Below are 72,089 nucleotides of genomic sequence, written 5' to 3' on the forward strand. Positions count from 1 at the left end.
AAAATGAAGTTAAACAAAGTCTCAGGTCCCTTTGTGCGTGGGCTGACCATGAACCTTGATCCTCAGATGTCAGCCTCCTGAGTAGCTAGTATTCTAGGTGTGACCCACCAAGACTGGCTCCTTCCAACCATCTTGTATCTTGCTTTACTCCCTCATTTGTTCCATTACTACCTGAATTATGTTTAACAAAAGCATGTCTTAATTGTGTGGTACACCTATCTTCAGAGAGATGGAGAAAGGGAAAATAATGATAACAGATAGATGTTCATCCTCCTGAGAACTTTAATTTCAACCTCCACAACAGGGAGAAAGCACAGGCTCTTCACATTATCCACACTGTTTTTTTATTATAAAAAACAGAATGGGAAGAGTAAACAATCTCAAGCAACACATCGTTAGTGATTAAGTCAATATATAGGAAAAGATAGTCATTTTGGGGTTATTCATCCAAACTTTAAAGAATCTTCTCTTTATTCACCAACCAAAGAACCCCAATTGGTGAAGTGGCTGAAGTTGTAGAGCCTTAACCTTGAGCAAAAGTGCGTGGCTCCGAGTTCAAGCTGCCAAGACTTGTACCATCACACAAAGAAAATGTATACCAAAGTGTGTATCTGTTTTCTGAATGTTTCAGGAACTAACAAGGAAATAAAAGGAGTTGAGACAAGCCGGGCATGGTTGCTCACACCTGTAATCCTAGCTACTCAAGAGACAGAGATCTGATGATCTCACAGCCAGCCTGGGCTGTAAAGACCACTAAAGACTAAGAGACTCTTATCTCCAAGTAATCACTAGAAAAAGGGGAAGTGGGCTGTGGTTCAAGGGGTAAGGTGGTAGCTTAGAGCTGAAGAGCTCAGGGACAGTGCCCAGGCCCAGAGTTCAACCAACATGACCCACTTTAAAAAAATGTGTTAATAGAGATTTGAGATTTTATAATGTCAGGAACCAAATGGCTGTTATCTGTAAAACCTTGATTGAAAATACTATCTGTTCTACCCCTCCCACGATGGCCCAACCGCGATATCTTGTCTGGCAGAAAGAGCTTGGCTAATATCCTGTTTGGTAGAGCAGCCTGACCCTCTCTGATGTCCCAAACCTGACTCAAGCACATGATGATAGTTGCTAGGTAGCCCACTTGCGTTAACTGCCTTCTCACTAAAGCATATATAAGCAGCTGTGTAAAAATGAAGTTTGAGACCTTGATCAGAATACTGTCTTGGTCTCCTTTCGCATGTCTATTTGTTTCTCTCATTCAGGTTTGCTCCTCCTCGAGTTCCAGTTGACTACCCTGTAGGCCAGGGCATGTGGCGCCCAACGTGGGGCCCGAGGAATGGAAGACAACCTGAACGCGTCACCCACCAGAGCAGCGCTGCCTCACCAGATTGCCAGTGCTAAGCAGTTATTTGTCACCCACCGCAAGAACCACCTGCGGTGTAGGTCCGCAAGGAAATTGCCACTGCTAAGCAGTTATTTGTCACCCACCACATTGTACCCGCTTGTGATGTAGGTCCAGAAGGTAAGAGAATCAACGTGATATGGAACAAACACTTAGTAAACATGAATGGTTTATCCACGGGCTTAAGGCCTCATTCAAGGCAAGAGGAACACGGGTTAAGAAAAAGGAACTAGTAGATCCAGATAGGGGCCACTGCAGAGAGCTTGCCTGCAATACAGGTCCATGAAGAAAAAAAAATGTAAAGTAGTAAAGAAAAAAAATATAGTTTTTACAGTAAAAAGCAGCCTATTATGACAAAGCTGAGGCCAGGGGCAACAACAATGTCTTGCCTGCAATTCAGACTGCCTCCCAGGATTTAAGTTCCTCCTAATAGCTCCTTAGCAAACAGCAGGCCTCTCGCCATTCAGCCACTGTTCTTAAACAGGATCTGCCCAACAATCACTAGGATGAGACAAGATATGGATGTTGTGACATTCTATGATGAGTGCATTAAACTGCCCCTTAATTCTAGGGGCCACAGTTAATTTGGAAATCACATGATTCTGTATGGATGGAGCAATGGCCTTTTGGCAAAATAAACAAAAACAAAAAACAATCAGAGCTATTAAAATTAGTATAGAAACAGCTTCAAAATTCCCTATTTTTGTTATCAAAAGTGTCAGAACAATACAAGTTTATGAAGCTTAACCGGGGCTCCCAAATCTTTCATCAATTCCGAATAATTTGTATGCTATTGAGATAAAGGATTGTTTTTGTTTCTTTTTTCCTGTTCCCCTTTACTCATTGGATAAGCAGAAGTTTGTCTTTACCACACCTCCTCTTAATAAACTTTTTTGGGAAAGATGCCCAGGTGAAAAGTAAAGGCCTCCAGAGGTAAGTAAAATTCAGCCAACACCCTGTATGTCTGTGTTTTGTTTTGTTTTGTTTTGAAAGTGCCCTGTGGGCCTAAAACAGAGAGAAAAAAGCTGGACGCAGAAAGCTCTCTAAGGCCTGGGTGGTCAGGGGACCCCTTGAACCCCCCCCCCTTCTTGGGTTTCTTCTTGATAACCGGGCTTGTCTGAGAGTCCCATCAGCAAGATATGTCTAAATCTAAATAAGCTGTTTGGTGAGAACATTCATCTGAATTCATGTTTTTGTGTTAAGTGTATCTGATTGAGTCCAATTTTCTTGTTATAAGTCAATGTCTGGTTTTGTTTGAGAGCCTTTTGTAGGTAGGTTAGGATGGCCTCTGCCTGCCGCGTACCAGAGAATGGAAATCTCCGTAGGGGAGGCACCCCCTGAGTTCAAGGCCCCATGGTCTTTCCGTCACTCTGGTAGTTTAAGGCCACGCATGCCATCACAAGTTTAGGAGTTACTTAAAAGTCTCTGCTTCTGTCTTGTTCTTGTTACATGATTATCTTTGGGTATTTTTCCTTGCCCAGTTTTGTCTCTGAAATTGGTACCAGTTCTAAATATGATCCTTGTGGTTTTTCGGTGTGTGCTTGTGCACACATCTTTTTTATCTATTTAAATATTTCTGAGAAGTAAAATTTTGGCCCCTCCCACTCAGATACAATTGAGGTAAACCAAGACCAGACAAAGCAGCTGAAGGTTTAGTCTAGTTTCCTTTTTCTTAACAACTTGCTAAAGTGACAGTCTGGAGACAGTTGGTGGCAGGACACAGACTTCAGTCTTAGTTCTCCTAGGTTTAAGACTCCCACCCAACTTTCATCTGCAAAAAGTAATATGCCTGATATCAGAAACAAGCTGTGGAAAAATAAATTTCACCTAAGTTGCCTTGTTAGAAAGCTTTATTTTAAAACTTGGTTGTCACCTGCAAAAATAAGATTGGCTGAAAACTCTTGACACTAAAACTTCCAGAAAATGTATGGCTGATATTAATTTTGTGTGTTTTAAGATCTTTGAGCATGAAGTGTGTGTGTGTGTGTGTGTGTGTGTGTGTGTGTGTGTGTGTGTGTGTGTATGAATGGGTATGAGTGAACATATTCAAGGTTAAATTGTCAACATAGTATGTAAAACAATGGACAAATTTATACTTAAAACACAAAGGCAATTGGGTGAATCTAAGTTTGAATTTCAAGAAAAAAAAATAGGTTAGAATGTTTCCAATGTTTCAAAGGATTATTGCATCTTTTTAAAGAGGAACTGGTAAAAAGTATTTTTCTAAAGATCCTAAAATCTGCATTCAAAAAAATCTGGTATTGTAATGCATAGAGCTGTTTATATTATAAATATTGTGCCCTGTTTAGCAAGAGGTAGTAGGGAACTAGAAATTTATTTCCTTGAGTTAATATTTGGAGATAAATATCAAAATTTGCTTATCAGTGTCAGAAGTGATGTGATTAGTGTTTCTTAAACTGCCCCCTAAAATATATCAAACTGGAAAAAGGGTTTTATAAGGAATGTTTAAAGGTTTATCTCCTTATGATTGGGTTTCATGCTACTTTACAATTAAATATATTTTAGAAAAACAAGGAAACTATGTCTGGATTTTTGGTGCACTGATGATTGTAATTCTTGCATTAGGGAAAAACTGTTATTTGAGTTTAAACTGTTATTGGAGTTTTAAGCAGTAGCCTAACCAATATAAATAAATGTATATATAAAAATAAATAAAATAAATAATAAATTAAAATATAATAAAAATTAAAATAAAAACAAATAAAATTAAAAGAGAGAGAGAAAGAAGGGACAGTAGGGCTACCAAAATGATTATTTAATTGTTATCTAAGTTCTTGTAAGTTTATAACAATTTCCAGTAGCCCCATGGAGAAGGACAGCAGATCCTTATTCAGATGTAATTTTGGCCCTCACTAAAATCCAGGTAAGAACATGCTTAGAGACTATTTCTGTGTTGACCACCTTGTTGCCTTAATTGGAATAAAGTGGCCTTATAAAGGACTCATTGACCTGAAAACTGCAGTTCTAAGCCAGCCCGGGGAAAGCAGAGTCCCTGTGAGTCTGTGGTGTCTAATCTGGCAGCAGAGTGCTATTGAGACAGAGTTGCTTTGGAGCTCAAAGTGGCAGAGTACTAGCCTTGAGCTAGAGAGCTGAGGGACAGTGCCCAGGCCTTGAGTTCAAGTCCAGCAACCAACAAAGTGAAATGCCAATGGGATGTTTAGTGTCTCTCCTGTGTGGAGAAACACTTATGGGGACAAAAAAAGGAATAAAGCATCCAGATGCAATAAGCCACTGCTTGGATGGCAGAGATGGTGTCAGATCCTAGAGTCACTTGTAGTTGGCCATTCAAAATTATTCAGAGCCAGGAGGTCATAGAATAGTTTGTAAGCATGCCTTACTACTGACCATGCCCATTTACTCCATAACTGGGCAGGAACTTGTCAGCCATCTATAAAACTGGGTGGTTTACAATCCTTATGTTTGCTCAAAGCCCAAACTGAGCAAATTCCGAGTTGACACCAGCCACAGATTCTGAAAAGAAGTTTGTGAACCTGAGGCTGTGTCCCTATTGATTTGTATATAGGCCTTTATAGGTAATTAAGCGTTGTTAGAGTAACAGGAAAAAAGTTCCCCAGACAAATAAGAAAATGACTTTGCAAATGGGTGCTAAGTAAGCTACACTGTTGAAGTCAAAGAAAAGTTTTGTACAGTTGTTAAATGTTGCATTTTTCCTGATATGTAATCCTTGAAACCCCTTGGTAAAATAGGCTAAGCTCTTAGGGTCCCTAAAAACAATGTCTCTGAGTCAGCTTGAAGAAGTTCCAGAAGGTGGATCTTCGCCCATCAACCCCCATCCCCTTGTGAGATAAAGGGACCGGTCATTTAAAAAAAAAAAGAAAGAGACACAAGATAAATTAGAGGCATAGGTATGAGTAGTAGTAGATGTGCAAGAGTAAAAACTGCACTTGTAAAAAATGTTTACAAGTTCAAGTCTTCTATACCTGTCTAAAAATCCTTGCTTCATTCAAAGGAAATCTGGTTACCAAGAGTTGTCACCCTGGTAAAGTATTTTGGGGTCTCGCCGTTTACTGTCATGAAAACCAATGCGGTGCAAGCAAAAACAAGTATGCTGAGAAAAAGCAACCAGAAAATCATTGGAAAAATATACCAAAGTCAGGCCTTAGAGTAAGTTTCTCTAACCAGTCTGTGCAGAAATTTGCAGGCCACCCAGAAGGAGGTTGAAGTTCCTTTGAAGCTACTGAAAGACAAGGCTGCTGCTACATATCCGCCTGATTCCACCACCCCGCAGCTGCTCCCTGAGAAGACTGGAACTAAACCCTTGGTGGTGGGACATTCTATCCATGCTAAGTTCAAAGTCCCCTAAAGAAGTCATGGGAGAAAAAGTTCAAGCAGAAAATCTTACAAAAAATATCAGTAGTAGGATTTCATGTGAATAAAAAATTAAGTAAGGAGACTGCACCTAAGTAACTTTTTGTAGCCATCATGGTGACACTGGGTAAAGGAAATTTTCCATCCAGTGCTGAACAGCCTAGAGGTGAGAGGGAGGGGTGTGAGGCCTGAATTAATTTAGAAGCTTGATGAACTTCAGTAAAAATTATTTCTAAGCAGTCTTCATTTTGAAAGTTCTGAGAAATCCCCTAACTGCTTCTTCTCAGGGGAACTGTAAGATGCTCTATCAGTTGTTTACTCAGACAGCTAGCAAAAACATTTTAAGGTAATCTCTAGGACTACAGCTGTGTTCCACAGCAAGCAAGGATACCTATACTAAAGTTTTGTGGGAAACCATAACATACAAAATTGTAAAATATCTCTGTGTAAAAGTTAACTAAAACATGAGGCTGTGAGATTAATTCCCAGAGGACTTAATCAAATGATGCAAAAATTGTTTGATAACCTCTTCTTGACCCATTTTGGGTCCTTTGTTTGGTATTTTGATTATTGTATCCATAGGACCATGCATATTCAATAGAATCATGAGCTTTGTAAAACAGCAATTTGAATCCCTGGCACCTAAACCCCTTCAAATTCATGATCATAGGCTAGATTTAGCCACTCAAGAGGCAGGTGAAGGCACGGAGGCCACCATCTCCTACTATCCAAGCAGATCAACAAAAAACAGCAGTTCTACCAGGGCAGGAGGAACCCAAACTGGCTAGACACTGCCCACTGGCACCTATGGAAGGGTAGAACCAAGTGGTATCTACCGACGAGGGCCACAGATAAAAGTGCCATTTGGGCTCGTGGAAGCATACCCATCTGCATAGAGGTTAGATCCGGCTAAAATCCTCTCCCCTCAAAAAGGATCCAATAAAACATTTCAGGGGGATGGGTCCCTACTTCCTTCCATTGGTTAAGGCCAACCATGCTTAGCAGTCTGCCTTCTTTAAAAATGCGAGTCTGCCCCAAGCTCCTTCACCCATGTTACAATAATTGGCATAAAATAAATAAAAAGGGAGGAGATGCCTGGAATCAAATATCTGTTATCTGTAAAATCTTGATTGAAAATACTATCTGTTCTACCCCTCCCACGAAGGCCCAACCGCGATATCTTGTCTGGCAGAAGAAACTTGACTAATATCCTGTTTGGTAGAGCAGCCTGACCCTCTCTGATGTCCCAAACCTGACTCAAGCACATGATGATAGTTACTAGGCAGCCCACTTGCGTTAACTGCCTTCTCACTAAAGCATATGTAAGCAGCTATGTAAAAATGAAGTTTGAGACCTTGATCAGAATACTGTCTTGGTTTCCTTTCTTGTGTCTGTTTGTCTCTCTCATTCAGGTTCGTTCCTCCTCGAGTTCCAGTTGAATACCCTGCAGGCCAGGGCATTATAATAAACATACAATTGCATCTTCCACTCAAAAATTGAACTCTATGTAGAATGTCATTTCTATACTGAATTGACATACAGTGGGAGACTTTAGAGGAGTAGTGCAAAAATGGATGTTTTCCACGTTCTTGGCTGATTAAAAGCCATTGAACGTTTGCTCTGTTTGTTACTTTTCTTCTAGCGAATCTTCTCTGATAAATACTGAGGCATGCTTTCCAGATGAAATATTTTACTCCATTGTTATAGTAATGAGATTTCTCTGTACTGTGTGTTTTACAAGTACACAGCCATGAACCCTTAGTAAAGGAAATTCCACAGTTGTTCCATTCAAACAATTTCTCTCATGTGTGTTTTCTTCTGCAAACTAAAGTCTGACTTCTTGAAAACATTTCACGGGTGCTGGTGGCTCAAGCATGGAATCCTAGCTACTCAGGAGGCTGAGATCTGCGGATCTCAATTCAAAGCCAGCCCTGGCACAAAAAGTCCAAGAGACACTTATATTCAATTAACTACCAGAAAATACCTACTCTTACATCCAATTAATTAGACTACAAGTAAAGTAAATGTGGACGACATTTGTTTCATTCATAGGATTTCTGTCATGTGGAACCCTGAGCTGTGGCTTTGTCCCTGAGCTCTTCAGGTCAAGGCTACTACCCTACCCCTGGGCCTGGGTGTTGTCCCTGGACTCTTCAGCTAAAGACTACTATCTTACCCTTGAGCCAAGCCCCACTTCAAATTTTATAGTGATTAATTGGAGATAAGACTCTCTAGGCTTTGTATTGCCCAGGCTGTTTTTGAATCTTGATCCTCAGTTCTCAGCCTCCTGAGTAGCTAGGATTACTAGTATGAGCCACTAACCGGCTTTAATTGGTTTTTTGAAAAGCATAGAATTAAATCTTGTCATGGATACTAAGGAATGTTGTTTTTTTCCTGCCAGTGTTGGGGTTTGAACTCAGGGCATGATCACTGTCCTGGGGCTTCCTTAAGGCTAGCTTTTTACCACTCGTGCCACAACACCACTTCCTCTGTTTTCGTTGTATGTGGTACTGAGGAATCCAACACAGGTCTTCGAGCATACTATGCAAGCACTCTACCAGGAGGCCAAACTCCCAACCCCAGGAACATTTCTTTCCTGGGGAATTTTTTTTGACAGTCATGGGACTCAAACTCTGCACCTGGGTGGTTTTCCTGAGCTCTTCAGTTCAAGACTACCGTCTTACAGTTTGAGCCACAACACCACTTCTGGATTATAGTGGCTTTGAACTGCAATACTCAGATCTCAACCTCCTGAGTAGCTAGGATTATAGGGTTGCACCACCATGCCAGGCATGGGAAAATTCTTTTAGTGGCCTACCTTTTGAATTATATAAGCTCATATTGAATTTGGGTGGATTTTTTTGTTTTTTCTTAATTTTTTTGTTTGTTTGTTTACCGTCTTTTTACCAAAACTTCAACAAACTATACACTATGTTGTTTCATTGGATTTTGCTGAAAAGTTATAACATTTTCACATTTTTATTTTGATATTTTTGCACTTTTGGCTTCTAGGGTGCTAATGGGCCATTACTAGGGTTTGAATCCCGGGTCTATAGCTTTAGATTAGTTGTTTTTTGCTCAAGACTGTCAGTGGGGCTGAGAGGTGGCCTAGTGGTAGACTGGCAGAGTGTGAGAACGTTTATGACGTACTGAGCAAACAAATTCAGGGCCTCATGCATGCTAGGGAAGCACTTTACCACCAAGCCACATTCTCAGCCCTACTGCCAATCTTTTTATTTTGATTTTCCGTTTTGTTTTGTTTTGTTTTGTTCTTTCTTGTCCTGGGCCTTAAACTCAGGGATTGGGCATTGTCCTTGGGCTTTCCCAAGGCTAGAGTTCTACCACTTGAGCCACAGCACCATTTCTGCTATTTTTCTATGTTTGTAGTAGGGAGGAATCGAATCCATGTCCTCGTGCAGGCTAGGCAAGCACTCTACCACTTGGCTAATATCCTGGCCGTGTGTTTGTATTTTATATGTGCAGTGGGGTATAAGTATGTATCTGCCGATCTTGAGAACATTTTTACCTAGGACTTTTCACAGAGAGGGCTGCTTTGTACAGAATGGTTGAGACTAAATATTAGGTAAATGAAATCAACATCCCATCCAACTGCATCCCTCCCAAATATATGCATGTCCTGTGCTGTCCTCAGGGTTAGTTTTTGCATATGTGAGCCTGTGTTGTGGCTTGCTTAATGGCCTGGATGCTACCCCTTAGCACTTTTATGCAAAGCTTAGGCCTCTGGCATTTTAACCACAACTCAACGTTCTGTTTTTTGCTGGTTAATTAGAGGTAAGAATCTTATGGAATTTTTGCATGGACTGATATTGAACTGGAATCCTCAGATCTCGTCTTATCTTGAGTAGCTAGGATTACAGTCCTTTTACAACCTGTATGCTCATTCATATCTCTTCTGATCTAAACACTCATTGTTCAATCAAACTGAAAAGATGTGAGGAAAGATGATTGACTGTAATTTACCAGATGGGCTTCTAGTGAGTATATATTTCCACTTTCACTCTGAAGACAGGGAAATGTTTCTATACATATTTCAACTATCTCCAAAAGAGGAAATAATGTGTGAGTACGTTTGCTAGTATTTCAGATAGGAGATGGTCTTTGGTATTTGGTAATTGGTGGGAAGAGTGCATCAGCTGGGCTGTGGGCATAGAGCTGATATTTCAGACAGGAAGATTTTCATCCCAGACAGACTTTGAATCCTGTTCCTCTGATTTCAGGCCTTGAGTAGCTAGGATTACAAGGGTTAGCTGCCACTTCATTTTGGAAACCTTAATTGCTTCTCATTTATTCCTTTTCCTTTTTTGGAAGATTGATCTATGCTTGCTGATTGTGCATCACGATGAAGTGATTGGCCTCTGGAAATGTTAATATTTGTTTCATCAGCATGAGATGAATGAAGTCGATCTAAACCCAATAGCATTTTCCTTCTGATAAATAGGGAACTTACTTATATCATTTTTCCTTGCCTTTGCTTTCCCAAAGCAAGCAACATGTTTCTGTAAAACCCTATTAATAAGAATATTATAATTATAAACTATCATCTGCACACTTCAGAATAGTCGCTGCGTTTAAAAACTTATATTACACTATTAGGTAGAAGACTGGTGACAGTTTCAAAACTATTGCATAGGTTTTACTCTTTAACACTCATTAACTCAAGAAGGGATTAAATACATTTAGACAATAGCAGAATATGGCTGCTGCTGATTTGATGTGTGTGCAAATTATACACGTATTTATTAGGATTACTCAAACGATTTCTTCAAATTTTCAGTAGTAGACTGCTATGCTAACTGGGAGGAGATAGTAATGATGCTGAAACTCTATGAATCAGCGAAGAAACAGAATTTCAGGTGAGAGAATTTGCTAGGGACTTCACTTCTAAGGCTCATATCATGTATATTGAACTACAACACCCAATGATGGAGGACTCAGCATCACATTTTGTTTTATGCTAGTCTTAAGACGTGAACCCAGGGCCTGGGAACTGTCCAGGAATGTTTTTGTTTTTTTTGTTTTGTTTTGTTTTTGCTTAAGGCTAGTGTTCTATCATGTGATCCACATCTCCACTTCCAGATATTTGGTAGTTAACTGTAAATCAGAATCTCATGGAATTTGTTTGGGCTGGATTCATACCTGATCCTGAGACATCAGTCTTCTGTGTAGATAGGATTCCAAGTGTGAGCACACAGAGCCTGGCTAGTTCAAGTCATGGGACTTGAACTCTGCATCTGGATGTTGTCACTGAGCTCTTCAGCTCAAGACCACTGCCCTAAGGCTTGAGCCATAGGGCCACTTCTGGCTTTCTTGTGGTTAATTGGAGGTAAGAGTCTCATGGACTTCAGTGCCCAGGCTGACTTTGAACTGCTATCCTTGGATCTCAGCCTCTTGAGTAGCTACAATTACAAGTGTGAACCACCATACCTGGCTAAATTATTGTTTTGTTAATTCAATATACAGTTGGCATATGATTTCATAAGTAATGAATACATTTCTTAAGAAAATTGTTACCCCCTCGCTCCTCTCCACCCAGGTTGTTCAAACAGTATCACTGTTCAATTGGTTCACCTTTTTTCCTTAGTTTTTACTATTTTATTAAACCCTTTCCCTTCCCCAAATCACATAAAGCTATATACAAGACACAGGGTACCCAAATTAAACACAGTGACTACAGATGATAAAACTAAAGGGAATAAGAACCAAAGAGGTAAAAAGCAAAGAAAAAGAAAGAACATCATACAGTACTTTAGAGGCAACAACACTGAAAAAACAAAACATAAAAACCTTGGGCTGAAATTGTAGCTTGCCTAGTGTGTATGAAACCCTGGATTCCATTCCTCAGCACCACATAAACAGAAAAGCTGGAAGTGCCACTGTGCTTCAGCTGGTCGATTTCGAACGTTGAGCACAGTGTCTCAAACTGACAAAACTCTGTGATTGTCACATTTAAGTCAGGCTTCAAAACTTTGCTAGGAACCAGTTATGTGATTTTGAGGAAAGTCCAATTTTCAGAAAATCACTAGTCAGGTACTGGAGGGTCATAATTGTTATTCTACTAGCCAGGGAGAAAGTGATTCAAAGCCATTGCAAGCAAAAAAAAAAAACTGTAAGATTCTTCTCTCCTCTTATCCACCAAAAAACTAAGTGGAGCTGTGCTAAAACTGGTACAGCATTAGCCTTGAGCAAAAAAGAACTAAGAGACCTTCCCCAGGTCCAAAGTTCAAGCTCTCCACCAAGAAATTTAAAAAAAAAGGAAACCAGATACCTCAGTTTCGAAAGTATATCTGTATATTTGAGTAGATTTTTCCTAATCTTTCCTCATTCATCTCATGGAACCACATGATCTTGATCCACACCTGACTAAGAGCCTGCTTTGCCCTTAATAAATTCATTCCACATACTCCAGTAGAATCTGGACAGCTAACACCCAATCACCAATGCTTTATTCTACATTTTGGCCAGTAATGTCTTCATACCATCTACACAGTCAGCTATATCATCTTTCCAGAAGTATCACTGAGTATAGAACACTCAGAATTAAAAAAATTGCATAAAGATGTTATAAAACCCCTTGATTCATTAAGAAAATTTCTGTACCACTTAGAGCAAATCCAATAATGGTCTTTACCTCCAGCCTCTTTTTTTAAAGATTTTATTAACATTGATTTTTACATCATATTTCAAATGTCATGATTAACAAACAAGTATTCAAGAACGGAATCTCTATACAATGACTGACACATAGATTTTAGAATATAGTAAAAATTAAGCTGACTCTTTGTACGTCATAGATACAGATTAATCTATAATAAAACACGTGTCTATAGAGTATATAGTCAATCATAGATTTTTTGTCTATGTAGTTATGTTTATATCTCCAAAACTATGTCCATAACTTCGGGGACCAACTATTGAGTCATTGCTCTAGTACTGTTTGAATCAAATATCCATATATTGAGGATACCGTGCACCTTTTGTTCCTTTGGTCTTGACTTATCTCACAGGATTCGCTCTAATTTCATCCACTTCCCTGAAAATGCCATTATTATTTTTTTCTGTGCAGATCTTCTTTTTTATGTATTTATTTTTATTGTAATTAATAGAAGGGTTACATTATATTCATCAGATAGTAGGTGCATTACTTCACAAACATTGATAACACCTCTCATGACATGGTCCCCATTTCCCTACCCCCCTTCCCTAACCAATTTCAAATAACCAATTAGGCACATATGAAAATATCAGATAACAAGGTGAAATATTGTAACAATATGATATAACCAAGTGATAGCAAAAGAGATAAGAGATAACATACCACATTAAGGACAACAATCACTCATTATATGACTTTTGTTTCTTTATCCTGGAGTTCCTTACATTTAGTGTCATACTATTTGGCATGATGTCTCTAGCTTTTGTTCTATTGTAAATCTCTGCTAGGAGAGCCCAAGGTTTCTACTGAATTTGACAAATGAGGGAGACTCTTGAGCCTATGTTCCTTTGAGTGTGGCTTACTTCACTTAATATGATTTTTTTCTTTTCATCCACTTCCCCAAGAATACCATTATTTTATCTTCTGTGTTGGCTATGTAGAATTCCATTGTGTGTGTGTGTGTGTGTGTGTGTGTGTGTGTGTGTGTGCATGTGTGTGTGTGCATGTATGCATGTGTGTGTGTGTGTCTGTGTCTGTGTCTGTGTGTGTATCACATTTTTTGTATTTATTCATCTGTAGTAGGGCATCTGTTTGTTTCCATCATCCAGCCTCATGTTCTACAGATATTTTTTGTAGTCTCTTTTTTATTGTCAGGGTAATGTATAGAGGGGTTAAAATTATATTTAGAGGTTGCATTACTTCTCACACCTTGATTCCACTCCTCATGTTTTTGTCCCCAGTTCCCTCTACCCATCCTTCCCTGTCATCTTGTTTCCCCCTTCCCTTTCATATTTCAAATAAACAAATAAACATATATACAGTATGCCAGGTAAAAATGTCAGATACAGTAACAATCTGAGATTAACCAAAGGGCAAAAAAAGAGATGAGAAATAACAGAGTAGATTAAGGGCAACAATCACACAAGTTGAAGTACAACGACGACACAAGGTACAGTGCTTGTTCCCATATCCTAGAGATCCTTTCATTTAGTCTCATCCTATATGACGTTATATACCTAGGTTTTTTAGTTATTGTAATCCTCTGCTAGGAGAGTCCTTGATGTGTACTAATTATTACAAATGAGGGAAACCATTGAGCTTATGTTCCTTAGGTTCTGGCTTACTTCACTTAATATGACTTTTTCCAAGTCTTTCCACTTCCTTACAAATGCAGTGATGTCATTCTTTCTGATGGCAGCATATAATTCCATTGTGTATAAGTACCACATCTTCTTGATTCAGTCATCTACTGAGTGGCATCTGGGTTGGTTCCATATCTTTGCTATGGTAAATAGTGCTGCAGTGAGCATTGTTGTGCTAGTGGCATTAGTATGTCCTTGTTTCTAGACAATTGGGTAGATGCCAAGTAGTGGAATTGCTGGGTCATAGGGGAGCTCTATGTTTAGTCTTTTGAGGAACAACCACACTGATTTCCCTAGTGGTTGAACGAGTTTACACTCACACCAACAGTGTAGTGGTGATCCCCCCTGGTCACCTCCCCGCCAGTATCTCTTACTAGATTTCTTGATAATGGCCATTCTGACTGGAGTCAGGTAGAATCTCAAAGTTGTTTTGATTTTCATTTCTTTTATTGCTAGAGATATGGAGCATTTCTTTATGTGTCTAAAGCCCATTTTAATTTTTTCTTCAGAGAATACTCTTTTAAGTCTTTAGCCCACCTTTTAATGGGATGGTTGTTTCTTTGAAGATTTGTTTGGGAGAGATTCAATTTTTTTTAGCTCTAGAGATATTTTAGATAACTACACATATTTTTGTAGGAAAAGAATGGAAGCCAGGCATGGTGGCTCACACCTTAATCTCAGCTACTTAGGAGGCTCAGAGCTGAGGATGACGGATCAAAGCCAACCAGAGCACTAAAGTTTGTGAGGTCAAACTCTGTGAACATACAATGACTTTAAGAGAATCTCACTGGGCCTGGTAATGTAGCCTAATTGTAGCATACTCACCTAGCATGCATGAAGCCCTGTGTTCAATTCACCAATACCGCATACTCAAATAAATGCTGGAAGTGGCGCTGTGTCTCAAGTGGCAGAGCACTCACCTTGGGCAAGCGAGTCCAATGATATTGTCTAGGTCCTGAGTCCAAGCCTCAGGGCTGGCAAAAAGAAAAAAAAAGAGGAATCTCACTTAAGTAAAAAGGAATATACCCTATCTTTATACAGACGGAAAAATTCATTAAGAAATTAGAAAATATGCATGAATTGCTTCATTTCTTTTTTTATTTTTTATTTTTATTGTAATTAGTAAAAGGGTTACATGATATTTGCCAGATAGAAGGTGCATTAATTCACATACATTGATACCCTTTCACATGTCTTGGTACCCATTACCCTCCCCCCACACCCTCCACCCATCTTAGTTTTCCCCCCTTCCCTATCAAATTTCAAATAACCAAATACAAATAAATTCAATATATCAGATAACTAAGTGAGATACTATAACAATATGACATAACCAAGGGACAGCAATGGAGATGAGAGACAACATAGTACATTAAGGACAACAATCATTCATTATATGGCTTTTGTTTCAATATCCTGGAGGTCCTTTCAATTAGCTTCATACTATATGGCCTTATGTATCAAGATTTTGCTCTATTGCAGATCTCTGCTAGTAGAGCCCAAGGTTTCTACTGATTATGACGAATGAGGGAAAACATTGAGCCTAAGTTCCTTTGAGTCTGGCTTACTTCACTTAATATGATTTTTCTAAGTCTTTCCATTTCCTAACAAATGGGGTGATGTCATTCTTTCTGATAGCAGCATAGAATTCCATTGTGTACAAATACCACAAATTGAGAGTTTTAACACATTATTTTAGTATCAAGGTAGAGGTGGGAAGAGATAGAAAAAGTGAAATATTTCCTGAACCCGTAGAGAAGAGACTCAGTGGAACAGCTCTAGTCTGCAGGCTTCTTTGTGAGTTTTGTTTGCTTGTTTGATTTTTGTCAGTTGTGGGGCTTGAACTCTGGGCCTGGGTACTGTCTCTGAGCTCTTCAGCTCAAGGCGAGTGCTCTACTCTGTGAGCCACAGTGCCACTATTGTTTTTTCTGGCAGTTAATTGGGTACTCTGGATGGCTTTGAACTTTGATTCTCAGATCTCATCCTCCTGAGTAGCTAAGAATACAGGTGTGAGGTGCCATCACCAGGCTGCTGCTTTTTTACTATGCAGGTTCTGGATCAAGAACTTCAAATTCTTACTTCAATTTTTTCTTCTCTTGCCTGATACTCTGTCATTTGAACGAAGCCCCAGTTCTTGGTATTTTTTGGTTAATGAGAGATATTATGATTTTCTAATATGCAGTGCAACATTTATAAAACCCAGCATTTCCCTTACTTGAATAAATTAAGAGACAGGACCTAGTGAGAGGGAAAACATTTTTTTTCAAGTTTCTATCCTTTTCTAATGCATAACTCTGACTATTTTGCTTACACACAAATATGTAGTTTACCAGTTTCTACTCTATTTTTGCTTAGCTTAAAACCACCATTGCCGACACTTAATAAATTTTGTTGTTGTTTGCGGTGCATGAACTCTGTGCCTAGGTAGGGCTGTTCCTGAGATCTTCACCTCGATGCTAGTGCTCTACATGTACAACAAATATATATGTATTTTCATTATTGAAAACAATAGTTTGAAATGTGTTGAAATAAAGGCTATAGGTTGATATATTTATGAAAATGGATTACTTGAACTCTAAAATAAACGTTCTAGATAACTTTTCTCATAAAATTGTACTAATGCTATGAAACTAATAAAAAAAGAAATTTTAGTTATTAATTTCTTACGTTTTACCTTTACCATTATTACACTAAGCATACTGTTTATGGTATTAATACAGACAGCATGAAATGTGATTATGTAAAAAAGTTAAATGATTAAAAAAAGTAAGGTTGTGGGCCAGGAGATTAGCTTGGTGGCACAAACCCTGGACTGGCAAAAAAAGAAGTAGGGTTAGATAAATCAGATCTATTTCAAAATGTATGGAAAATGGTATGATTACTTGTTTGGCTAGTCCTGGGGCTAGAACTGAGGTTCCAGGAACTGCCCTTGACCACTTTTTGTTCATGGCTACCGCTCTGAAACTTGAGCCACAGTGCCTCATGTGGCTTTTTCTGTGTATGCAGTGCCTAGGAATTGAATCAAGGGCTCCTTGTATACTAGGCGAGCACTCTAAAACTAGTCCACACTCAAGGCCAAAGTAGATTTTTAATGCTATGGTGGAGTTTTAATTTTCTTAAATATTTGTACAAAGCACAATGGATATATAAACAGACTTAAACTCAAAAAACAGAGTCCCACATAATACTATAGATACTCTGGAAATTTTCCCAATTGACAAAACACCTTTCCATGTATCTACTCTGCTTTAAGCTTTGGTAGCTAACCTGTCTCTCCATGGAGGCCTGGCCTGGATTCCTGGTGATTCCATGCATTTCATAGTTCCGTGTATATCCAGTAAGGTTATCTTGTACAGGTCTAGACCTGTCTGGTTTTTGCCCCACCTAGGACCTATGTGTCTGGGGCCTCACATTGTAGGTGGAAAGTAAAACACAGTATAATAAGGACTGAAGAACTGTACAGCATACTATTAACAATGAGAGTTTATTAGTTAGAAAAGTAAATGCAATGAACACTTGACACCAATCATGAGAGCGAGATAAAGAGATGTCTTTTTAGAAAGGGGGCAGGGAAGCTCTAAATCCAGACTGGCCTCCAAGTAGCCTTCAGGCAGTCATTCTACCTGAGTCCTCAGAAGGGTCTCTCTCCTCATGAGAAACAGAATGTCTTTCCTGAGTTAAGAGGGGCATGGATTCTAGTTTGTCGAATGAAGTTTGGTTCTCTTGTGGGGAGATGGATGGGTCTGGATATTCTGTGAGGATTGATTCATTTTCTTCCAGTGAATCCAGTATTGAGAATGCACTTACTGCTTCCCCCGCTCATAAGCTGGGGACACTTTCCATGAGCCCAGTGGGTGGCACTTCAGCCTGCACAGTAAGTGGAGTGTCGCTTTGACGCATGTGGACTGAGTGTGGGTGGACTGTGAAAGCAAAGGGAAGGAAATGTGCCTCCTCTTTTTCTTCATTCAAAGTAGCTGCAGATTCAACAGTGTCACACCTGGGGTTCAGAGCACAAGGTATATCCACAGGACTCCAAACCTGTTTGGTATTTTCTACAGAAGTCCCATGCCTTTCTGGAGTGCAATGATGATTCTCCATCTCCATCAGTCACCAGCTCCACTGGTGGGTTTTTCATCTGGAGTTCAGGAGAAGCTCTTTTACGGTGACCCAAACCTAAGAATGGAAATAGGTACAGCATTCTTAGAGTGGACTCTGCAAGTTGAAATGTCAGTCAACTTCCATGAGGCTCTAATTGAGGAAGCTGTAGAATTGGAGTTTGGACTGAACAATGAGGAGATGTAGGGTCTTTCTAATGAGTGCTTATGCCTGAGTCCTTTCAAACATAGAAAAGACATAACCTGGCCGACACCACCCATAAAGGACATTTTACCAAGCTGGGTAGAAGTAAGGGCCAACCAGTTCCTAGACCACGTGGGCTTTCTATTCACAGGCTCTGAGTCTCCCACACCAGGACTTCTTCTTTTTCTTAGTCTTACTGGTTGTGTATTCATCCAGCTGGTCAAAAAGGATATGTAATTGGAAGAGCAGCTCCGCGTCTGGCATGTGGAGCCTCATATAGAACTTGAGTTGTGTCAGGGTGTGGTAGTTCTTGAGCTCGTAGAATTCACTGTGGTAGAAATCCATTCACATTGTAGAGATGGAACACACGATGCTGTGGGCACATTCAGTACAAGGAATGTGAGAGCCTTCTCTCTCCATTCTGAGCCTTCTACGAAAGCCCCTTTCTTGCAGGACTGTAAGGCTGTGGCTGTCCTGCAGAGATGTTCACTTATATGCTGAGAGGGGGAAGAGACCCCCGACAACAGGATGACTTTTACACCTCACTTCCAGAAGCTTCTGAGAGAGGCCTCTATGCATCTGTCCAAAGTAAATGCACCTCAAATTAACTAAGTAAATGCTCTAAATAAATAAATCAATAAATGAATGCTCTAAATAAAGAAGTAAATACTCATGCCTCTAATCTTAGCCACTCAGTAGGCTGAGATGTGAGGATCACAGTTGAAATCCAGTCTAGTCAGTAAATGTCTAAAGGCACAAAAAGAGTGAACCAGGGAGTCCCAAGAGCCAACTACCTTAAGAAATTCACAACAACAAACTCAAGAAGCAATGGAGAAGAACTCAAATTGAAAAAGAAATCCAGATAAAGCTTGCATCCAACATTCTCAAAGAATTCCAAACTCGAGGACCCCTTCCCCACCCGTCACCGCTGGCTCCAAGCTGGGAAAAGTGGTGGCAGAGGGCGCCTGTCTGGGCAGCCCCAACCCGCAGAGACCAGCTTAGGACCAGGCCAGCAGGCAGCAGAAGCCAGACGCAGGAACCCACGCAGACCAGAACAGCAAGCAGCGGAACCCAGATGTGGACCACAAGTCGAGGGCAGTGAATGACTCCCCAACACCGTGGAACAGCCCACAGCCAAACGCAGAGGAATAGATCAGAGGGTAGTCCAATGGGTCCCCAAACCCATTGGGAAAGTAGAGCTGGTGCCAAGCTATAGAACTTAACTCAGACCCCTCCACCTTGCCTGAGAAAGACTGGCAAGGGGAGGGGACACGGAATTTAGAATCCTGTCCCTTCCCTCAACAGGCTCCTCCCCCAGGCCATTGACTGGAGGCAGACAGGCGGGCAGACGCTAAGACCCAGCACCCCACCAATGGAGGCGGAGGTGTCCCAGCCCCCACTCTCCCAACAGCCTCCTCCCCCAGGCCTCAGACTGGAGGACTGGAGATTGACAGGCAGGCAGGTGCTAAAACCGAGCACCCCACCAAGGGGGCAGAGGTGTCCCTGCTACCACCCGCCCAACAGGTTCCTCTCCCAGGCCTTTGACCAGAGACTGACAGGCAGGCAGGCACTAAGACAGCACCCCAACAAAGGGTCGGAGGTGTCCCAGCTCACACTCCCAACAGGTTCCTCTCCCAAGCCACTGGGTCTGGAGAATGGGGGGCACTGAGAACCTGCTTTCCAACAGCAGGTGGGGTCTATGGGAGTCTGGGAACCAGCATCTGTCCCACTCTAATCTTGAGCCGGGCAGCCTCCAGCTGGGAATCCCCAGCAAGACAGCACCAAGGGGACCCTCACAGTCACAGACTCTTGGCCAAAGTGGTGGAAACACAGCAGGGAACTAAAGGGCAGACCAGTAGCAAAGCTCCCCTTCTGAGAACTAGAAAGGCACGGCTCCACCCTTGGAGGCTATGTCCTCTGCTGGGCCCCACCCCTGGGAACAGAGAGGACACCACCTAGCCCAGCTGAGGGCTCTTGGAAACTCCCAAACTCCAGACCCTAGGCCGGGAGCCCACCCCTGGAAACAGTGCAGGAAAACCAACCATCTGTCCAGCCAGCTGAGACTGAAGCACACAGACCCATTCCAAGGCCCACTGTGAGGCCACTGGTTGGGCTGAGAGCTAGTCGTGCAGCATCACACAGACTCTGTGAACCAGCCGAACCCCTGCAAAAACTGCAAACTGACCTAGTCAGCAGCAGAATTAATTTGGCTGAGAACCACCGGTCCCAATCCAAGTAAAGACCGCCACCTACCGACAACAGAGCGAACTACAACAACAGTTCTTGATGGCTAGAAGAGCACAAAGAAAAATTACAACATACATAAATAATCAAAGTCCCACACAAAGCCCAAAAGGAAACAAGAGCGAAGGGACAAGAGAGATGTCACCATTCCAAGAAATGACACTTAAAGAGACACGAAATATGACTCAAATCAAGGAGCTGATTTTGGAAATGAAGGCTGAATTCCAAAAACAAAAGCCAGAAATTCCCAAGGAACTCTTCGAATTTAAAAGAGAAGTGGAAGAAAAGTTCAATACCCTCTCAGCAGACGGGATCAGCTCATTGTCCACACTTCAAGCAAAAATGGAGGCATTAAGCAGCAGATTGATTGAGATGGAGAATAGAACATCACGAACAGAAGATAAAACACAAGAGCTGGAACAGAGAATCGCCACCTTGGAAAAATCAGTCAGAATCCACTAGAGAGAACTCCAGGACCTGGCAGATGCAGCAAAGAAGTCTAATCTTCATATAATAGGGATTGAGGAGGGCGCAGAATTTCAGGACAAAGGAATGCAACCCCTATTCATCAAAATCATAGCAGAGAACTTCCCCAACCTCAAAAGGGAAAATACTCACATTATTGAAGGTTTCAGGACTCCAAACAGGCAAGATCCTTGAAGGAACTCATCTAGATATATCATAGTAAAGACACTAGACCCAAATACCAAAGAATTGATAAATGCTGCAAAAACAAAGAAAGAGCTTTACTACAATGGGAAAAAATTTGAATCACAGCAGATCTTTCCACGCAAACCCTAAATGCAAGAAAAGCTTCGAAAAACATCATTGATGTCCTGAAGGCCAAGAACTGCCAACCCAGACTGATATATTCAGCAAAACTAGCATTTACATTTGAGGGAAAAACAAGAATATTTCACTCCAAAGAGAAGTTTTATGAATCCGTGCACACTGAACCAGCGTCAAAAAATATTAATTAATCAAGAACAAATTGTAGAACACCAGAACCCCCATCAAGAAGCGAATATCTGTAATTGACTAAACACAAAAGAGGGAAACAAAGAGAGAGAAAGAAACTCAGAAGTAAAAATAAATAATGACATTGGACATTAACCACTTCTCTATAATTTCTCTAAATGTGAATGGGCTGGACAATCCAATGAAAAGACACAGAGCAGCAGACTGGATTAAGAAACACCACCCATCCATATGTTGCCTCCAAGAGACGCACCTCACTGCCAAAGACAGAAATAAATTCCCCCCCCCAAACCCAATAAACCATTCACTAAATGGGCAAGGGAACTAAAGAGAGACTTATCAGAAGAAGAGATTAAAATGGCAGAGAAACATATGAGAAAATATTCATCATCTTTGGTCATAAAAGAAATGCAAATAAAAACAACCCTAAGACACCACCATACCCCAACAAGAATGGCCAAGATTTTGAACTCAGACAATGACAGTTGCTGGCAGGGTTGTGGGGAAAAAGGAACCCTATTACACTGCTGGTGTGAATGTAGACTAGTTCAGCCACTCTGGAAAGCAGTGTGGAGGTTTCTTAAAGAACTGAAAATAGACCTTACCTATGATCCCGCCATACCACTTCTGGGCATCTATCCTGAACATCATGACCCAAGATATTATAAGAAATCCTGCTCAGCTATGTCCATCTCTGCACTATTCACAATAGTCAGGCGATGGAAACAAGCCAGATGCCCTACTGTAAATGAATGGATAAAGAAAACGTGGTATATATACACAATGGAATTCTGTATAGCCAACAGAGAAGATAAAATAATGGCATTCACAGGGAAATGGATGAGCCTAGAGCGAATCATGTTGAGTGAGACAAGTCAAGACCTACAGAACAAAAGGCGCATGGTATCCTTTATATGTGGCTATTAAATCCAAAGAGCACAAGAGCGAGGTCTCAATAACTGCATACTAAGTCCCAGTGATTTTAAATAGAGATTCCCGCCTTGAACACTTGTTTGTTAAACTTGTCATTTAAAATATCATGTAAAAATTAACCTTAATAAATTCTTTAAAAAAAATTCTAAAGGCACAGACAATCAATTATGCAGCAAAAAGCCAGAACTTGACATATGACTCAAATGGTACAGTGCTAATCTTTGAACAACAAAGGGATGGCATTTAGACATGGGTTCAAGTTCAAGTGGCACCACTGGACCACACACTAAAACATAAATGCTTTGAGGGTCTAACAGGCAAAGCTATCACAATCCCTCCCTGATGGTTCAAAAGTGATTCAGTCCCCAGTTTTTCCTCTGTCTCCAGTACTTCAGAGGCCTCCACCTTTGCTACTGAAACCTTATTTCCTACTGGGAAATGGGATTTCCTAGGACGTCACCTAGGTGAGGGCTGCAATTCGTTGCCACTCACTCATGCCTGTAATCCAAATTCTCAGTAAGCACACTGCTGAGACTCCAGCAGCTTCTGAGGGACATGAAATGGCAATGGTGGCCCAGTTCTAATAAAGTAGTCAGCTTGAGCACTTGTGTTATGCTAAGCTCCCCTGTGAACACCCCAGTGAACCAAACAGGCTCAGAGAGATGCCAAGTATTCCAAGACTCGGTCAGGAGGGGCTGAGCTAGCCTGGGTTTGGAGGGGGAACACTCACTTTTTCAAGAGAATATCCAGCAACTGCTCCATTGTCCCCACTGAGCATTGTTCTTGGGCTTTCTTTAGGCTATAGCTCTCCCACCGAGCCACAGCCCTACTTCCAGCGTTTTCTTTTTTATATATACATATTTTTATTGTAATAGAAGTGTTACATTATATTTGCCAGATAGAAGGTACATTAATTCACATACATTGATACCCTTTCTCATGTCTTGGTCCCCATTTCCCTCCCACCCACCCCCACCCCTCATCTTGTTTACCCACTTCCCTATCCAATTTCAAATAACCAAATATAAATATATCCAATATATCAGATAACAAAGTAAGATATTGTAACAATATGAGATAATCAAGGGGTAGCAAAAGAGATGAGAGATAACATAGTACATTAAGGACAACCATCACTCATTATATGGTTTCTGTTTCTATATCCTAGATGTCCTTTCATTTAGTGTCATATTATATGGCCTTATGTATCTAGGTTTTGCTCCATTGCAAATCTCTGCTAGGAGAGCCCAAGGTTTCTACTGATTATGACAAATGAGGGAAACCATTTAGCCTATCTTCCTTTGAGTCTGGCTTACTTCACTTAATATGATTTTTTCTAAGTCTTTCAATTTCCTAACAAATTGGTCGGTCCTTCTATCTGACAGCCGCATAGAATTTCATTGTGTACAAATACCACATCATGTTGATCCACTCATCAACTGAGGGACATCTGGGTTGGTTCCATATCTTTGCTATGGTAAATAGTGCTGCAATGAACATCATTTTGCTAGTGGATTTAATCTCACCTTGTTTCTGGACAATTCGGTAAATGCCTAGTAGTGGAATTGCTGGGTCATAGGGAAGCTGCATGTTTAGTCTTTTGAGAAACTACCATACTGCTTTCCATAGTGGTTGAACAAGTTTGCACTCCCACCAGCAGTGTAGTAGTGCTCCCTCATGACCACATCCCCTCCAACTTCTGTTGTTACTAGTTTTCTTGATCCTGGCCATTCTAACTGGAGTGAGGTGGAATCTTAGTTATTTTGATTTGCATTTTTTATGACCAGAGATGTTGAGCATTTCTTCATTTGTCTATAAGCCATTTTTGTTTCTTCTTCAGAGAAAACTCTCTTTAAGTCTTTGGCACATCTTTTATTGGAATGGTTGTTTCTTTGGAGATTAGTTTTGGGGTGGTTCAATTTTTTGACCTGTTGATATATTTTAGATATGAGGCCTGTATCCGTTGTGTGGTTGGTGAAGATCTTCTCCCACTCTGTAGGCTTCCTAATTAATTTACTGGCTATGTCCTTGGCCATACAAAAGCTCTGCAGTTTAATGCAGTCTCATTTATCCAGCCTTTCTCTGATTTGTTTTGATTCTTGGTCCTTATTGAGAAAGTTTCGACCTGTGCCAAGGAGGCCTAGTGTATCTCCTATTCCTTCTTGTAAAGTTCTCAGTGTGTCGGCTTTTACCTCCAAGTCTTTGATCCATTTGGAGTTAATTATAGTGCAGGGTGAGAAGAAGGATCCAACTTTAGTTTACTGCAGGTGCTTATCCAGTTCTGCCAGCACCACTTGATGAAGAGGCTGTCTTTCTTCCATTCTATTTTTTGGCTCCCTTGTCAAGGATTAGGTGGCTGTAGGTCTGCGGTTTAATATGCAGGTCCTCAGTTCTATTCCATTGGTCTTCAGACCTGTTCTTGTGTCAGTACCAAGCTGTTTTGATGATTATAGCTCTGTAATAGAGTCTAAAGGTTGGTATTGAAATTTCTCCTGTGCTGTTCTTTCTCCTAAGAAGTGTTTCTGCTACACAGGGTCTTTTATTATTCCATATGAAATTTTGGATTGCCTCTTCTATTTCTGTGAAGATTGACATTGGGATATTGATGGGTATTGCGTTGAATTTGTAGATAGCCCTTGGCAAGATTGTCATTTTCACGATGTTGATTCTTCCAATCCAGGATCATGGGAGGTTTTTCCCTTTCCTCATCTCTGCTTTAATTTTCTTTTACAGGGTTTTAACGTTTCCATGTATATGGTACTGGGGAATCAAGCCGGAGTTTTTTGTGTGGTAGCCAAGCACTATACCACTAGATCAAACACCCAGGCCATCTTGCACATATTTTTGACATCAATCTACTAGGATGTTGTTAGGTTTCTGTACTTAATTTATTTCTTTCCTGATGAATATCTGTGCTGTCAATTGTAAAAAATGCAAGTAGGAAAATCACAGAAGTATTGGTGATGTTAAAAAAGCATTACACACATAGATAAATGTTCATTCTTTGTAGGAGAAAGTATATTTTGATATGCAGATGATGACTATTTATAAATACTATATCGGGGTTGAGAGTTTGGCCTTGTGGTATAGGGCTTGTCTAGCATCCATGAAGTTCTGGGTTTGATTCCTTAATACCACATAGATAGAAAATCGAGATGTGACACTGTGGCTCAAGTGGCAGAGGGCTAGACTTGAGAAAACCCAAGGGAAATGCTCAGGCCCTGAATTCAAGCCCCAGGACTGGCAGAAGAAAGAAAAGAAAAGAAAAGTGCTTTTTACAAGATTTTCACTCACAGCATTTGCCTCTGAATTCTTCACTTCTGCGTCTTCTGACCTATCCCTTTCCCTCAATGTAGACAAGAAAAACACATTTCATTACCTGCTATGCTGTTGTCCAATCTCTGGATATTAATTCAAGATACAATATTGCCTGAGATATTGTGTGTGTGTGCATGTGTGTGTATGTCTGCGAGTGTGCGCATGCACAGGTGTGTATAGGGTTTAGGGCTTACTCTTAGGGCCTATGTGATAACCCTCAGCATCTTTCCTCAAGGGTATTGGTCTTTCATTTCTAGCTTACTGTATCTATTTGGAGTTGAGAGATTCACACAATTTCTTGTCCTATGCATTGGAACCCAGTGCTGGGTTCTCATACTGTTAATTGTAGCTATAGAGAAGGCTGAGATCTGAGGATCCTGGTTAGAAGCCAGCCCCAGAAAAAAAGTCACTGATAGAGATCTTTATCTTCAGTTAAGCACAAAAAAGGCAAAAGTGGAACTGTGACTCAGTTCCTCTTGTACCACCCATGAGAAAAATAGTAATTGGCAGCACCTGGTCCCTGAGAGGAATCCATAGTACTGGTTTAAAAAAAGGAAGAAAGTAATAGAAAAATTAAAACTTGCTGAGGACTTCATAATGATAAAGGTGCCTGTGAATAATCTTGTCCTTTCAGATTCCCCCAAGAGCTTATGTCTAAGTATTAAAATGGTTTTTAAAATATATTTACATATTTTCCATCTTACTTAAACAGAGATAGCCATCCACAAAACACATACACAAACTCTCACAAACTATACCACCCACCCATAAGTGCCTGCTATGTATTTATGTATAGTCATATGTATTAATCTGTCTCTCTATACTAATATATAAATGCATAAAGCATATGTATTTAGACAAACAGATAGGATACATACATAAATAGGTCTCAGGCACTTCCAGATTCTATGCAAGTCTTCTGAGTGCATCTTACCATTCTATTGTTTGTAAAGATAGAGTCCCTCTAACTTTTGGCCAGCTCCTTGTCCTTTGATATTTTTTTTGCCAGTCCTGAGATTTGAATGCGGGGCCTGGGTGCTGTCAATGAGCTTGAGCTTCTTGAACGCAGTAGTTTATTGCAGATAAGAGTATCATGGAGTTTCTGCCCTGGGCTGGCTTTGAATTGTGATCCTCAGATCTCAAACTCCTGAGTAGTTAGGAAGACAGGCTTCAGCTACCAGTACCTGGTTACTTTGCCTCTTTTACCCTTTTTTAGCCCCATCACAGCCATGGTATCTACCTTCCTATGTTCTCTACACCTGCCCCCAGCCAGGGGTCTGACACAGGCTTCCCACCCACTTTTTCATGTCCTCCTCTATATTGGCTAACAGCTAAGAAATGCACTCACTGGTCTGCATTTCAAACACAAAGCCATGTGATTGTTTCTCAGACTGGAAGGTCCTATCAGATTTCTAGCCCCACAGAGGCTCATGTTGATGCTGCTCCAGGGCTTCTTAGATTGTTCTCATAGTAATCCACAACAACTTTGTCATCACTTGTCTAGCTAATTCATGGACTAAACCAGAATTCCCTCCAGAATTAGATCCCCATAACAATAGGACACTCAAGGGTGCATTAGGTGTGGGGCCTGCAGGTGGATCAGAGACTGTTGAACTTGGAGGGGATTTCTCCACTACAGGAAATGGAATACAAATTTAGAATCTGCTTTCATGAGGTGACAATCTCTGGCAGAAGTTCTTATCAAATGTGGCACTGCCTACTTCCAGCGTAGGACATGGCTTGATGACCCAGCCCAACAGAGAATGTATTCACCCAGGCCCAATGCATAGGCTGTTACCTTGAACTTTCAGGTAGCATTTGGCTTTAGAGGTCATGAGATCTTAGTCTACAAATGATGAGAGCCCTCCCATTAGACATAGAGTACAGAGCCAAAGTACAACCCAGTAAATCAGCAAATTAAGCTTCCCATCTTCAGTAGGGTATGGTTTGAAAACTGCATAGCTAACTTTTCAGGTTCTGTTTGAAGCCAGCCCAGAAAGGAAAGTCCATGAAACCCTCATTTCCAGTTAACTGCCAAGAAAAAGCCCAAGATAGAGATTAAGTTCAAGAGAGGTAGAGAGCCATCTGTAAAGAATAGTTAGACCCTGCAGCATCCACACTATATAACCTTGAAAATACCTCTACCTTCATCCCAGCATGCAGCCAGCATCTGGGGTTGACAATGACCCCTGCGCCCATTGGTTATCTGCACTGCCTCTGACATCTGCGGTGTGAACCTCATTCTATGGGCTCTGTGAAGAGGTGTCAACCCTACAGAAGAAGACAACTGTCTCGTAAATCCCACTGTCCTCTGGGGCCCCTAGCATTCCCCCATCTGCACCCCTCCTGTGGCCTATTGTCTTGGGGAGCCCTCCTGCCCTGTCCAGCACTCACATGAAGTGCATATTTCTTCTCCTGGTCAACTTCTCCTTTGAGAGCACATGACATGCCCACTCTCCATGGCAGGGGGAAAGCCTGCTAAAGCAGCAATTCAGTGATAAGGACATAAAGTGATGAATAGAATCTTTAGATCCTGATGGTAGACTGTCTGCAAAATCCAAGGGAGAATGGAATTGGAGGGGGCCAGGCATCAGGATGTGGGCATGGTGCTTCCCTGTAAAGGGAGGGGTGGGGAAAGTCACAGGCTAGAGCATGCACAGTATGGGCGATGGGCCCTGGACAACTGCTGGGCCACCCCCTTCTGCATTTCAGCCTTTGATTTTGAGCTCTGTGATTGCCATGGTGTGCACAGTCTGTGCTCTGGCTGGCAGAAGAATGGGCCCTTGGAAGACAAGTGTAGACCCGTTGTGAGTGTGGGAAGGGGTAGGCTGGACACCCATTCCCAGAGGAGCTGTGAATGGAGTCGAGGGGGGCACAAGGGTTAGGGGTGAGGGGTGGGGACACTCACAGTCAAGGCATAGGTGGCTCTGTTTGTGGTGTGGAGTGCCTCCCTTCAGGCACAGCATGGGAGATATCAGAGTTCTGCATGAAAAGAAAAAAGCGGGAAATGGCACTCTGGTTCAAAAGGTAGAGCATCAACCTTGAGCAAAAGAGCTCACGGAAAGTACCCAGGATCTGAGTTCAAGCCTCACGACTGGAAAAGAAAAAAGGAGCCAGGACTGTGAGAGGGAACCTGGTACTCTCTTGGTCTAATCAGACACAAGAGGAGCCTGGGATAGGCTTTGGGAGAACACCTGCCCCCAGCTCTTCCTGTCCTGCATGCAGGGATGGCCATATAACTAGGTCTATGGTGGGATCATCTTCACCCCTGTGCTGCTATCTGAATGGTAGTACATCTGTCCTGGCATGGGGTTTCCTGGTGGCTGAGCCGGTGCCCTCACCCTAGATGGAGAGCAGCTAATGGACCAGTACCAAGGCTTGAACTCAGGGTGTAGAGCACTAGATTAAATTTTTTTTCTGAAGACTGTCAATGGAGCCGGGAGTGAGCTTAGTGGTAGAGTGGTAGAGTGGTAGTATGTGAGTAAGTTTATGTGGTACTGAGGAATCGAACCCAGGGCCTCCTGCATGCTAGGCAAGCACTTTACCACTAAGCCACATCAGCCCCATTGACAGCCTTTATTTGCTTTGTTTTTTTTTTTTTGCCAGTCCTAGGTATTGTCCTTGGGCTTTCTCAAGGGTAGAGCTCTACCACTTGAACCACAGCACCATTTCTGGCTTTTTGTATGTAATAAGGAGGTATTGAACCTGGGTCTTCATGCAGGCTAGGCAAGCACTCTACCACTAGGCTAAATTCCCGTCTCTGTGTTTGTATTTTAAATGTGCAGTGGGGAATAAGTATCTATGTGCTGATCATGAGGACCATTTTTACCTAGGAGATTTCAGAGAGAGGCCTGCCTTGTACAGAATGGTTGAGACTGTTAGGTAAATGACATCAGCATCCCATGCATCTGCATCCCTCCCAAACATATGCATATCCTGTGGTGTTGTCAGGGTTGGTTTTTGTGTGTGTGAGCCAGTTCCTGGGCTTGAGTCATGGCCTGGATGCTACCCCTTAGCACTTTTATACAAAGCTTAGGCCTCTGGCATTTTAACCACAACTCAATGTTCAGGGTTTTTTTTCTGGTTAATTAGAGGTAAGAGTCTTACAGAATTTATTGCATGTCTGATTCTGAGCTGGAATCTTCAGATCTCAGCTTATCTTGAGTACCTATGATTATAGTACTTTTTTGCCAGTCCTTGGCTTGAGCTCAGGGCCTGAGCACTGTCCTTAGACTTTCTCAAGGCTAGAGCTCTACCACTTGAGCACCATTTTCGACTTTTTTCTATGTATGTGCTACCAAGGAATCGAACCCTGGTCTTTATGCATTCTAGGCAAACACTCACCACTAGGACAAACACCAGCCCTGATTACAGTACTTTTACAACCTGTATGCTCATACTTATCTCTTCTGATCAAAGCACTCATTGTTCAATCTAGCCAACAAGATGTGAGGAAAAATGATTGACTGTATAATTTACCAGATGGGCTTCTAGTGAGAACATATTTCCACTTCAACTCTGAAGCCAGGGAAATGTTTCTGATACATATTTCAACTATCTCCAAAAGAGGAAATAATGTGTGAGTACGTTTCCTAGTATTTCAATTAGGAGATGGTCTTTAGTGTTTGGAACTTGGTGGGCAGAGTGCATCAGCTGGGCTGTGGCCACAGAGCTGATGTTTCAGACAGGAAGATTTTCATCCTAGAAAGACTTTTAATCCAGATCCTCTGATTTCAGGCCTTGAGTAGCTAGGATTAAAAATGTAAGCTGCCACCGGGAGCTGCTTCGTTTTGGAAACCTTAATTGCTTCTAATTGGTTCCTTTTTCTTTCTTGGATGATTGATCTAAGGTGGCTGTTTGTGCATCATGATAAAGTGATTTGTATAATGCTTCCTGGCCTCTGGAATTGTTAATATTTGTTTCATCAACACTATATGAAGGAACTTGATTTAAAGCCAGTAGTATTTTCCTTCTGATATGTAGGGTAACTTACTTATATCATTTATCCTTACCTTTGCTCTCCCAAAGCAGGCAACATGAGTATGTAAAATCCTACTTTATGAGACTATTAGAGTTAGAAGCTATCATCTAATACTTCAGAATAGTCCCTGCTTTTATAAACTTATATTGCAATATTAGGTAGAAGAATGGTGACTGTTAGTTTCATAACTAGTTAGTTTCATAGGTTTTATTCTTTACAGCTCATTAACTCAAGAAGGGATTAAATACACTCAGATAATAATAGAACGTGGCTGCTACTGATTTGATGTGTGTGTAGATGATAATCAGATTTCTTAGGATTACTAAAACGATTTCTTCAAATTTTCAGTAGTAAATTGCTATGATCACTGGGAGGAGATAGTAATGATTCTGAAATTCTAGGAATCAAGTATGAAGCAGAATTTCAGAGGAGACCATTAGCTAGGAACTTAATTTCTAAGGCTCATATCAAGTATATTAAACTGTAACACCCAATGATTGGTGATGGAGGACTCAGTGTCACATTTTGTTTGTTTTATGCCAGTCCTGGGACTTGAACACAGGGCCTAGGAACTGTCCTTGAATTTTTTTTGCTTAAGGCTAGTATTCTACCACTTGATCCACAGCTCCACTTCCAGAATTTTGGTAGTTAACTGTAAATCAGAATCTCATGGAATTTGTTTAGGCTGGCTTCAAACCTGATCCTGAAACATCAGTCTCCTGTGCAGATAGGATTCCAAGTGTGAGCCCCCAGAGCCTGGCTAGTATCATTCATATATATATATATAATATATATATATATACACACACACACACACACACACACACACACACACACACACACACACACACATATAGTCAGTCATGGGACTTGATCACTGGGTCTGGGCCATAGTGTTGTCCCTGAGCTCTTCAGCTCAAGGCTACCACCTTACCCCTTGAGCCATAGAGCCACTTCTGGTTTTATGGTGGTTAATTGGAGATAAGAGTCTCACAAACTTCAGTGCCCAGAATGGCTTTGAACTGCTATTCTCAGATCTCATCCTCCTGTGTACCTACAATTACCGGTGTGAGCCACCATGCCTGGCTAAACTAGTTTTTAAGTTAATTTTTTTGTGAAGTTGATATACAGTTAGTATACAATTATATAAGTAATGAGTACATCTCTTGAGGAGTACATTGTTACCCTCTCCCTCATTTTTCTCTGTTTTCCAACCCTCAGCCTCCTGCCCACCCAGGTTGTACAGTTCATTTCCATTCAGTGTCTTGTAAGTATCGCTGTTGAATTGGTTCGCCCTTCATTCTTTGTTTTGTTTTGTTAGTTTAAAAAGAGATTTTTTATTATTTATTAACATTGATTTTACATCATATTTCAAATGACATCTTTAACAAACAAGTATTCAAGAAGGGAATCTCTATATGCAAACACTGGCACTTAGATGTTAGAACATAATTAAAACTAGGCTGAAGGTTTATGTCATAGATACATATTAATCTATGTAATAAAACATTATGTCTATACAGTCATAGATATGTTTATATTTCCAATACCATGTCCATAGCATTGGGTATGCAAAAATTGAGTCCTCGATCTTGCACTGTTTGGATCTAATAGCCACACATTGAGGATACCATGAGCCTTTTGTTGCTTTCGTCTTGACTTGGATCACTCAACATAGTTTGCTCTAGATTCATCCACTTCCCTGTGAATGCCATTATTTTATCTTGTTTGTTGTCTATGTAGAATTCCATTGTATAGGGCATCTGTATTGTTTACATCACCTGTCTATTTTGAATAATGCGGAGATGAATGTAGCTGAGCAGGTGTCCTTATCATATCCTGGGTTATCATATTCAGGATAGATGCCCAGGAGTGGCATGGAGGGATTGTTGGGAAGGTCTATTGTCAGTTCTTTAAGGAACGTCCACACTGCTTTCCAGAGTGGCTGAATGTGGGGCACGTCACATCAGGGAAATGGTTTGGGACTGCACCTGGCAGAGATGGTGCCTGCCGCCTGGTTGGAAGGGGTGGCGGTGGGTGCATCCTCCCCTGGCCCTGCCCACATTTGTGCTGATTTGCTCCTGCATCCTATACTAGCTAAATGTACTTCCGCAACAAACGAGTTCTTGCCTTGATGAGTCTCCCTTGTGCATCTGACTGTGCTCAACAGAGGGCTGGGTGCGGGCAGTCAGCCGGCCCTTTCCTTTCTCAGCCTCATCTTAGTAGGGATGTGTTCTCTCTATCCCTCCTGCGGGTCTGGAGAGATGAAGGACTAAAAACCCCAACAGCTGAACTTGCTTACAATCCCACCAGCACTGCAGTAGGGTTTCTTTTTCTCCACAACTCCACCAGCATCTGTCATTGTCTGAGTTCAAACCCTTGACCATTCTTATTAGGGTAAGGTGGTATCTTAGGGTTGTTTTTATTTGCATTTATTTTAGGATCATGGATGATGAGCATTTTTCTCATATGCTTTTCTGCCATTTTAACCTCATCTTTTGATATCTGTCTTCAGTTCCCTTGCCCATTTAGTGGTTGGTTTGTTCGGTTTGAGGGGGGGGAGGTTAATTTCTTGAGTTCCTTGTAGATACTGGATATTAAGTATTTGTCTGATGTATTATTGGTAAATATCTTTTCCCAGTTGGTTAGCTGTCTTTCTACTTTAGTAGCTATGCTTTTATCTGTGCAGAAACTTTTTAGTTTTAAGTAGTCCAATTTATCAAGTCTCTCTCTAATCTGTTGTGACCCTGGGATTCTGTTCAGGATTGTTTTGCTTGTGCCTATGAGTTCCAGTGTCTCTCCAACTCTATCGTATAGCAGTTTCAAGGTTTCCGGTCTGATATTGAGGTCATTGATCCATTTTGAGTTAATGCTTGTGCATGGCGAAAGGCTAAGGTCAATTTTTAGTTTTCTGCATGTGGCTGCCGAATTTTGGCAGCACCAATAATTGAATAGGCTGTGCTTGTTCCACTGTATATCTTTGACTCCATTGTCAAATACAAGTTGACTATAGGTATGTAGTTCTATTTCTGGATCTTCTATTCTGTTCCATTGATCTTCTGGTCTACTTTTGTGCCAATACCATGCTGTTTTTGTTATTATGGCTCTATAGTACACTTTGAATTCTGGTATTGTAATACCACCTACATTGCCCTTTTTGCCTAGAATTGTTTTGGCTATTCTAGGTTTTTTTCTTGTTCCATATGAATCTTTGGATTACATGTTCTATTTGAGTAAGGAATGTCATTGTGATTTTGATGGGGATTGTATTGAATTTGTGTATCAATTTTGGTAGTATGGCCATTTTCACTATATTGGTTCTCCCTACCCATGAACATTGGATGTCTTTCCATATCCTGGTGTCCTCTTTAATTTCTTTCATTAGGCTTTTATAGTTTTCATTAAATAATTCCTTAATATCTTTCTTAATGCCTAAATATTTTATTCTTTGGGGGGGCTATTGCAAATGGGATCATTTTCTTGATTTGGCCTTCAGTTTGTGTATTGTTGGTGTACAAGAAGGCTACTGGCTTTTGCAGATTAAAGTATTCTGTCACTTTGCTAAAGTAGCTTATTAATTCTAGGAGTTTGTGAGTGGAGCTCATTGGGTCACTCAGGTAAAGAATCATGTCATATGCAAATAGTGATATTTTAATTAGTTCTTTCCCTATGTGGATCCCTCTGATGTCCTAAAAGAGATTATTAATTTTTTTTGTCACTCCTGGGCTTGAGCTCAGGGTCTGAGCACTGTCCTTGAACTTTCTCAAGGCTAGAGCTCTACCATTTGAGGCCCAGTACAATTTCAGGATTTTTTCTATGTATATGGTACCGAGGAATCGAACCCGGGTCTTCATGCATGCTAGGCAAGCACTCTACCAGTAGGCCAAACTCCTGGCCCTAAAAGAGATTATTGTTAATAGTCATTTTGTATATCTGTGGATGTTCTACTTTAGTAATAATATTTCTTAGACATTAATTTCAATATGGGAACTAAATTGATTTCATGCAAATTATCAAGCTTTCACACATTAAATATCTTGGTTTATCTTTATTTTAGGTTTTTTGTTCTTGTCATGGTTTGTTTGTTTTAGTTACTCTGTGCTGGGGATCAAACACAGGGATTGGTGCTAAAGAAGTACTATATTCAGTTTTTTTATTAAAGAATTTATTGACATTGATTTTTACATCATATTTCAATGACAAGTTTAACACACAAGTGTTCAAGAAGGGAATCTCTATATACAATCACTGGGGCTTAGTATTTTAAAACTTAATCAAAATTAGGCTAAGGTTTGTATGTCATCGAAAAATACTAATTTATAATTCCCTATGTGGATCCCTTTGATGTCCTTTTCTTGCGTTATTGCTCTGGCTAAGGGTTCCAGCACTATATTGAAGAGAAGTGGAGAGAGTGGGCATCCCTCTCTAGTTCCTGATTTTAAGGTGAGTGGTTCCAGTCTTTCACCATTTAGTATAATACTGGCTGTAGGTTTTTCATATATGGCTTTAACTATTTTGAGGAATGTACCTCTTATTCCTATTTTTTTGAGTGCTTTCATCATGAATGGATGTTGTATTTTGTCAAATGCCTTCTCCACTTCTAGAGAGATCGAGATTATCATATGATTCTTATCCTTAGCTCTATTGATGTGATGTATTACATTGATTGTTTTGCAAATGTTAAACCAGCCTTGCATCTGTAGGATAAAGTCTAATTGATCATAGTGTATGATTTTTTAAATTTGTTTCTGGATTCTGTTGGCTAATATTTTATTGAGGTGTTTTGCGCCTGTGTTCATTAAAGAGATAGGTCTGTTGTTTTCTTTTTTTTGTTGCGTCTTTCCCTGGTTTGGGGATGAGAGTAATATTAGCTTCATAAAATGAGTTTGGTATTGCTCCTTCTGTTTCTATTTCTCAGAAGAGTTTCAAGAGTATAGGCGTTATTTCATATTGAAACGTCTTGTAGAATTCTGCAGTGAAACCATCTGGACCTGGGCTCTTTTTGGTTGGCATTTCCCTGATTGCTTCCACAATTTCATTGTAAGAGATTGGTTTGTTCAATTTTTTACCTCATTGTTGTTCAGTGTGGGTATGCCGGGGCCAACCGGCAGCAAACCAGGGTTCGCAGATTGGGGTTCCTGAAATAGGGGGCAAGGACTAGGAAAAATTAGAAGAGAGACAAACAGATGGGGTTCAGGAGGGCTACAGCCCAAATCAGGAGCCACAGCTTCAGAAGCCTCTCGCCCAAGACCGTAGCCCAGTTTATTTCCAGTTCACAATCTTAAATACACATCTTTAAACTAGGGAACTGCCAGGGGCTACATTCATACAAACAGTATCAAGTCTGAAATAGGTTGAATGAGAAGCTATCAAGTCCCAAACAGGTTAAATGAGAAGCTATTGACACAGCCCAAAATCATGATAAGAGCTTACTTCCTTGTGTACTCAATTGTGCGGGTCCAAGGTCACTGACCCCACAGTCAGTCCCCAACATCTCCCCCGTCTTTATTTTAAAAGAAACACAAGTGCAATTTTTTTTTTACTCTTTTCTATACCCCTAATTTATCCTGTCACATTTTCCAAAAATGGCTTTGGTCCCTTGGTCTAACGGGGATTGATGGGCGGAGATTCAACTTCTGTGACTTCTTCAAGCTGACTCAGGGGTGTTGTCTCTGTGCTTGACGAGGGACCTTAAGAAGCCTAGCCTGTTTTAACAAGGGGTTGCAAGGATTAGATATTAGGAACAATAATTTACTCCAAACTAGAGATCATATTTGACATTTAACAACTGCACAAACCATCTTTGGCTACAATAGTATAGCTTACATAGCACCCATTTGCAAAGGCTTTTTCTTGATTGTCTGGGGAACTAAATTTCTGCAACCTTAAACAATGCTTTAGTTGTCAGATCCACAAACTTTCCTGAATTTGTGGCTGGAGTCAAATCAAACTTTACTCAGAACTTTAAACTACCACTATCACAGATGATTGTCAAGTTCCTGCCCAGTTATGGAAGGCACGGGCATTATTAAGGCATGCTTACAAACTATTCTATGACCTCCCGGCTCTGATTAATATTGAATGGCCAAGCACGAGTGACTCTAGGATCTGACACCATCTCTGCCATCCATGCAGAGGCTTTCTGCATCTGGATGCTTCGTTGTCCCAGTAGTGTCTCTCCACACAGGGATAAACATCCCATGGGCATTTCACTTGCTTGGTTGCTGGACTTGAACTCGGGGTCTGGGTACTGTCCCTCAGCTCTCCAGCTCAAGGCTAGCACTCTGCCACTTTGAGCTCCAAAGCAACTCTGCCTCAATTAGCACTCTGCTGCCAGATTAGACACCACAGTCTCACAGGGACTTTGCTTTGCCCGGGGTTGGCTCAGAACTGCAGTTTTCAGATCAGTGAGTCCTACAAAAGGCCACGTTACTCCAATTAAAGCAACAAGGTGGTCAACACAGAAATAGTCTCTAAGCATGAGCTTACCTAGAACCTGGTAAAAGCCAAAGTTACATCTGAATAAGGATTGCTGTACTTCTCCATGGGCTAGCTGGAAGTTACTTTGGTAGTCCTGATTTTCCCTTTTTCTCTTTCTTAAAACATTTAAGACAACTTCACTTTCAAATATTATTCAGAAACCCAATTCTAATGTTCTTTAAAACGTTTACACTTTTTAAACTTAAACACTTAACATTTTAGTCTTCATTTGCATTTGAAAAACCTTTAAGGGCTCAAGGCACTCCCTTTTCTCCAGGTCTCCTTGGGCTCAAGGAACGCCCTTTGCCTTCAGGCCTCCTTTTAGAAGCAATCCAGTAACATGAAACCAAATCATACAGAGATAAACCTTTAAACATTCCTTTAAAATACTAATCACATTATCCACATTTTACCATTAGATTTCTAGTGTCAGTTTGCAAGAAAAGACAGACAGACAAAGTTTCTGACGTTAATGAACAATTTTACATTTAAATCTCTAATACATGTCTCCAAATTTTAACTTAAGGTAATAAATCCCAAATTCCCTAATACCTCTGTGCTAAACAGGATACAATGTTTACAGTGTAAACAGCTGTATGCCTTGCAATAAAATGCAGATTTCAGGATCTAGAAAAATATTTACCAGTTTTTCTTTAAGACAATGCAATAATCCTTTGAGGCATAGTAAACATTCAAACCTAATATTTTTGTTGAAGTTTTAAGCTTAGATTTACCCAATTGTCTTTGTGTTTAAGTATAAAATTATCCATTGTTTTATACAGCATGCTGACAATTGAACCTTGAACATGTTCACTCACTCATACACACACATTCACACTCAAAGATCATAAAGCGCGCAAAATTAATATCGGCCGTTCAATTTCCGGAAGTTTGTGTCAAGAGAGTTTTGCCAATTTTACTCTTACAGGTGAGAACCAGGTTCAAAACAAAACTTTTTGCAAGGCAACTTAGCTGGAATTTATTTTTCCAGGGCTTGTTACAACTGCAGACATGGGGGAGCGGCCATGCTAGGCCCAGAAATGTTCAAAAAAATAACAAGGATGTGTGCTTGAGTATGCACAGAAAACCCATAAGGATCCATACTTAGAAATGGTACCAATTTTAAAGACAAAACTGGACAAGGAAAAACATGTAACATGAACAAGACAGAGAAACGGAGACTTTTAAATAATCAGACATTGACATATAACAAGAAAATTGGACTCAATCAGATACACTTAACACAAAAAACATGAGCTCAAATGAATGTTTTCACCAAACAGTTATTTTTAGATTTAGACATGTCTTGCTGGTGGGACTCTCAGGTATGCCTTGTTATCGACAAGAAACTCAGAAGGGGAGGGGGGGTCAAGGCGTCCCTTGACCACCCAGCCCTCTGTTTTAGGCCCACAGTGCACCTTTTCAAACAAACAAACAAAAATAAAATAAAATAAAATAAAACACAGACATACAGGGGGTCGGCCGACTTCTACTTACCTCTGGAGGCCTTTGCTTTTCACCTGGGCATCTTTTACAAAAAAGGTTATTAAGAAGAGGGATGGTAAAGACAAAATAATGTCACATATTAAATTGTGTAGAGTCAATGAATATGTTAAAAGGTCCCTACATAATAGTAAAAGGAGGAGAAACACAGCTCATATAAATGTGTTGAACAAGTGGATCAGTAGCAGTCCCAATTGACATGCACAAATAACTCAGGTCCTTCCCACGTCGCAGGATGCACCACTGGAGGGTTGGGGGTGTAGGCCCAGTGAGTCGCTGCTTGGATGGCCACTGTCACTCTCCACGATCCGAACGCAGCGTTCAGGCAGCCAGCGGGCGTCATTTTCTCCTTGTGAAAAAACACATACATGCCCTCGACCCCAGGTTAGAACAGGATCGGGTCCATGCCAAGCACCAGTTAGGGGATCCTTCCACTTTACTAAGGCAAAAGGGCACTGCGCTCTTTTTTCCCAGAATCGCTGAGCAGCAGATAAATTATTTGAATCCAAATTCAAAAAATTTAAAACAAATAAAGCATGATTAAGTATATTCACAGGGGTAGCGGGATATGACTCTCCTTTCTGTATTTTAGCAATTTGATGTTTTAATAATCCATTAGCTCTCTCCACGATGCCTTGACCTTGAGGATTGTAAGGAATGCCTGTAATATGAGTGATATTATAGGAATGGCAGAAGGATTGAAATGCTCGGCTTGCATAGCCAGGGCCATTATCTGTTTTTATTTGCGAGGGAATCCCCATTTCAGCAAAGCATCGAATGCAGTGAGAGATACAATGTTTAGTGGCTTCCCCAGCAAGGGGGGTGGCCAAGATAAAATTAGAGTAAGTATCTACAGTAACATGAACATATTTTAATCGGCCAAATGATGGAACATGCGTGACATCCATCTGCCAAATGTGATTAGAAAGCAGTCCTCGTGGATTTATGCCTAAATGGGGGGCTGGTGAAAAAGGGACACAGTTGGGGCAAGTCTTAACTATTTGACGTGCCGCTTCTCTAGATAATTTAAACTGTCGGCGCAAGGCTCGGCTGTTTTGATGATGGATGGCATGTGACTGCTTAGCAAGTTCAACCTGAGTTAAGTAAACTCTGGTGGCGGAGTCAGTAACTGCATTGCCCTCACTTAAAGGGCCAGGAAGATTAGTGTGAGCTCGAACAAAGCCAAAAAAACAGGGGTGGTTGCGAGAACAAAGCAAAGTTTGTACTTGGCGAAATTGGGTCTGAATATTGGAGTTAGTAGTTCCAATAAAGGGAACAGTTTCTATGACTTGAAGAGCACGAATTACATATTGACTGTCTGAGTATAAGTTAAAGGGCTCGTCTTGTAACAGGACGAGTGCTTGTAAAACAGCCTCTAATTCCACCTCTTGGGCGGAGGAAAAACCCGTAACCCAAGATTGAGTTTTCCCATTAATGGTCAAAGCAGCCTTTCCATTAGAGGATCCATCTGTAAATACCAAAGCAGCAGAAGATAAAGGCGAGGCCTGTACTATGGAAGGAAATAGAAACGTATGACACGCAGCAAATTGGAGAAGTTTGTTAGACGGGTAGTGATGCAAAATTTTCCCCGTATAATTGGCCCAAGCAATGGCCCAAGAATCACAATGGGCGAATAGCCAATCTTGTTGTTGTAGATTATATGGGACACAGATAAAATGAGGTTCCTGACCTAAATATTTACGGGAATCCACTCGGCACATATGTATCAAATTAGCTACCAATTCGTAGTAGGGGGTCAGCACTTTGCCGGGTGTTGATGGTAGATAAAGCCATAAAAGTGGGCCATCCTGCCACAATACAGCAGTTGGGGAGTGAGAAGTAGCTAAAATATAAACTCCCCATGGTTTAGAATAGTCACAATAGGTCACTTGTTGCTGGGAAATTGCCTTTTCTACAATTTGGATGGCCCTCCTGGCGTCAGGATTTAATTCGCGCAAGGATGTACGGTTGGTATCTCCTTTTAAGAGATCAAAGAGGGGTTTTAACTCTCCTGTGGAGAGCTTTAGATAATGACGAAGCCAATTTATATCTCCTAAGAATTGCTGAAAATCATGAAGAGTTCTTAAGTGTGAAGTTTTTAATTGTATTTTTTGGCTTTTAAAATAGTGTGGGCCTAATATATGGCCTAGATATGTAAAAGGGGGGTGTTCCTGAACCTTTTCAGCTGCTATTATAAGGCCAAAGAGGCTCAGATCTTGCTTTAGTTGTCCAAAGGCTTGTCGTACGACGATAGGGTCAGAACAAGCCAACAAGATGTCATCCATATAATGAACAATATAAACAGAAGAAAATTTTTCACGAGTGGAAGAAATGGCTCTAGCTACAAAACTTTGACATAAAGTTGGGCTATTTGCCATGCCCTGCGGAAGCACAAGCCAGTGATATCGCTTCATGGGTTCTTTAAAATTAACAGAGGGGACACTGAAGGCAAAGCGCTTACAGTCTTGAGGCGCCAGGGGTATAGTATAGAAACAATCCTTCAAATCTATAATAATCTTATAAGTATCCTTTGGGATTGCCATGGGTGAAGGCAAGCCAGGCTGTAGGGCTCCCATCAGTTCCATGGTGGCGTTCACTTTCCTCAAATCCTGTAACAGCCTCCATTTACCTGACTTTTTCTTTATAACAAAAATTGGAGAATTCCATGGAGAGTTAGAAGGGGCCACATGTCCCAAGTCCAGCTGTTCCTGTACCAGCTGCTGTACTGCAATGATCTTTTCTAGTGAAAGAGGCCACTGTTCAACCCATACCGGTTGTTCAGAGAGCCAATTTATGGGATCAGCATGAGGGGCAGGACAAACTACAGCCCCCATTAGAGAATACCCTAATCCTTGTCTCGTAGGGTGAGACTGGGGTTGGAGTGGCTCTAGCTCCCCCTGTGCTGCTCGGCCTAGTCCCCTAAAGGGGAGGAGGCCTTGATCAAGTAACTGCTTAGTGACCGCAGCACTAGGACTGAACATATACACTCCCATTTTTTCCATGATATCACGACCCCATAAATTAATTGGCAGATGATCCAAGACAAATGGCTGAAAATGACCAGAGTGCCCTTCCTCATCTCTCCAAACAAGGATCGCACTGCTCTGCTGTGGGTCAGTTGCTTGCCCAACCCCCTGTAGGGAAGTCATAGAGGTTGTCAAGGACCATTGGGCTGGCCAATGTTTTTTAGATATCACAGACACATCTGCTCCAGTGTCTAATATTCCTTTAAAGGGCTTTTCTTGTATAAATATAGTCATCTCAGGCCTCTCTTGTTTTATGCTTTGTACCCAATAGATATCAGAAGATCTAAATCCTCTCTGTCCACATGGGGAATTAGCAGTCTCCCCGGGAGGTAAAGGCACAAGTATTAATTGTGCTAATTTTTGACCGGCTGGGATCGATACCACGTGTTTCGGGGCAGAGGCCATAACTTTGATTTCTCCAGTAAAATCCTGGTCAATTTTGCCAGGTGTAATCTGTATCCCTTTAAGGGCTGAGCTACTTCGCCCTAACAGCAATCCAGCCACTCCCGGGGGAAGGGGGCCGAAGACCCCCGTGGGGAGAGCTTGTGTCCCCATCTCTGGGGTCAATACTGAGCAGGTGGAGGAACAGAGGTCCAATCCTGCACTGCCTGGGGTGGCATAGAGGAGGCTGGAGACTGATCTTGGGGGGTTGTTAGAAGATGCACTTGTGGACGGGAAGAGGGAGGGACTGCCCCATGGTTTTGCGGGGCCAGGGGCTGGCCCCTCCTCCAGTTTCCCGAAAGCGGGCGGCCATTGCGATCTGTTCTTGACCTGCAATCTTTAGCCCAGTGCTTCCCTTTACCACAGCGTGGACATGTGCCAGGTGATTTTTCTCTCTTTTGCCTGGCCTGGCGTGGGCATTGCGTCATCCAATGTCCTATTTGTCCACAAGAAAAGCAACGCCCTGGGGGTCTAGCATCCCGAGAATGCCGCTGACCTCTATATTTTAGAGACTCAGTAACAGTCTTTCCTTGAGGAGCGGCGGCTATAGTAAGGCCTTGTACATGGGAGGGTCCAATATCAGCACACAGTGAAATAAAGTCCATGATTCCTCCCTTATTCCTATGGGGTCTGATAGCCGCCTGACAGGCGGCGTTGGCATTTTCATAGGCTATGTGTCTAACTATACTCTCCCTTGCATTCTCATCTTGTACTAGGCAGTCTGCAGTCTCCATTAATCGAGACAAAAATTCTAGATAAGGTTCATTCGGTCCCTGTTTAACTTCTACTAAATTTTTTGTACGATTGGAATTGCGTAACTTTTTCCAAGCCTCTCTCGCCGCAGCATTTATTTGTAAATAGGCCTCCTTTGCATAACCCAATTGATCTTCGGTGTTTTTATAGGTTCCCTCTCCTAACAACTGATCAACAGTGTAAGGCAGGTTCTTAGACCTATTTGTTTCAATTTTAGCCCGACACTGTGCAGTGAACTCTGTCTCCCATAATAAGTACTCTCCTGCACTAAGGCATGCTCTGGCAAGCCGCTTCCAGTCATTTGGGCATGCAATACCAGCACACGCGGCCTCCAATATTACTTGAGTAAAAGGGGCAGTTGGCCCATATTGGGAGCAGGCATTTTTTAAATCCTGTAATAGTTTAACAGGAACAGGCTGATGGTATACTTGTTCATCATGATCAACTATACTAGGGAAGCATCGAGGCCCTGAAATACCTTCCCTCTCTCTAGCAGCCTGAGTCAGGTTTAATTGCGATGCACTGTGCCTGGTTGTAGTGCCTGTTAAAAGGGACTTGTTGCTAGGGCCTTTAGGCTTGCCTAAAGGTTGAGAAAGGGATTGAGGCCGTAAGGCTGCAGCTGGAGGCGGTGGGTGTGAGGGGTAAGGTTTAGAATCAGACATCATAGTGGCCTGAGGGTCATATCTCTTTCCTACTTCTGGGGGGGCTCTCTGCTCTGTCCCCATTTTCGATAGAAGATGTAGCATTTCTTCTAACTTCTTCTCTATCGTAGCCACCCGGCCCTCCAATGACTCATCATAACTTTCCTCCTTGGTATTCAAACCTGAATTCTGATACTCAATATCTACTGGTTGTTGTTCCCTTTCCAAGATCTCACTTAGACTCTCTTGGGCTGCGGCATATGGCTCAGCCTCAGGTTCTTCAGAAGGGTCCTTTAACTCATAAAGTTCCCTTAAATCAAGATTAAGTTCAGCATTTTCATGTAGAGGATCTATGTATTCACTTACTAAATTCCATACAGTAGCAGCCTCTATTGGGGTCTTCTCGGGGCCATATACATCATAATAATCTAGAATTCTTTTTCCTATCCGCTGCCAGGCTTTTTGGAATTCCTCCTCTATAGACCTCGGGCATGCCTCCTCGACAAACTGTAGGAAGCTCTGAAGCACCCCTTTTTCCACCCGTGTTCCGTGGGCTTCAAATAGGCCTGTTAAGATCGGTAGAAATAACCCATGGCTATTAGCTTGACCCATAATTTTTACTCCTGACTATACTCTCTTAATAGTCCCACGATGTGTTACTCACCACGGGGAGGGGTCCTTCACCTTCGTCCCAGATTTTCAGTGTCCCTGTTCAGGCGCCAGATGCCGGGGCCAACCGGCAGCAAACCAGGGTTCGCAGATTGGGGTTCCTGAAATAGGGGGCAAGGACTAGGAAAAATTAGAAGAGAGACAAACAGATGGGGTTCAGGAGGGCTACAGCCCAAATCAGGAGCCACAGCTTCAGAAGCCTCTCGCCCAAGACCGTAGCCCAGTTTATTTCCAGTTCACAATCTTAAATACACATCTTTAAACTAGGGAACTGCCAGGGGCTACATTCGTACAAACAGTATCAAGTCTGAAATAGGTTGAATGAGAAGCTATCAAGTCCCAAACAGGTTAAATGAGAAGCTATTGACACAGCCCAAAATCATGATAAGAGCTTACTTCCTTGTGTACTCAATTGTGCGGGTCCAAGGTCACTGACCCCACAGTCAGTCCCCAACATGGGTAGCCTCTATTTATTTAAGAAATCATCCATTTCTACTAAATTTTCTTATTTCTTTGGACATAGGCCTTGGTAATACTTATTCATTATGGATTGAATTTCTTGGATATTAGTTTTGATTGTTTTCTCTTGTCCCTTCGCTCTTGTTTCCTTTTGGGCTTTGTGTGGAACTTTGATTATTTATTATGTCGTAATTCATCCCTGTGCTCTCCTAGGCATCGAAAACTGTTGTTGTAGGTTCCCTCTGTGGTTGGTAGATGGTGGTCTTTACTTGAATTGGTACTGGTGGTTCTGGGAATCTGTGTACATCTGTGGTATATGGCGAAATTGATTCTGCTGCTGACTAGGTTAGAGTTTGCAGTTTTTGCAGGTGTTCAGCCTATTCCCAAAGGCTGTGTGCCACTGCACAACTAGCTTTCAGCCCAACCAGTGGCCTCACAGTAGGCTGTGGGATGGATCTGCGTGCTTCACTTTCAGTGCAATGGGCGAATGTTGATTTTCCTACTCTGCTTCCAGAGGCGGGCCCCGGCCAAGGACCTGATGTTTGGAAGTTTCTGGGAGCTCTCAGGTAGACCAGCTGGTTTCCACTCTGTTCCCAGGGGTGGGGCCAAGTCGAGGACATGGGCTCTGAGGGCGAAGCCAGGCCTTTCTGATTCTCAGAAGGCAAGCTTGGCTACTGGTCTGCCCTTCAGTTCCCTGCTGTGTTTCTGCCACTTTGGCATGTCTGTGACTGTGTGGGGCCCCTGGGTGCTGTCTTGCTGGGGATTCCCAACAGGAGGGTGCCCAGCTCAAGATTTTGGTGGGACAGATGCTGGCTCCTAGACTCCCGCACACCCCACCTGCTGTTGGAAGGCAGGGTCTCAGCGCCCTCCAGTCCCAAAATCCAGTGGCCTGGGAGAGGAACCTGTTGGGCAGGTGGGAGCAGGGACACCTCTACCCCTTTGGTGGGGTGCTGGGTCTTAGCACCCGCCCACCTGTTAGTCTCTGGTCAATGTCCTGGGAAAGGAGGCTGTTGGGAAGGTGGAAACAGGGACACCTCCACCCACCTGGTGATGGGCTGGGTCTTAGCGCCTGCCGGCCTGTCAATCTCCAGTGAATGGCCTGGGGGATGGGACTGTTGGGGTAAGGGACAAAGGATTCTAAATGAGGTTTCCCTCATTTGTAATTATTAGTACACATCTATGACTCTCCTAGATGAAGATTACAATAGCTCAAAAACCTAGGTATATAAGGTCTTTTAGGATGAGACTAAATGAAAGGGTCTGTAGGATATGGAAACAAGAGCTTTATGATGTGTGATTGTTGTTCCTTGTTCTTACCTTGTGAGATTGTTGTTCTTAATCTACTATGTTATTTCTCATCTCTTTTTTTTCCCTTTGTTAAATCTCATATTGTTACTGTATCTGACTTTGTTACTTGACATATTGATATACGTTTATTTGTTTAATTGAAATAGGAAAGGGAATGGGGAAAATAAGATGATTGGGAAGGTCTGGGGGGGGAGGGAACTGGAAAAAAATAAGGAGGAGTATCAATATGTGAAAAGAAATTCAACCTACTACCTGTAAATGTAATTGTAACCCCTCTATACATTACTCTGACAATTAAAAAAATAGAATACAAAAAAATATCTGTAGAAAAAGAGGCTGTATTATGGACCAGATGCCCTATTGCAGATGAATAGATACAAAAATGTGATACACACATACACACACACACACACACACACACACACAATGGAATTCTACATAGCCAACAGAAAAGATAAAATAATGGCATTCTTGGGGAAGTAGATGAAATTAGAGTGAATCATGTTAAGTGAGATAAGTCAGGACCAAAGGAGCAAAAGAAACATGGTATCCTTAATATATGGATATTAGATTCAAACTATGTAAGAGCAATGACTCAATAGTTCGGTACCCAAGGTTATTGACATAGTCTTGCAGATATAAACATAACTATATAGACATAAAAATCTATGATGGGCTATTTACTCTATAGACATATGTTTTATTACATAGATTAATCTGTATCTATGACATACAAAGACTCAGCTTAATTTTAACTATATTCTAAAATCTATGTGCCAGTGATTGTATAGAGATTCCCTTCTTGAATACTTGTTTGTTAAACATGACATTTGAAATATGATGTAAAAAAATCAATGTTAATAAAAATTTTCTTAATGAATCCAGGGGTTTTATAACATCATTATGCAATTGTTTTAGTTCTGAGTGTTCTACACTCATTGATACTTCTGGAAAGATGATATAGCTGACTGTGTAGATGATATGAAGACATACTGGCCTAAATGTAGAATAAAGCATTGGTAATTGGCTGTTAGATGTCCAAATTCTACCTGAGTGTGTGGATTGAATTTATTGAGCACAAAGCAGGCTCTTAGACATATGTGGATCAAGATTATGTGGTTTCATGAGATGAATGGGGAAAGATTAGGAAAAATCTGCTCAGATATCCAGATACACTTTCTAAAGTGAGGTATCCAGGTTCTTTTCTTTTCTTTTCATTCTTGGTGGGGAACTTGAACTTTGGACCTGGGCAAGGTCTCTGAGTTCTTCTTGCTGAAGGCATATACTATACCAGTTTTAGACACAGCTCCACTTAGTTTTCTGGTGGTTAAATGGATACAACATTTCAGGGTGTTTCATGAAAAAAAGATTTTTACAAATTGAATGTTTCAACATTGTCTTATTTTAGAATGAAGGTTGAGGTGGGAAGAGATAGAAAAACTGAAATGTTTCCTGATCCCCATAGATAAGAGACTCAGCAGAGCAGCTCTGCACTGCAGGCTTCTCTGTAAGTTTGGTTTGCTTGTTTGATTTTTGTCAATTGTGGGGCACTGTCCCCGATCTCTTCAGCTCAAGGCTAGTGTTCCACTCTGTGAGCCACTGTGCCATTTTTCATTTTTCTGGCAGTTAACTGGGTGCTCTTGCTGGCTTTGAACCTTGATCCTCAGATCTAAGCCTCCTGAGTAGCCAAGATTACAGGTGTGAGGTACCATCACCAGCCTGCTACTTTGTTACTATGCAGGTTCTGGATTAAGAACTTTAAATTTTTACTTCAATTCTTTCTGCTCTTGGCTGGAGCTCTGCCATTTGAATGAAGTCCCTGTTCCTGGTCTTTGTTGTTTAATGATATTAGGATTTTCTAATGTTAGAGCAACAGTTACTAAAACCCAGCATTTTACTTACTTGAATAAATTAAGTGACAGGAGCTAGTGAGACGGAAAAAAATTTGCGATACTGTTCTAATGCATAAGTCTGGCTATTTTGCTTATACACAAATGTGTATACCAGTACAGTTTCCAGTCTTGTTTTGCTTAGGTTAAAACCATCATTGCCAACATTTCATAGATTTTGTTGTTGGTGGTGGTGGTCGCGATGCTTATACTCTGTGCCTCGGGCTGTTCCTGAGATCTTCAACTCTATGCTAGTGCTCTACCACTTTTTTGGGGGGCAGTCCTGGGCTTGAACTCAGGGCCTGAGCATTCTCCTTGGACTTTCTCAAGGCTAGAGCTCTACCACTTGAGCCTCAGCACCCCTTCCAGCTTTTTTCTTTCTATGTATATGGTACCGAGGAATCGAACCCAGGTCTTCACGCATGCTAGTAAAGCACCCTACCACAAAGCCAAACCCACAGCGCAAAATTATTCATCATTACATATTGGCTATCTTTTTTTTGTTTCTGATTTTTTTTTGATTGATTGGTCATGGTGCTTGGACTCTGGGCCTGGGCACTGTCCGTGAACTCTTCAGCTCAAGGCTAGCGCTCTTGCTCTACTACTTTTGATTCAGAGTTCCATTTTTGGCTCTCGTGGTTAATTGGAGATAAGAATCTCACAGACCTACGTGCCCAGGCTGGCTTTGAACCAAGGTCCTGTGATCTCAGCCTCCTGAGTAGCTAGAATTGCAGGATTCAGCCACCCATGCCTGGCTCCTTGATGCTTCTCTCTCTGACTTTGTCTCTCCTTGGTTGTGAGATGTTAATTGTGCAAGTGAGCAGTGTCCCTGGGCTCTTCAGCTCAAGGCTACAACCCAACGCCTTGAGCCACAGTGCCACTTCTGGTTTTCTGGTGTTTAATTGGAAATAACCATTTCATGGACTTTAGTGTCCAGACTGGCTTTGAACTGTGGTCCTCAGATCTCAACCTTCTGAGATCATTTCCGGTTTTTTTTGTATATGTGGCACAGAGAAATTGAACCCAGGGCTTTGTGCATGATAGGCAAGCAAACTACCCCTAGCTAACACTCCAGCCCTAGAATAGGGATTTATTTCTTTTCTTTTCTTTTTTGTCTGTCAGCATTGAGTTTGAACTCTGGGACTGGATGTTTTCCCTGAGCTCTTCAGCTCAAGGCCAGGGCTCTACCACTTCAGCCACAGTATCATTTCAAATTTTCTGGATTATTTGGAGGTAAGAGTCTCATAGATTTTTATGCCTGGGCTGTCTTTGAACCTCGATCATCAGATCTCAGCCTCCAGAGTACCTAAGATTACCCAGGTCAGCCACCAATCACTAGCGTTAAATTATTTTTTTATCTGTTCAGGGCCTGAACACTGTCCTAGAGTTTTCTAAAGGATAGCACTCTACCACTTGGGCCGGTAAACTCCTGGTCCAAACAGGCCACTCTTGAAGCTAGAATTATGGAGATGTGCCATGATAATGGCATGTCTTTATCCATCTATGTAATTGTTATTTCTTTTGTTGATGGCTTTTCCTTTTCAGTGTACATATTTCCTATAAAATTTGTCAAAAATATCCTTCCCACTGGGGCCCTGAGTTTAGCCTAGTGGAAGAGTTCTTGCCAAGCAAGACCCAGGTTCAATTCCTTAGTACAACATACATAAAATAGGAAAGCCAAAAATATTACTGTGGCACATGTGATAGAGCTCTAGCCTTAAGAAAAAACAAAAACAAAAACAAGGACAGTGTTCAGGACTGGCAAAAAAATTCTCCCCAAAGTAGACTTTTAAAATTTTTGTACTTTTTTGATTTTGTTGTCAAGGTGATATACAAAGAGATTGCTGTTACATATGTAATGAGCACATTTCTTGTAAACACTTTTACCCATTCCCTCCTGTTCTCTTTCCCTATCCCCAAAAACCCATCCCACAAGTCATAAAGTTTATTTACACCAAATATATTTGTATTTTTATTATTGAAAACAATAAATTGAAATGTGTTGAAATAAATTATATAGGCTGATATTATTTATCAAAATGGATTACTTGAACGCTAAGATAAACATTCTAGTTAAATTTTCTCAAAAAATTATACTAATGCTATAAAATAAATTAAAAAAGAAATTTTAGTTATTAATTACTTACGTTTTAACTTTATCATTATTACACTAAGCATACAGTTTATGGTGTTTTTTATTTTTTCTATTTTTTTATTGTAATTAGTAAAAGGGTTACCTGATATTTGCCAGATAGAAGGTGCATTAATTCACATACATTGATACCCTTTCACATGTCTTTGTACCCATTTCCCTTCCCCCCTTCATACCCCCCACCCGTCTTGGTTTTCCCCCCTTCTCTATCAAATTTCAAATATCCAAATACAATTAAATTCAATATATCAGATAACTAAGTGAGATACTATACCACTATGAGATAACCAAGAGACAGCAAAGGAGATGAGAGACAACATAGTACATTAAGGACAACAATCATTCATTATATGGCTTTTGTTTCAATATCCTGGAGGTCCTTTCAATTAGCTTCACATTATATGGCCTTATGTATCAAGATTTTGCTCTATTGCAGATCTCTGCTAGTAGAGCCCAAGGTTTCTACTGATTATGACGAATGAGGGAAACCATTGAGCCTAAGTTCCTTTGAGTCTGGCTTACTTCACTTAATATGATTTTTTCTAAGTCTTTCCATTTCCTAAAAAATGGGGCGATGTCATTTTCTGACAGCAGCATAGAATTCCATTGTGTACAAATACCACAACTTGTTGATCCACTCTTCAACTGAGGGACATCTAGGTTGGTTCCATATCTTTGCTATGGTGAATAGTGCTGCAATGAACACTGTTGTGCTAGTGGATTTAGTATGCCTTAGAATCTGGATGGTTGGGTAAATGCCAAGTAGAGGAATTGCTGGGTCATAGGGGAGTTCTATGTTTAGCCTTTTGAGGCACTGCCACACTGCTTTCCATAGTGGTTGAACAAGTTTGCACTCCCACCAACAGTGTAGTAATGACCCCTCCAGTTTATGGTATTAATACAGACAGCATGAAATGTGATTATGTAAAAAAATTAAATGACTAAAAATAGTAAGGTTGGAGGCCAGGAGTTTGGCTTCATGGCACAAACCCTGGACTGGCAAAAAAGACGTAGGGTTAGATGAATCAGATCTATTTCAAAATGTGTGAAAAATGGTATGAATTCTTGGTTGGCTAGTCCTGGAGCTTGAACTCGGTGACCAGGAACTGTCCTTGGCCACTTTTTGTTCAAGGCTGGCACTCTGACATTTGACCCACAGTGGCTTATCTGGCTTTTTCTGTGTATGCAGAGCCTAGGAATTCAATTAATGGCGTCTTGTATACTAGGCGAGCACTCTAAAACTAGGCCACACTCAAGGCCAAAGTAGATTTTTGATGCTGTTGTGGAGTTTTAAGTTTCTTAAATATTTGTACAAAGCACAATGGATATAGAAACAGACAAACTCACAGAACAGAGTCCCACATAATACTATAGTTACTCTGGCACTTCTCCCAATTAACAGAATACATTTCTAGGCATCTCATCTGCTCTGTCCTTAAGCATTGGTAGCTGACCTGTCTCTCCATGGAAGCTTGGCCTGGAATCCTGGTGATTCCATGCATTTTATTGTTCCCTGCATATACAGTAAGGATATCTTGTACAGGTCCAGGCCAGTCTGATTTTTACCCCACCCAGTACCTATGTGTCTGGAAGCTCACATTGTAGGTGGAAAGTAAAACATAGTATAATAATGACCGAAGCATTGTGCACCATAATATTAACAATGAGAGTTTAATAGTTAGAAAAGTAAATACAATTAACACTTGACAACAATCATGAGAGCAAGATAAAGAGATGTCTTTCTAGGAAGGGGACAGGGAAGCTCTAAATCCAGACTGGCCTCCAAGTAGCCTTCAGGCAGTCATTCTACCTGAGTCCTCAGAAGGGTCTCCCTCCTCATGAGAAACAATGTCCTTCCTGAGTTAAGAGGGGCATGGATTCTAGTATGTCGACTGGAGATTGCTTCTCATGTGGTGAGACAGAGGGGTCGAGATATTCTCTGAAAGACTGATTCATTTTCCTCTAGTGAATCCAGTATTAAGACTGCACTTACTGCTTCAACTGCACATAAGCTGGTGACACATTCCATGAGCCCAGCGTGTTCCCCTTTAACCTGCACAGTAAGTAGAGTGTCATTTTGACTCATGTGGACTGACTCTGGGTGCACTGTGAAAGCAAAGGGAAGGAATTGTGGCTCCTCCTTTTCTTCCTCCAGAGAATATGCCGGTTCAACTGTGTCACACGTGGCATTTAGAGCATAAGCTATATCCACAGGATTGCAAACCTGTTTGGTGATTTCTACAGAAGGCCTATGCTTTCTGGAGTGCAGTGATGATTCTCCATCTCCATCAGTCACCAGCTCCACTGGAGGGTTTTTCATCTGGAGTTCTGGAGAAGCTCTTTTACGGCGACCCAAACCTAAGAATGGAAATAGGTACAGCATTCTTAGAGTGGACTCTGCAAGTTGAAGTGTCACTCAACTTCCATGAGACTCTAATGAAGGAAGCTATAGAATTGGAGTTTGGAGTGAACACTGAGGAGATGTATGGTCTGTCTAATGAGTGCTTATGCCTGAGTCCATTCAAATAGAGAACAGACATTATCTGACCAACACCAACAATAAAGGGCATTTTGACAAGCTGGAGAGAAATAAGGGTCAACCGGTACCTAGACCAGGTGGGCTTCCTACTCACAGGCTCTGAGGTGCCCACACCACAACTTCTTCTTTTTCTTGGTCTTACTGGTCATGCATTCCTCAAGCTGGTCACAAAAAGATGTGTACATGGATTTCCTAGCACCTCACCTAGGTGAGGGCTGAAATTCGGTGCCACTCACTCATGCCTATAATCCAAATTCTCAGTAAGCACACTGCTGAGACTCCAGTAGCTTCTGAGGGAAATGAAATGGTGTGGTGGCCCAGTCCTAATAAAGTAACCAGCTTTTGCACTTGTGTCATGCTATGCTCCCCTGTGAACACCCCAGTGAATCAAACAGGCTCAAAGAGTTGCCAAGTATTCCAAGACTCTGCCAGAAGGGGCTGAGCAAGCCTGGGTTTGGAAGGGGAACACTCACTTTTTCAAGAAAATTTCCAGCAACTGCACCATTGTACCTCACTGTCTGAAATTGTGCAGGAAATTTCCCACATAAAATAGATCCGCTTTCTGGGAGACAGGGATCAGCTTTTATCAGTAGCATCTCCAACAGGCCTTCCTCCAGGATCCATAGGCTACAAGGCTCATTCAGAGTCTGAGCTGACTCACCAGTCACACTATGGTGGCAAAAAGAAGGGATCTTTCAAACACAGAAATGGGACCACACTTCACACTGAGGAATTGGGATAGAGTAGGTTGAGAACGCCACAAACTTTCATCTCAGTATAGACACTTGAAAGCAACAAGAAGTTTGTAGTGTGTGGGGAGGGTAATGGGGTCAAATAGGTTTCCCCTCAGGAATATACTTCATCTGAGTTGCCCTGGAGTTTCCTTCCTTTCTTCCTAGACAAAGGCCTGTACACTGGATTCGTGGCTTGGTACTGATTAAGCATCTACTTCTTAGAGTGAGGCATCCACATCTTTCATGCCTGAGACTCGAGTCTCCTAAACTTTGGCAACAGCACAGGAACATCTTTCTTCCTCCTGAGCCACAGGCCAAGTGAGCTCACTTGAGCTGGTTGTCATTTACAGTGGCTTGGTTACTAGGGTTCCATATTCTGTTCCATTGTGAGGGAGATAGAGTCACCTTCAGGGCCCAATGACCAAAGCTCCTTGCTCACAGAAGACCTCACCAAAGACGTACTGGAGGCTGAATCTTCCCTCCAACCTCACAATATATTTTGGATGTAGTAAACAGGACACCTTGTTTGTCAAATCACAATGTCTTTAACTAGGCCAACTACCAACCTCGTATCAGGTTCAAGGAGCCCTTCTTAGGTAAGATACAACCTTAACTGCCACTATTCTCTTCATCCTGCACAAGCCATTTTTCTTCATAGTGCCTTCTCAGCCTCCGTTTTGCCCCTTGCACATTTTTTGATAGTCCTGCGGCTTGACCTCGGAGCCTGAGCATTGTTCTTGGGTTTTCTTTAGGCTATAGCTGTCCCACTGAGCCACAGCACCACTTCCAGCGTTTTCTATGTATGTGGTACTGAGGAATTGAACCTGAGTCTTTTTGCATGGTAGCCAAGCACTCTATCACTAGGTCAAACTCTCAGGCCATCTTGTACATATTTTTGACATTGATCTACTAGGACGTCGTTAGGTTTCTGTATCCTAAGCTATTTTTTTCCCTGATGAACATCTGTGCTGTCATCTGTAAAAAATGCCAGTGGGAAAATCACAGAAGTATTGGCGAAATTAGAAAAAAACATTACACACATAGATAAGTGTTCCTTCTTTGTAGGAGAAAGTATATTTTGATATGATGATGATGAAGATGATGATGATGATGATGATGATGATGATGGCTGTTTATAAATACTATATTGGTGTTGGGAGTTTGGCCTAGTGGTAGAGTGCTTGCCTAGCATCCATGAAGGTATGGGATTGGTTCCTCAGTACCACATAGAAAATCCAGATGTGGCACTCTGGCTCAAGTGGCAGAGGGATAGACTTGAGAAAACCCAAGGACAGTGCTCAGACCCTTAGTTCCCAGGACTGGCAGAAGAAAGAAAAGAAAAGAAAAAAAAAGAAAAAAGAAAAGAGGGGCCGGGAGTTTGGCCTAGTGGTTAAAGTGCTTGCCTAGCATGCATGAAGACCCGGGTTCGATTCCTCGCTACCACATACATAGAAAAAAGCCGGAAGTGATGCTGAGGCTCAAGTGGTAGAGCTCTAGCCTTGAGAAAGTCCAAGGACAGTGCTCAGGCCCTGAGCTCAAGCCCAGGACTGGCAAAAAAGAAAATAAAAGTTCTTTTTACAAGCTATTCACTCATAGCATTTGCCTCTGAAGTCTTCACTTATGCATCTTGTGACCTATTCCTTTCCCTCAACGTAGACAAGAAAAACAAATTCAAAATCCAATATTGCCTGAGATATTGTGTGTGTGCATGTGTATGGTGCCAGTCTCCGCATGCACACGTGTGTATAGGGTTTAGGGCTTATTCTCGGGGCCTATGTGTCAACCCTGAGCATCTTTTCCTCAAAGGTATTGGTCTTTCCCTTCCAGCTTATTATAGCTAATTGGAGTTGAGAGATGCACACAATTTCTTGCCCTGTGCATTGGAACTGAATTCTCATATGGTTAGTGTTGGATTCTCATTCTGTTAATTGTAGCTATAGAGGAGGCTGAGATCTGAGGATCCTGATTAGAAGCCAGCCCTAGAAAGAAAGTCACTGATAGAGATCTTTATTTTCAGTTAAGTACGAAAAAGGTACAAATGGACCTGTGACTCAGTTCCTTTTGTACCAGCCATGAGAAAAATAGTAAATGGCAGCCAATTGTCCCTGAGAAGAATCCTTAGTACTGGTTTAAAAAAAGAAAATATATATTGAAAAGAATTAAAACTTGCTGAGGAATTCATAATGATAAAGGTGCCTGTGAATAATCTTGTCCTTTCAGATTCCTCCAAGAGCTATGTCTATCTATATTTTATCAAAATTTTGTAAAGATATTTACACATATTCTATCTTTCTTAAATAAAGGTACCCATCCACAAAACACACACACAAACTCACATACACTATAACACACCCATATGTGTCTGACTATGTATGTATAGTTATATTTACTGCTCTGTCTCTCTATACTAATATATAAATGCATAAAGAATATGTATTTAGTATATGTGCTGCTGAAGCGAGCACAAGAATATGTATTTAGACAGATAGGATATATAGATAAGTCTCAGAGATTTCCAGATTCTGTGCAAGTCTTTTGAGTGCAGCTTACCATTCTACTGTTTGTCAAGATAGAGTCCCTCTAACTTTTGGCCAGCTCCTTGTCCTTTGATACTTTTTTTTGGACAGTCCTGGGGTTTAAACGCAGGGCCTGGGTTCTGTCACTGAGCTTGAGCTTCTTGCATGCACGGCAAGTACTCTATCACTTAAACCACAGCATTCTAGATGTCTTTTAATGAGTATATTTATCAGATTTCTCCATTTTACAAAACTGAATATATAGGAGAGAGGGAACGTCTCAGACATGAGTTCAAGGTTTTGTAGGGTCTGATACCATGGGAGAAATGGTTCCTGCACAACCCTTTTACGTGTGTGTGTGTGTGTGTGTGTGTGTGTGTGTGTGTGTGTGTGTTGGTCCTAGGGCTTGAATTAGGGTCTTGGGTGCTATCACTAAGCTTTTTGTTGTTGGTGGTTGTCATGAGGCTTGAACTCTGGGCCTGGCCACTGTCCCTGAGCTCAAGGTTAGCACTCTACCACTTTGAGCCACAGTGCCACTTCCAGTTTTCTGGTGGTTCATGGGAGATTATAGTCTTAGAGGCTTTTGTACCTGGGCTGATTTGGACTCTTGATCCTCAAATCTGATCTCAGCCTCTTGAGTAGGAAAGCACAGTTTTCTTTTTTCCTTCCTTCCTTCCTTCCTTCCTTCCTTCCTTCCTTCCTTCCTTCCTTCCTTCCTTCCTTCTTTCCTTCCTTCCTTCTTTCCTTCTTTCCTTCCTTCCTTCTTTCTTCCATTTCTCCTTCCCCATTTCTTTCTTCTTTCTTTCTTTCTTGCTCTTTTTTTCTTTCTTTCTTTCTTTTTCTCTCTTTCTTTTCTTCACTCTTTCCTTCCTTCAATTCATTTTTCTTTCCTTTCATTTCCCTTCCTTCCTTTCTCCTTCCCCTTTTTGTTTTTTCCTTTCCTTTCTCTTGTGATCTCCCTTTCCTTTCTTCCTTCCTTCCACCTTCCCTCCCTCCCTCACCTCCCCTTCCCTCCATTTTCTTTCTTTCTTCCTTCCTTTCTTTCTTCCTTCCTTCCTTTCTTTCTTTCTTTCTTTCTTCCTTTCTTTCTTTCTTTTCTTTCCTTCTTTCCTTCTTTCTTCACTCTTTCCTTCCTTTCTCTTTCTTCCTGTTTCTTTCTCTTTCCTTCCTTCAGTCTTTCTTTCCTTTCCTTCCCCTTCCTTACTTCTCCCTTCCTTCCTTCCTTCCTTCCTTCCATCCTTCCTTCCCCTCTCTTTCTTTCTTTCTTTTCTCCATTTTCCTCTCCTTCCTTCCATTTTTTTCCTTTCCTTTCTTTCTCATTCCTTACCTCCCTTCCTTCCTATCTTGCTTCCTTTTGATCTTCCTTTTTTTCTTCCTTCCCTCCTTCCTTCCTTCCTTCCATCCTTCCTTCCTTCCCTCCATCCCTCCCTTCTTTTTTACTTTACTTTTCCTTTCATTCTTTTCTCTAAGACTGGAACTTGACTCAGTACTTTCTCCTTTCCCTTATTGGCTAGCGCTGTAAAAACAGATATATGCTTTCAATTCATTTTGAGGACAAAATGGAAATATAAATGGAAGAAAATCTTATTTTCTTGTGAGCATCCATATTTCAGAGGTGGGATGTAAAAAGAACTTCTACTTCTCTTTGTATGTGTCATCTTCATCCTCTTGGGTGGATCTCTCAGAACTATACCTGACATCCAGGCCTAGCATGGATTCCTCAGCTTCCCCTGGGCCCCTGTGGTGGAAGTTCACACATAGCTTCTGTGACTTAGGGCCCCCTCTGTGATCTGAGTATTTGGAGCCTCTGTGTGTCATGGGACTCCCTGAAGGACCATTGACTTTTTGGCGCTGGTGTCTTTGATGGTCACTCAGGCCCAAGGGGACACAGGCTGGGCCAGGTGGAGGACTCAGGCTTCCTTCTCTGAAGAACTGGGGTCCCCGACAGATCAAACAATAATGGGCCTCCAGACTTTTGAGGAACCGTGTGTGTGTGTGTGTGTGTGTGTGTGTGTGTGTGTGTTTGTGTTTGGTGTCTAGTAATTAAGCTTCTAACTCAAGGCTTGGGTGCTGTCCCTGTGTTTTTTCACTCGAGACTGGTACTCTACCACTTGAGCCACAGCTCTCTGTTTGTTTCCTTGGCCAGTCCTGGGGTTGGAAATCTGGGCCTCGGTGTGTCCCTGAGCTTCTTTTCGTTTTTCTTTCTTTTTTTGCCAGTCCAGGGCCTTGAACTCAGGGCCTGAGCACTGTCCTTTGACTTTCTCAAGGCTAGAGCTGTACCACTTTAGCCACAGCACCATTTCTAGCTTTTTCTACATGGTACTGAGGAATTGAATTGTGTCTTGATGCATGCCTAACAAGCACTCTACCACTAGGCCAATCTCCCAGCTCTTGAGCTAGCACTGTGCCACTTTAGCCACAGCAGCACTTCTGGAATTTTTCTGTATATGTGGTACTGAGGAATTGATCCCAGGGCCTCATGGATGCTAGGCAAGCACTTTACCACTAAGCCACATACCCAGTCCCTCCATCTGATTGCATGCTGTGTTCATTGGAGATAAAGAGTCTCCTGGACTTTTTCTGCCTGGGCTGGGATTTGAACAGGGATTCCCCAGACCTCAGAAGCCTGGTTAGCTTGGATGACAGTGTGAGTTACCGGAGACTCTATGGATAGTATCTGGTCTGTCCCTCACATCATGGGAGCATTGTTTGAGGAATGCAAAACCCGAGACCCCTTTCTCCAATGAGTTAGCAAACCAAGAAATGAAATTGTGGCTGAAGTGGTAGTTTGGGTGTAGGGAAGCTAAGCCAGACCTTAAGCTCCTGAGTTCAAGCCCTAGAACCAAAAAGAAAAAGGGAAAGGGAGTAAATATTTATTCAGACCAGATCTATATCTGACCAATCAGCATAGAAAAGGAGGCTCAACTTAATTAGTCATTTGAGAAATGAAAATTAAAAGCACTACAATATATCCAGTTTATCCCCAAGTAGATGGGCCATAAAAATAAAAGGAAATAAGTTGCATACTAGTGGCTCATACCTGTCCTTTTTAGCTTCTCAGGAGACTGAGATATGATGACTGTGGTTTAAAGTAAACCTTGGGCAGTAAGTCCACGAGACTCTTATCTCCAATGAACAACCAGAAAACCAGAAGTGGTGCAAGTGGCTCAAACTGGTAGAGCACTAGCCTTGATTGAAGGGCTCAGGGACAATACCCAAGGCCTGAATTCAAACCCCACAACCAACAAAAACAAACCAGTCAAACAAAAACTGATTCATCTGACCTCAGGTCAAAATGACAGTCTTCAGTGGAAAGGACCAATTACCTAGTCTTTTTGGGAATGTAAACTAGTGAAATCACAATAAAAATCAGTGTGGAGATTTCAGAAGAATCTAAAAACATACCTATCTTATGATTCAACTATACGATTCATAGACATATAAATAAGTTTGGACAATATATGAGAAAGGCTCCTACACACAGTGTTTATTGAAGCTCTCAATAAGAGCCAAATGGTGGATTCAATGGAGTTGTTCACCAAGCAATGAGTGGATAAAAAAGTGTTATCTGAATATGATAGACTATTGTGACTATTGTAGAGCTGTAAAGAAAAAGAAAATGACAGCATTTGCAGGGAAATATGTATAACTGGAGACCATCCTGTTGAGTAAATTAAATCAAGATCAGAAAGCCAAATATCATGTTTTTACTCATTTGTGGAACGTAGAGTATGCTCTCGCTCTCTTTCTCTCTCTCATACAGACAGACAGACAGACAGACAGACACACACACACACACACACACACACACACAAACACATTTTATATGTGTCTGTGAAGTCTCACTGAGTGTTGTCAAACAATATACCTAAGGGGATGGGGAAAGAGACATAGAATAGGTTAATCTCATTAAAATGTATGTGCAAGATATAGGGGTGAAGCTCTTGGGTGAAAATAATTTTTATAACATCAAAGCACTCATAGAATGACAGGAAAATAGAAAGGGTATGATGGACCAGGCACTGGTGACTCACACCTGTCATCCTAGATACTTAGGAGGCTGAGATCTGAAGATTGTGGTTCAAAGCCAGCCGGTGCCGAAAAGTCCATGAGACTCCAATGAACTACTCAGAAAAAATGGGAAGTGGAGCTGTGGCTCAAGTGGGAGAGTGCTAGCTAGCGTTGAGCATATAGAGGCTCAGGGAGAGCACCCAGGCCTGAGTTCAAGCCCCAGGACCAGCAATAAATAAACAAGTAAGTAAATAAAAATAAAAACTAACTTAGGTTGAAATGCAGTTCCCATTGTAATTCCCTCTCCAGTTGTTGAGAGGCAGTAAGGACTTCAGGTTTTCATTTCTTTCTCATGGAATTGGGTTCACTGGGTGGGAAGACTTCATTCCTAGTGCTAATTTGGATAGCAGGAGAGCAAGTGGTTGCAGGGAGAGACTGCCATCTGCTGGCAGAATGACATGCAATTTTCAGTCATTTCCAATTTCCACCAGCAGTAACACAGCAGCAGGCAATTCTCCCAAGGCTCTTGGATTTTTCTAGTCTCCAGAGCCATGAGTGCAGGAACCTTTATAAACTCTTTTTAAGTTACACAGCCTCAGGCACTCTGTGAGGGTAAAAGACAACAAAAGGACTAGGACATCCTGAGAGTCTCAGGGACTTTCCTCACCTAGGCTGGCTTTGAACCAGAATCCTGAGATCTTCAGACTCCTGAGGAGCTAGGATACAGATGTAGCCACTAGTGCCTGTATAGTCCATATGGTAATTTCTGTACAATCATTAGGGCATAGCCTCTAATAGACAAATCAGTGTTTTTTGCAACCTTAAATAACTTTCAGATTGGCTTTCATGAAGACTCTGTTTTGTTTCCTGCCAGAGCTTGAACTCAGGGCATGGATGCTTGAAGCTACCTTTCTGTTCAAGCCCTGTGCTCTTCCACTTGAGTAACAGCTTCACTGCCAGCGTTTTACTGGTTTCCAGGAGATCAGAATCTCATGGAATTTCCTGTTTGTGCTGATTTTGAACCATGATGCTGAGATCTCAGCTTCCTTAGTAGCTGGGATTACAGGCATTGGCCACTGGTGCCCAGCTGAAGACTTGGTTTGAATGGGAGATTTTTGACTCCCTTGAGAGACAATTATTTCTGCAGAGAAATAGAATGTTTTCCAAGGCTTAACAGCTCTGCCCATGTAATTTGTAAAATGATGCTTATTAAAATGAACTCCAAGAAATGAAAACATGATATTTTTTAAAATTGTGCTATTTGTGGTTCTTTATTATTTTCTTTGCATTTTCCCGCTTTTGTTGCCGTTTTTGATTTCTGCACTGTTTGTCTTGAATGTAAATTTATCAGATTTGTGAAGCACAGAAATGATGGGACAAAGGATAAAACAATTCAACAGTGATACTTACTAGACACTATATTGGGAATGAATTATACAACTTAGGGGATCTGGGGGGTTTGGAGGGGAAAAACTGGGAGAAAAGGAGGGAAGAGGTGTTCAAAAAGAAATGTACTCAATACCTCACTCATGTAACTGTAACCCCTCTGTACATCACCTTTACAAAAAAGATTTTCTTTTGAATTTGACTGTCTGCCTGTCATAGAAAGAAAATATATACTTGAAACTAATATTGCTGTATTAGGCATAAAAACTTGGGCTGGAAATGTCGAGCATGTGCCTAACATGGAAAAGGCCATTAGTTCAATCCCTAATACTGCAAGAGATCTGTCAGTCTGTCTATCTATGTATCTTATCTATGTCTGTCTGTTTACTTACCTACCTACCTACCTACCTACCTATCTGTTGATCTAATTGATGTATGCATGTATGTATGTATGTATGTATGTATGTATGTATGTATGTATGTACGTACGTATGTATGTATCTCTTGATCAATCTATCCAATCCATGTATTTTATGTATATATGCCTGCATGTATGTATGTATCCATCTATCCTTCCATCTATTCACCCATATATCCATCTATATATCTATGAGAGGAGTGGGGGAAGAAGGGAGGGAAAGAGACATAGACAAAGCAGATCTTCACGGTATATAATGTGATTTCCCTCTGGACTTTGAGTTTAGTGCTGCGCTAGGCTGTTGCCACTCTTGGGAGGGGGTTGTGGTGAACATGCCTAGTCCAGGACCATCGGCTTCCAAGCCAACTCCTTTAGGACAAAGTCACTTAGGTGCACAGTAGCTCTGGCAGCCTTGTATTGGATAGCTCAGCTAGGCTGTGGGTGTTAGGCCTCCTGAAATTGGCCAGTGCGCGTACTAACCCACACAGTGTGCTCTCTTCAATCAGGTGAGGCCCAGCCCTGTGTTTACCAAGGTTGTCTGCCAAATGTGGAAGGATTGGGCTTGCTGAGCATGCGTGGTGTCTGCTGGCTTCTCCCTCTTCTCTGGTGCAGAAGTTCCTGGACTATTCCTTTCACCCCTCCTTCCCCCCACCCCCGCTCCAGGGCGTGCATGGAACAAAGCCCAGGGAGCTGTGCAAGCCCTGTTCAGGCAATTGGTTCCACCTGGCCGCCTGGAGCAGCCCTTGAAGCCGGATTACCTTTTGGAGGCCACGGGGCTCAGGAGGAGGCTATGAGAACAGGCAAGGATGGAGGTCAGGGAAATAGGGTCCTGGCAGGCAGCGCCCCCTTTCTCCAGCTGGCCCAGGAGAGGGAGGGAGGGAAAGAGAGGCTGGCTGGGGGGAATAAGAGAGGGGAGGCTGAGAACCCCCCCAAGCCACTAAGCTTTCTTCCCAGCCTAGGCTCCTAGACCTGCACACCTCGGGGATGCCTCAGGCCCAAGCAGACTTTAGCAGCAGGGCAGACTTGGATTAGGGTTCAGATCATTTTCGTGCTCTTCAATGACAAATCTACAAATCTATGCTACACACACACACACACACACACACACACACACAAAATTTAGTAATCCAGCAATGTAGTCACTTTCAAATCCGGTGACAGGGCCGGGAGTTTGGCCTAGTGGTTAAAGTGCTTGCATAGCATGCACGAAGACCCGGGTTCGATTCCTTGGTACCACATACATTAAAAAAAACCGGAAGTGGTGCTGCGGCTCAAGTGTTAGAGCACTAGCCTTGAGAAAGTCCAAGGACAGTGCTCAGGCCCTGAGCTCAAGCCCAGGACTGGCAAAAAATAAAAAATCAAATCCGGTGATATTCTAGCTACTCAGGAGGCTGAGATCTGAGGATCATTGTTCAAAGCCCACCCCGGGACAGGAAAATCCCCCTGAGACTCTTTATTTCCAGTCATTGGACTCATCTGAAATGGGAAGTGGTTCTGTGGCCCAAGTGATAGAGCGCTATCCTTAGAGCGCAGAGGCTCAGGGACAGCGCCCAGGCCTTGAGTTCAAGCCCCAGGACTGGCAAAAAAAAAAAAGTCAATCATGAAGAAAAATGTTGAAATAATGTTATCAACCTCAGACTCTAATGTGGTCAAGAAACATTTCCAATTAAGGGGACAGGAGGCTATATTCTTGCATTAAAAAGCAGAAAAATAATGACTTTCTCCTACTCCTTCTGTCCCGCTCTGTACTTTTTTTGATGATAACCTTGGGCCACCTAGAACTAGATCTTCCAGTTCCCTAGATTAGCCAGCTCCTGTGCAGGCCTGTAAGGTTAGCAGTGTGTATGTATCCAGGACCTGGGGTCAGCTTGGTTCAATGACCACGAGGCCGACTTGTATCTGACAATTGATACATGGCAGACGTTTCAGTATATTACATACTTTAAGTCCAAATCTGGCCTTGCAGACTGTTTTTTAGTTCACCCCAGGGACTTGGCATTCAGGTTGGTGTGTCTGCAATGTTTTCCACATACTCTAGAATTATCAGGGCTGTCTTGGAAGAAGTTTTAGGGTAAGAGAAGATCCCCAATGACAAACTACTCAGCCACAGAATTTGCTGGTGTCTGGTGCATTTTAAACTTTTCTTTCTTTCTTTCTTTTCCTTTTGATCTTTCTTTTTGCCAGTCCTGGGTTTGATCTCAGGGACTGGGCCCTGTCCCTGAGCTTCTTTTTGCTCAAGTTTAGTTCACTATCACTTGAATCACAGCGCCACTTCTGGATTTTTCTGTTTCTGTGGCACTGAGGAATTAAACCCAGGGCATCATGCATTCTAGGCAAGCACTCTACCACTAAGCTGCATTCCCAGCCCTAAGTTTTCTTGAATGATTGATATGATGATTTGCTTCCTGTTCCATTCTCAACAGAGTATGAAAACATGGAGTCTGAACTTTCTGAGTATTCTCCTAGAATACAGAACCCATCTGAATCTGAGGGACCAAAAGAGCCACACCCCCCTTCTGTACTGTCTCCTCGGAACAGAAGCCAACGATCGTCAAATCACTAGAGTAGATACAGATAACATAGCTTTAATTTGAAATATTAGAAATGCATGTCTTGGATCATTAGAAGGCCCAGGTTATACTTGAAATATAGCATTTTGATCCTCAGAAACTCAAGAATATATTGAATGAGAATATCTGGAAATGATTCATATATAAGAATATGCAATGTATATAACAATATATAATAATAGATACTGTATAATATCCAATATATAATATACATACCTATATATATACATATATATCTCTATATATACACACATATATACTATATTTAGGTGATATGTACTACTTTGAGCCACATATATACCATAAATATAGGTAACATCTGAATTTTTTTGAAGGTAAAATTTCTGTGTGTATGTGTGTGTGTCTGCGTGGGTGTGTATGTATTGTGTCAGTCATGGGGCTTAAACTCAGGGTCTGGGTGCTCTCTCTGAGCTCTTTCACTCAAGACTAATGCTCTACCATTTTGAGCCACAGCACTGCTTCTGTTTTCTGGTGGTTCATTGGAGATAAGAGACTCACAGTCTTTCCTGCCTGGGTTAGCTTTGAACTGAGATCCTCAGATCTCAGCCTCCTGAGTAGCTAGGATTGTAGGACTGAGCTACCAGCACCCAGTGCGTGCGTGTGTGTGCTTGTGTGTGTGCGTGTGTGTGTTTTAATATGTACTCCCATTTTTTTGTAATCAGTGCAAAATGACACAGGAAATGTAAAATATGCCTTGTCTCTATTAAGAATCATCAAATTGAACGCAGGATTTAGTGTGTCTATCTAGTTCACTGAGCCCTGTCTCCATCCATTTGTCAGTTGTAAACACTTGAAATCTCTGCAGTAAGTAATAACAAGGATAGGCATTCTTTGAATAATTTAGCTTCAGCAGTTCTGTGTTACTTATTGTTCATTTATCTAACACACTTGGAAAACTGAATACAAACAGGGCACCCATTACTGAGGGTTATAAAGATTCTTGAGACACTACTATGTGTTCTTCAATGTCAGTTTGGGGGTTATAACTAAAGAAAAATATTTACATTTAAGTATTTGTTTTGTTTGCTCCAATGCAGAAACATAGCCACAACAGAGATAAAGACTAGTGCCCTGCTGGTAGAGTGGTTGCCTGGTGTGCATGAAGCCCTGGGTTCAATTCCCCCATATCATATACATAGAAAAGGCCGGAGGTGGTGCTGTGGCTCAGAATAGTAGTGTTCTAGTGTAGAGAAAGCTCAGGGACAGTGCCCAGGCCCTGATTTCAAGTCCAACTGGATGCTGGTGGCTCACCCCTGCTATCCTAGCTACTCAAGAGGCTGAGATCTGAGGACTATAGTTCAAAGCCAGCCTGGGCACGAAAGTCTGTGATACTCTTGTCTTCAGTTAATTACCAGAAAACCAGAAGTTTCACTGTGGCTCAAGGTGTAGAGCACTAGCCTTGAGTGAAAGAACTCAGGGACAGACAGAGCCCAGACACTGAGTTCAAGCCCCATGACTGACTAAAGAAAAAAGAAGTGTCCAGTTGAGACCCTGTGGTTCACACATGTAATCTTATCTAATTAGGAGGCTGAGACTTGAAGCTGCCCCTGTGAGATTTTTAACCTCCAATGACTCCAAAAAAAAAAACAAAACACATCATTTGAAGTGGAACTGTGGTTCAAGTGTTAGAGTGGTAGACTTGAGTCAATACACTAATGAACTCAGCCCTTGAGTTCAAGCCCCAGTACCAGTTAACCCATATATATGCGTATATGTATTAAAATATATGATTATACCTAAATATATAACTATATTTAAAATATAAATATATAAAATGTGAAAGTATAAATACGTTTATTATAAATATATAAAATACATTATATGTTGTAATATGCACAAATACAAAGTATTTATAAATACATATAAAACACACAAACCATATTTATATATATAAAATGTATATTTAAATGTGTATTCATATGTATAAAGTATGTATACATGCGTGATAGTATATGATATGTGAATATATGATATGTACTTATTCATAGTAATATAGGATATTGTATTGTGTATTTTATTATTTATTTATTATGCTTTATAGGTTATATTTATTTATTATATTTTAATTATGTATTTTATACTGTATACTATATATTTCTGTATTTTATATTATTTATATGTATATAAAATCAGTCTCTTTTATGTGCATTTGAATGATGAGTGACTGTCAAGAGGTTGTCTCCATTTTCTTAGGGCTATTTCCTACCTTCTTGGGAATCACGTCAGCCTGTTATATTTGCTTAGCTAAGTCTAGAGTTTTGTGTCTTTTTGAACCTTCAGTTCATATTTTATAGCATATTCTTTTTTTGAATTATAGGAAAAGTACATTTCAACTTCACACATGGGCAAGCAGGGGATTTATAAAAAGATGTCAGAACAATGTTTTTAATTTACCTCTCCAGTATGCATGATCCTATAGCTTGAACCTGTCCATGAATTTTTCCAAAGCATAGGCCAAACAAAAAATACCATAACCTTTTAATATTAGCTTACTTTCCCTTTCCCTTTCCATTTCTCTTTTCTTTTTTTTGTGTTTTATTTTCAGGATAATGTATAGAGGGGTTACAGTTACATTTGTCAGGTAGTGAGTATATTACTTCTCATATTTTTCAGCATATTCTGAGATAGAATCCAGATATTTCAAAATACACTGTGTTTTAGTGTATCTATGTTTACTGCTATTCTGTTAGACATGGTATTAGATTTTATGTTAGAGGCTTTTATAACTTACCTTGTTCTCTTTAGTTTGTCAGTAATGGCATTCCCACTGGAATAGCTGTGAGATTCACTAAGTGCTTCTCAAATAGTATTATATTTTGTACATATTTCAAACATCATTCTTTATCTTCAACCTCGTCTCTTAATAAAAGGACATGCAGCGTTTTGATAATGCTTGTAGATTTGTGGTAGAATCCTAACCTTGAGCAAAAAGGAGTTCACGGGCAGTGCTCAGGTCCAGAGTTCAAGTGTCAGGACTGGGAAAAAAATGCAACAAAAGTCAAAATAACAAATAAAGAAGCATAGATTTCTTCTTATATCCTAGTCATACCACTTCTGGGTATCTACCCTGAACATCCTGAGTCAGAATCTGGTAAACACACCTGCATATCCGTGTTCACTGCTGCACAATTCCTTATAGCCAAGATAATGGAAACAGCCCAGATGGCCCACAATAGATGAGTGGATCCAAAAAATGTGGTACTTATACACAAAGGAATTTTACACAGCCATTAGAAAAATTAAACTTTCATTTGCAGGGAAATGGATAGAACTAGAATAAATAATTTTAAATGAGGCAAGCCAATATAAGACAAAGACGTGTTCCTTTAGATCTAAAATACACTGGAATATGATAAACTATATAGGATTTTAGATACTCACACAGTGATACAAAAAGAGGATACTCAAGATATAAACATGAAAGTGCAAGGCCAAGGTGACTCTTGGTAGTTACATAAAATTGTATATATATGTACATATCAAAATGAACTCCAAGATATGTAAATAAGAGATCTCTATATTGTTTTTCGTATTTTTTACATATCTTTGGGAGGGTGTGGGAAGGGCACAGAACTGGAGGGAAAATAGGTAAAAAGTTCAACAGTAGAGGTCACTGGACACTGATGAAAGTGAACTATACAACTTGGAATGGAGGGAGGAACTGGGAGAGAGTGAGGGAACACAAGATACCGTAGTAAAGGAAACGTACGCATTACCTGAGTCATGAAATTGTAATCCTTCTGTACATCACTTCTACAATAACAATAAAAAATAAAGTAAATTATTTAAAAAGCTCCTCAAACTTTTTTTTGCCAATCCTGGGCCTTGAACTCAGGGCCTGAGCACTGTCGTTGGGCTTTCTCAAGGCTAGAACTCTACGACTTGAGCCACAGCACCACTTCTGGCTTTTTTCTATGTATGTGGTATTAAGGAACCGAACACTGGTCTTGCTAGGCAAGTACTTTACCATTGGCCAAACTCATGGCCCTTCTTCTAAAAGGTTATAAGTTTATTAATGATTTTAACAAGTTTATTCTATGAAAATTAGGTGTATATGTGTTAACAATTATTTTCTCTTGATTGCTTATAACTTGTGTGCATATGAATTGATCTGTCTGTTTCAGCTAAATTTGCCTTGCTATCTTCTTTATCCAATTTGAGGATAGATCCTCCTGCCTAATTATAGGCATTTTGTGTAGATTTATTTTTTCCATGATTTCATCTGAGGTAATGTCTATTTGGTGGCTCTATGTTGTTGCTGTTATTGTTGTTTTTTATAATAAGCAACAATTAGTTGAGAGATTCACTTAAACTCTCAATTCAACATATTTTATTGAATAAATGAGTATCAGCATCCAGTGTTACCATCAAAAGTTATGTAGGAATTTTTCCATCTTTCCATTTCTTGCTCAGACTACATCTTACGTGTGTGTGTGTGTGTGTGTGTGTGTGTGTGTGTGTGTGTGTGTGTATTTTTGGTCTATGGGGCTTGAACTTGGGCTTGGGCCCTGTCCCTGAGCTCTTCAGCTCAAGGCTACCACCCTAATATTTAGCCACAGCCCCACTTCCTATTTTCTAATGGTTAATTGAAGCTAAGAGTCTCATGGTCTTTAGTGCCTGAGCTTGATTTGAACCACAATCCTTAGATCTCAGTATCCTGAGTAGTTTGGATTACACGAATGAGCCATCATGCCTGACGTCTTTTCTTTTCTTGCAAGTCCTGGGGCATGAACTTGGGGCCTGGGCATGGTCTTTGGGCTTTCTCAAGGCTAGAGCACCACCACTTGAGCCACAGCACCACTGCTGTTTTTTCTATGCATGTAGAATTTAGAAATTGAACCTGGTCATTGTGCATGCTGGATAAGCACTCCTACTAGGCCAAACTCCTGGTCTCTTACTTACATTTTCTTTTTTTTTTGCTAGTATTGGGGCTTGAACTCAGGGCCTAAGCACTGTTCCTGGGATTTCCTCAAGGCTAGTACTCTACGATTTGTGCCACAGCACCATTTCCAACTTTTCAATGTATGTGGTATTGAGGAATCGAACCCAGGTCTTCGCGCATGCTAGGAAAGCACTCTACCACTAGGCAAAACTCCTGGCCCTTTGTTGACATTTTCATAACCATTTTTGCTCTAAATTCCAGTGTCTAACAGAATCGCATTGACCTTTCTTTCATTAATTGTTAAGTTTCTATATAATCTTTCCATATAAAAACAATCCACCAAATTGTTTCTCAGTAAAAACCTACTAAAATTTCTCACAAGACTAAGTCTGAGCACCAACTGAATGGAAAAGAAGACCCAGAAATGAACCCACAAACATATAGCTACCTAATATTTGATAAGGGAGCCAAAACACAGGATAGAAGAAAGTTAGCTTGTTGAACAAACGGTGATGGCAGAAATGACTCCACACATGCAAAAACTGAAGCTAGATCCTTGTATTTCACCCTCCACCAGAATCCTTTCCAAATTGATCAAATAACCCAGTTCAGTGCCAAATTCTCTGAAAACATTACAGGAATGGATAGGGGGAAACACTGTGGCTCCTAGTCACAGGTTGAAACCTCCTAAATAAAGATCCAGAATCACAACAAATCCAAGAAAGGCTGGAAAAATGTGATTCATCAAACTGAAGTGTTTATGCATATCAAAGGCATAGCTAGGAAGATAAATAGAAAACCCACAGACTGAGAGATCTTTCCTAGCTATGCATCAAACAAGGGACTCATATGTAAAATATACTTAGAGCTCAAAAAAATTAACCCCCCCCAACAAATGCTCAAAGAAACAATGCAATAAATAGGTTAAAGACTTAAAGAGAGACTTCTCTGAGGAAGAAATAAGAATGACCAATAGACACATGAAGACATGTTTAACATCTCTGGCCATAAAAGAAATGCACATGAAAACAATATTGAGATTCCACAACATACCAGGTAGGGCACTCACAGTAATAGATGCTGGCTGGGATGTGGCCAAAAGGGAACACTACTACATTGTTGATGGAAATATAAACTTTTGTAGCCACTCTTGAAAGCAATATGGAGTTTCCTATGAAGAATTACCATAAGATTTCCTTATCACCCAGCTACTCTACACCTGAGCATTTATCCAATTAACTATCAATCAAGGCATACTGAAGTCACTAGCACAACCAAGTTTGTTGCAGCATTGTGTACCAGAGCTAAGATATGGAATAGCAACTCAGATGTGTTGCAGATTCACAGTGGAAATCCATGCTTTCATTAAAAAGAATGAGATTGCCCGATTCAGAATGAAATGGAAACAATTATGTTCAGTGAAGAAAGCTAGACCCAGAGAAACAAATTGCATGGTTTCCCTCATTTGTTTGTATTGATAACTAGAATGTGCCTATGAATCTAGACAAAAAGACCACACTTGTACATGAGAAACTAAACAGGACTCTGTACTTTCACACAGTGAGGCCAGAGGAGTGTATTTTTATGAGAGGATCACAAGGGCCCAATAGCTATGTATACATGTCCATATAAAATGATGCTTTTCTAAATGAGCTCTAAAAAATTGAAATGGGGTTCTTTTTATGGTAATGTTTGTGGTTGTCCTCCACCTTATTTCTCCTTTTTTGACTTCTGAAATCTTTGTCTTGTATGTAAGTTTATCTGACTTGGGGAGGATAAGGGGAAGCAGAGAAACAGTGAGACAAAATGTGAACTAATTAGTAGTTATACTCACTAGAGACCATGTTGGAAATAAACTACACAATGTGGCAGTGGGTTAAGGGGTAAAAATCCAGGAGACAATGAGGGAGAGGTTACAATGTTCAAAAATAAATGCACACATTACTTGACTTACGTAATTATAACTCCTCTGTACATCACCTTTGCAATGTAAAGTCTTAAAAAAGATTAAAAAATATAAAAAGAACAAAAAGCTGGGGCACAGTGGCTCACACATATAATCCTAGCTACTCAGGGGGGTGAGATCTGAGGTTCAAGGTTCAAAGCCAGCTTAGGCACAAAAGGACATGAGATCCTTTTCTCCAATTAACCTCTAGAAAATGGGAAGTGGACAGGGTGGTTGCCTTGAGCTGACGAGCTCAGGGACAGGGCCCAAGCCCAAGTTCAAGCCCCATGACCCACAAAAAAGGCATATTTTCTCACACCCAATTCATGATTATAGGCATCTCTTACCAAAATGTGAACCCATTACTACACTCTTGAACAAATTATCTTCCCTGCCCTGAAGTATCTCTGGATTCCAGGCCCAATGAAGTGTCTGTAGGAAATTTGGGTCTGACGTATGTTAAATAGAAATCATAGACTTGGTTTTGATATTGAATTGGGTTTGTGATAGATAATCCTTTTCTCTTTCACCATATATTCTCAGTCCAGTGCATCATGTAAATATGCCTGGTTAGTCATAATTACCTATTTGGAGGTGAACATTCAGGATGAACAAGTGAAATTCAATTTCTCCATTGACCTTGAGTTATTGATATGTAACAGCATCAGAATCATTTCTTCCTCAGGTGGTACTAAATGGGTGCACTTATGTAGGGCTCTGCATTTGGAATTCCTATTGAAACCTGCCTGGATCAACCAGCAATGTTCTGTTGCTATTATGGATATTGTGTGTATGTGAATCAACCCTCTGCGTGTGACACCTTTATAACTTCCAGTTGACATCTCATTGGCATAGAGTTCTTTGTTTTTATTTCACTGTACACTGGGGCAATCTAGTTGCATTATCCCCAAATGATTTTATGTTAATAAGGTCT

This window comes from Megascapheus bottae, unplaced genomic scaffold (genome assembly GCF_031878675.1).
Source record: "Megascapheus bottae isolate mThoBot1 unplaced genomic scaffold, mThoBot2.hap1 HAP1_SCAFFOLD_90, whole genome shotgun sequence".
In the NCBI taxonomy this organism is placed as follows: Eukaryota; Metazoa; Chordata; class Mammalia; order Rodentia; family Geomyidae; genus Megascapheus; species Megascapheus bottae.